This window comes from Oryza glaberrima, chromosome 10 (assembly GCF_000147395.1).
Source record: "Oryza glaberrima chromosome 10, OglaRS2, whole genome shotgun sequence".
Taxonomy (NCBI): Eukaryota; Viridiplantae; Streptophyta; class Magnoliopsida; order Poales; family Poaceae; genus Oryza; species Oryza glaberrima.
The window spans coordinates 6,628,555-6,694,029 of record NC_068335.1 but is presented as its reverse complement, the minus strand read 5'-3'; the positions used below and the strand labels follow the sequence as shown (position 1 = coordinate 6,694,029).

Here is a 65,475-nt window from a genome sequence, read left to right as displayed (position 1 = left end):
AAGCTTGTTTATGGACATGAGGCTGTTTTACCATGGGAGGTTAGAATCGGCTCAAGGAGAACGGAGTTGCAAAATGATTTAACAGCCGATGAGTATTATAATCTCATGGCCGATGAAAGGGAAGACTTGGTTCAGTCTAGATTAAGGGCCCTTGCAAAGGTTACCAAGAATAAGGAACGAGTTGCTCGACATTACAACAAGAAAGTGGTGCCCAAAGCTTTTTCGGAAGGTGAACTTGTATGGAAGTTGATTTTGCCGATTGGGACTCGGGATAGCAAATTCGGCAAGTGGTCGCCGAATTGGGAAGGACAGTTCCAAATCTATAAGGCTGTGTCTAAGGGAGCTTACATGTTGCAAGGACTCGATGGAGAAGTTTATGGACGAGCACTAAATGGCAAGTACTTGAAGAAATATTACCCAAGTGTTTGGGTTAATGCATGATCGGCTGTTGTTGCCGATACATGACAGCCGGTGTGTTTGCATCGCCTTGAGATAGCCGATATTGTTATATCGCCCTTAGTTGTTTTCATGTTGTAATCGGTTGTGCTTTGCCGATATACAATGGCTGATATTGTTATATCGCCCTTAGTTGTTTTCATATTGTAATCGGTTGTGCTTTGCCGATGTACAATGGCCGATATTGTTATATCGCCCTTAGTTGTTCTTATAATTTTATCAATGCTTTTGACATTGTAAAATTAGGGGGGCACATATATGAAAAATTGCAGATTTTTGAGCAAAATGTGAAGTTCTCTTGAATCGGCATAAAAGTTATTAAGATAAGTTAGATGAAGAGCCAAAGTTTTGTTAGCCAATTACAAAAAATTTCTAAGACCTATTACGCAAGATATCACTGAGACAAATATTGTTGGATAGCCGAAATAGCTCTTTGCCTGATTTGTTCTACTTCTTCAATGGCTTGGGCATCTTGAGCATCGGTTCCAGGGATAACTTTTAAAGACTTGGTCAGATCAGCAACATTCTTGATAGCCGATTTTAGCCTTGCCTTCTGCTCTTCAACAGATTTTGGGAGATCGGCTAGCTTTTTATGTTCTATATCCAACTCGGCGTTGCATTCTTGAAGTTGTGCCAAAAGTTCAATCTTGCGAGCTTCGAGCCGATCAATATTGGATTTGATTGGGCCTTCAGATAGCTGATCAAGCTTGGCCTTCTCTTCATGAACGAGCTGTCGATTGACCTGGATTGTGGCCTCGATGTCTTTGCATTCTCGACGCTCAGCTAATCTCAGCTTAGCCTTTTCCAGCTTGAATTGATGCTGCTCAAGATAGACAGTTGGAGTAAGGACATCGGCTAGCTCATCTGGGATCAGAGCTTGAACTTCGTGTAGCCTAGTCCTAATTGATCCACAGTCAACTACCAAGCTGTCTAGCGATGATGCCTCTAGCCGATGAGAGATATCTTCAAGAATTTTCTTCACATCATCGGATAAGAGAGCTAAGGCTTTACTTGTAGTATCCTCTTCTGTCTCATCAAGGTAGTCTCCAATGTCAAAAGAGAAAAGATCGGCTAAGACCTGAAATAATGATTTAAAGAAAGTTAGAGGCTAAATAGACATAGTCGATCTGAGTATTTGTGCCAAAGAAAACTTACTGGGATAGCAGGGGCAGCTGGTTGAACCTCTTCTTCAACATGATGACTCCCTACAGCCGATGGAGTTTGATTGCTTGATGGTTGTTGAACAGGAGAAGAGGGAGCAGGAGGAGGCTGCAAAAAGAGAAATATAAGATAAGATTGATTATGATCGGCTAATGAGAAATTAAGAATATCTTACTGGTGGAGCCGGTGTGAGAGTCGTTGTTGCCGATTTCTTCTTCACAGCAACTCTCTTTTTCTGAAAAGGCAAGAGTAATCAGCCGAGGATAGATGAAATAGTTGTAAAAGAAATCAAGGAGAGTTGTTTACCCTCGAGAAATGAGCAGGAGCAGAAGGAGTTGGGGGAGTTTGCTTAGGTGAAGCCAATGGAGTTCTTTCAATATCGCTTACTTCACCTGCGGCTTGATCAACATCCTCGCCGATTTCTTCTTCATCCAGAGCTTGTTCAATGGATGGATCTAGAGCAGGCAGATCATCGGTTGGTTTAGGCTTCTTTAGTTTGGCCTTCTTCTTTGGAGTGGGAGCTGATGTATCCACAGCCGATGATCTGGTTCTTCTCTTTTTGCCAGCATCGGCTGGTTCTCTAATGAACCCTTGGAGAAGAGTTGAAGTCCTGGGGGCATGATAGTCGATGACAGGGGGAGATGATCCACCTCCATTAGGAATCAGACCTGGAGCATATTCGATATTCTTGCCACTATTGCTCTGGTGAGGAGGAGAAAATTTTGTCGTCTACAAGTCAAAAAGAAAATTAATTAAGTTATGAATCGGCTAAGCAATTATTCAGACAAAGTTAAATCAAGGTATACCTGAGGGATAACATTTGGAAAGATGTCTGTCATGTACATGGAAGCCGATTGATGGAATAGATGCAGTTTCCACTCGCCCCACCATCTGTCAAATGCTTTGCTCCTGAAGGTTGCCAACTCTATATTTTCAATGCTGCCTAGAGGAGGTCCTTGGAGGTCCTTGGAGATTGAGCAGCCGATCCATCATCAAGGTTGATGAAATTTCCCCTCGGCACTGGATCTTATCAGCAAAGAATAAGCTGATTGGGAGTTGGCCCATTCCAAGTTGTCTGGCTGAACTCGTCGGATGATAAAACTCATAAGAAACCTGGATATTTCTTCCCTGATGAATGCCGACAGGAAGGATGCATGGGCTGATTGTAGCTGAAAAGACTTCTCTGGACTTTTGGTATCTTTCATGGTTGATGTCTTCAAATCTGAAGTCCAATGGATTTTCCAGAAGTGCTGAATTTTCATAGAGGAAACAAATTCGAGCTTCTTTGAGAAAACAATCATAAAAGCTGCAGAACCAGTCTTTGAGCAGTTCGGCTGATAGCTTTGCTCCTGCATCGGCTGGTGTGGAGGCATATTCTCCATAAGATGTACACCTACGATGGGTGCGTTCTTCCCCATCATCATCTACGACCGGCTCCAGTCTCGGGAATTCGGCTTCTGTTACAGATGGTCGATTGACAAATTTCATGACTACTAGATTCAGGCAAGACTGTAATAACCACCATGGTCCACCTACTCCGACTACTGAGCCGACGGCTATCTTAGCCGATGCATTGTTAAGCATTTGATACAAGTAGCCGAGGAGGATTTTGCCTAAAGGAAATTGTCTCTTCGTTTCCAAAGCTTCGGTTACAAACTGCCAATTGGTTGTAGGGCCACAACTTGATCCACGGAAGAGGAATTTTTCTAGCCACATGCTCTTGAGGGGTGACAGAGCCTTGACCCATATATGCTGCCACATAACCTGACCAGCCGCCTATGCTCTTGGTCTTGAAGTCATATTGATTCCTCGTTTTCAAATTCATAGGGTTAGCCGATGAAGTGACATCTAGACCGGTGATCATGGTGATGTCTACTAGAGTCAGGGTCATCGGCCCTTGGTTGAACAAGAAGGCATTGATAGTGTTGGACCAGAAATAGGAGGCGGCTGCCATTAAGGGTTCGTCTTTGGCCGAGTTGGCTATGGTGAGGTCGAGTGCTTGGCCGATTCCAATTTCATCCCAATAAACTCTTTTGCTAGCCGACATGCGCTTGAACCATGTACTCCAACTTTTCTCGGGTAGAGTTTTCTCGAGAGATGGCCAAGATTTAAAGGTGTTCTTCTAGTGACTTAGATCTGGGTTGGCTAATCTGAAAGGGATCATATTTGTTTCACCGATGATGAACTCAGTAGGATCAGGGTTACCAACTGGACCGAGAAAGTAGTAGTTTTCGTGCGAGAGGCTTGGAATTGCAACTAGATTGGAGAGGTGCTACAAATTCAAAAGAACCAAGGAGGGGAAAATGAGATGAGGAATAGAAAAACCAATCTGTTCCGAGGAAAGGAGATCTAGCCGATGAGAACTTACCTCAGCATACTCAGCTGATGGCGCGATGGACGGGTTGGCAGAGGACGACATCGCCGCAGGCGGAGATCTAGCCGGAGATGGGATTGCTTGGGGGTCGCCTTGCACGATGGGGAAATCGCTGGAGAGAGAGAGAGGGCAGAGTTTGCTTCGGCGGTGAAAACGGAGGAAAACGGTGTGAGTTTCTCGGGGACAACAGTTAGTATTTAAAGCGATGGAATAACGGTCGGAAAACGGCAAGAGCGGATTTCTCTCGGGGTCGGCATATGGCAAATCCGAAACATTATCCAATATTCCGAACTAGGGGGGCATGTGTTAATGACCAAATTTGGTAATCCGAGGATCAGATGTAAAGGAGAAATGGAGGTGGAATTGAGATAGAGATTGTCCCGGAAACAGAGTAAGAATCGGCTGGAGTCCAAATCGGCTACGACCAAGATCGGCTGAATTCGAGTCAGACTTGGTGAGCCGATACAGCCGATTCCGACGACACGACTCGGTATACATTATCGGGTTAAGTTAATGTGCTTCGTGATGATTGCCACACATAGATAGAGTCCTGAGAAGGCAATTGTATCTATTAATTAGGATATTCTATGTAATTTCCTTAGAGATATATTTGGGCAAAAGTCTACCGTAAAGACTTATGGTATCTTAGAGTTTGTTAGGGATAAGAGTCATGTCCGATGTGGACATAGTTTGTAATTCTCGGGTATAAATAGACCCCGAACCCTATGTAATCAATGAACACATGTTCAATACTATCTCGGCGCATCGCCACCCTTTTACTTTCGTTTTGTTTCGACGAGTTCTTGCTTTCGGGTTGAGCTGCATCGATTTCGATCTTCAACAAGAGGTAAAACTTGTTATGGCAGCTTGAGTTCTCAGGATTAGTGCTTCCATCTTTATGATACTCTAATCTTGTTTATGTAATTCATCGAGTTATCATATATCTTACATAATCTCTGTCAATATCGCTATCTAACCTACAATTGGCTAACATCTGTCGGTAGAAGGCAGCCGATTAGGTTAGATATCGATATTAACTTAGATTATATAGGATATCCACCACTCTATGAAACTTCCAATGGCTTGATTGTCTAGATATTGTCCTTCTTTTCATTCTTATAGCTGCATCAGTTGGTTTTGATCTAGTCGTGATTAGAATCTCAATCTTTAGCCTGCTTCTTGGTTGACGATTAGGGTAGTATCGGGGTTTCAGCCGATCTTACCTGATTTAACTATATTTACTCTACATGCTTCGTTGACATGTTAAATCTGCCCTTTATGTTAAGATCTCATTGCATTTAAGTATATTAGGCCTGTGTTTGATATATTCTACTTGCTTTAATATCTTAATATAGAGTGGTATCGGAGTATTAGCCGATACATGCTAGATCTATCTGATCGGCTATGCTATGAACATATATAGTCCCATTATTAATATATATTTCGATCTAAGTGATTTATATTGTCTCGGTATGGCGACCGATCTATCCCAATCACTTGATTTAAGTATATATCGATATAAGGAGTATATATTGTTAATATCTACAGCCGATCGAGTAGATTTAGTTCCTTCTTATTTATTCATGATTGCCGATCGATACATATATGACATCGGCTCAAAGATATATGACAGCGGTTTCTTTGTCTTTGTTTCTTGTTGATTGCAGGATCAAATCAACTGGCACGCTAGCATACCCGAAGGCGAGTTTTGGACCTGCACTGGAGTTAAGCAGATCTCCTAGGCCTCGTGTTTTACGTCAACAATCCTCCTCGTTGACGTCGTCATCTGGGCTGCCGACGCACCCGGTTAGCCGCCTCGCCTGGCTCGCCCAGCCGCCACCGCGCCCAGCTCGCCGCCTGGCCTGGTCGCCCTGCAGCCACGCCTAGCTCCTAGCGCCCGGCTCGCCCAGTTGCCTCCTCGCCCGCTCGCTGCTGCGGCCGGCTCGCCGTCTTTCCTGTTCGTCGTCGTCAGCCCGCTCCCGGCCGCCGCATTGCCATCGTCGTCATCGTCGTCGCGCACACGCCACTTCCGAATGCCGCTCGTCGTTGACGTCAGCCATGCGCACGCTGCTCCCGGCTGCCGCCTCGCCGTCGTTGTCATCGTCGGTCGCGCGCATGCTACTGCCGGCCCCCACCTCCCCACGTCCGCCCGCCGCCGTCACGCCCGCCCGCCGCCGTCGAGCCCACCGCAGCCGCGCCCGCCAGCCACCGTCGACCAGGCGCCATGCAAAGGAGGAGGAGAGGAAGCGTCGGCCCGGCCGCCTCGCGCAGCCGCGGCCGTCGCGCCCCGCCGCCGTCGTTGCCCAGGCTACCGCCGCGCCCGGTCACCGCCTCGCCCAGCCGCCGCCTCGCCCAGGGGAGGGGGAAGGAGGAGGGGAAGCCGGCCAGGGAGAGGAGGGTGGGAAGCCGGAGAGAAGAGATAAGTTGGAGAGAGAGGTGGAGGTGGGAGTGGTTGAGGGAGAAGAGATAAGGTAGAGAGAGAGGTGGAGGTGGGAGTGGTTGAGGTTGCACAGGAAAAAGGGAAAAAGGTGGAGAGAGATAGGAAAATTTTGAAGTGGGTGGGAGGGAAAGGAGGCAAAATATCCCGTGCGGTTGGGTTTGGATGCCCGCACAGGAAAATCGATTTTCCCATGCGGGCGACACCCCGGTGCCGGTCCTCTATTTTTCCGTGAGGTTCCACTTACGGACCGCATGGAAACAAAAAAAGGACGTCCAGAAAAATCAATCGTGTAGTGGTGTGCCTAGAAAAATATATTAATGATGTCATGTAATTGAAAAATTGTCTGACAGATTGCACTGTTTGAAAGGAGCTGGATAGTGCTGGTTACTAATATTAAATAGATGGTACCCTGCGCGTTGCTGTGGAATTATCTAAATTGGGAGCTACAGTTTTTTTATGCCTCAACCCTTCAAGTACAAATTGGGAGCTACATACATTTGGAGTTGAAGAGAAATATGAAAGATAACATATGGGAAATAGATGGTTTTATTCTATTTCAACAAACAGTAGCCATTATTCTGTACGATGTATAATTTATCGACTAAAGTGACATCACTGAGGTAAAACATATCTGTAGATTTGGTTGTTACATGTATCAAATATATACAGAGGTAACATTGAATTGTGGACATTATACAGGGTGATAATATTTGATTTGTGAAACCATATGCTCGATGGTTCACCACTCTACCATTCAAATATTATCGTTTTCAAAGCAGCAGAAGCTGAGGCTGAATGGTTCACCACTCTACCATATTCTCCGTCTCTCTCCCATCTTTCTATCTAAGTGCGAGTTCGAGGAGCTGAAAAATGGCTCATCTCTCTCTCCCATGCTCCTTTGAAACGTGAAGTTTGAGCAGCTGAAGAACTTAGGTTCTGTGTAGCAAAGCAGAGCTAGTGCAGCACGGTTGGGCAGCGGGCGATGGTATGGTAGCAACCCTTTGTATCATTGAAATAAGCGTATATTTTGAGCAGCTAGGAGATTAATGCTATCGTTGTTGTTCTCTCTATAATTCCAACAAATATGGGGCGGTGGAGGAATTGGAGGATGAGGATACGACAGATATGACCGATGGCGAAAGGATGAGGCGGCGGAGTTGCGTATGTTGCGGCGGAGTTGCGTATGTATTTTATTTTGAAAAAAGAAAATAAAAGACTATTTTATTTTTATTTTGAGAAATAAAAAATAAAAAACAAAATAAAACTATTTGCTTCAACTCCTTCAATACCGGATCCGGATCCAAGATGTTCCATCCATTGCGATTCTTTCTCAACTACTACTCGAATTGGAATAGTTTTATTACTTCAATGAAATCCATTTTTATTTTGAAAAAAGAAAATAAAAGACTATTTCGGTTCCTATATAACTCTTATGTATCAGAATATGAATTTTTCTTGTTGATTCTTCGTAAACAATCTTCTTGCTTGCGATTAACTTCTTCCGGAACCTTTCTGGAACGAATAATCTTTTTCTAGAAAGATGGAACATTTTGGGTTAACGTACCCTACTTTTTTTTCGAAAAACCATATGGTTCATTATGGATCCCCTTATGCATTATGTTCGATATCAAGGAAAGGCAATTCTTGCATCAAAAGGAACTCTTCTTTTGAAGAAGAAATGGAAATGTTACCTTGTCCGTTTGTAGCAATATTCTCTCTTTTTGGACTCAACCGCAAAGGATCCATCTAAACCAATTAGCAAACTCTTGTTTCGATTTTCTGGGGTACTTTTCAAGTGTACCAATAAATTCTTTGTTAGTAAGGAATCAAATGCTGGAGAATTCATTTCTAATAGATACTCGAATGAAAAAATTCGATACCAAAGTCTCTGTTACTTCTCTCATTGGATCTTTAGCAAAAGCCCAATTTTATACTGGATCAGGGCATCCTATTAGTAAACCAATTTGGACCGATTTATCGGATTGGGATATTCTTGATCGGTTTGGTCGGATATGTAGAAATCTTTTTCATTATCACAGTGGATCTTAAAAAAGAAGACTTTGTATCGACTAAAGTATATACTTCGACTTTCATACGCTAGAACTTTAGCTCGTAAACATAAAAGCACGGTACGAGCTTTTATGCAATTAAAATAATTTTTATTTTAAAATAATATTTTATTTTAAAATAATATTATTCCATTAAAATAATATCATTCTCTGCTAATTAAACTATTTTATTTCCACAAACGGACAAGGTAACATTTCCATTTCTTCTTCAAATAATTTTTATTTTGCTAAAAATTCATATTTTCGTGAAGGATGAGGCCGCAGCAGACGGCAGAAGAAGCGGAGGGGATGGTGATGGATGGCAGATGGCGAAAGATTGTGATCGAGATGAATATGTATGTGTCGTCGATGGACTTTTTGTTTCTGAATTTTGCCTTTATATCTCTTTATCTATTTAGTCGGTCAACCTTCCATATTGACTACAATATAACTATACGACTTCTCAATTATTCTGGCTATACCAGATGTGAATCCCCCTGACTTTTCTGGTCTCCCTATATTTTTATCTATTACTGTTGATCCTCCCTCTCAATCTTCAATTGTACGTTTCAGATATTTTTACCCATATAATTCAACGGTAAGTATATGTTGCATGACGTGGCTCATTTTGGGATCATCCTTGGATTCACATTTCACTTGGATAGATTTGTAGAAACAATCCTTTGTTCCAAATTACTCTCGTCTTGTTACTAGGTTCTATGGCACTGTTAATTGCTAACCTTACTAATGGCAAGGCAAGATTTGGCAATAGCCAAATTTTTGGCGAAGTCTAAGGCCTTGTTCAGATCCTCTAGCAAAATTTTTCATACTGTCACATTTAATGTTTAGACACATGCATAGAGTATTAAATATAAATGAGAAAAATAACTAATTACACAGATTACATGTAAATTGCGAGACAAATCTTTTAAGCTAATTGCTCCATGATCTGACAATATGGTGCTACAGTAAATATTTGCTAACGATGGATTAATTAGGCTTAATAAATTCGTCTCGCGGTTTACAAACGGATTTTATAATTTATTTATTATTAGTCTACGTTTAATACTTTAAATATGTGTCTATATATCCTATGTGACACGCTAAAACTTTACACCCCTAAATCTAAAACACAGCCCTAAATTTTTGCCAAAGTTTGAGCAAAAGTTGGAAAGGTCTAGGCGTACGCACATGAGTTTGGCTCAGCTCGTGGCCTGAGCAAGAACAACTCGTTGCAATAATTAAGCCGGAACACGTGTAAAGTGCCCTCATCATACGTGTTGGAAATTTAGCCGTCTGCTGCTCACGTGTCCTTCTGGCCTGAGCTTTCCAAAAATCATCAGCTTGAGATGCTTCAACCTTCAGGCCACCTGATCTTCACATTACAAGCCACCCGATCAAACACGCGCTTGTCCTAATCTACGTTTAGACTTGGGCTTTTTTCTTATTTTCATTAACACGTACTCCATCCATTCTAAAATATAATATCTTAGAATCAGATAGGATATTTCTATTACGAATCTGAATAGATTGATTTTATAATAGTATAAAATATCTTATCCGGTTCTAAGTTATTATATTTTAGGACGGATGAATTATTCTAAACTACTCAATTGAACATTTTCTATAAAGTAATTGCTTGAAAATAAAAATAGTCGTATTTTTCAATTTTTCAGTAGGATAAATTAAATGTTGGGCTATGTTTTTTACCTTAATTTAATATTGGACCACCGCTAATTGTTTTCACTTTGATTAGATACTTTGGACCAATGCCCCCACATGTCAGCGATACTTTCGCTGGGAAAGGCACCGACGTGTGCCGCGATCTTCTCTTTTTTCTAGCTTCAGCAAGCTCTCTCATGACCTCGGCTCGGGTGGCATAGCGACGCACGGGGAACGGGGTGGTTGCACTCAAGCCCAGGAGTTGTGGGAACGGAAAGTAGAGATCGAGCCAAGGAATGGTGCGGACGAAGGACGAAGTTGAGTTGGGAGCGGTGCTGGCCGAGGATGCTGTCGAGCGGAGGAGGTGGCGCTGGGTACTTGTGGAGGGTGAGGTCAGTAGTACGCGAAAGATTTCCCTGGACGTCGGCCCTGGTAGATTTTAGGTGGGCCGTAAGTGATGTCGCTTGAAAAAACCGGAGGACCAGCGAGATGCTCAGGATCTGTGGGAGATACAAAACTGAGTTTACATATATAAGTCATCACGCTTCTTAGATATAAGAAATAGTTCATTTAAGTTGATTTTAATACATATCATTTTTCTTCTATTTTCCATAGCTCCCGAGCACCCCATATACCGCAAACTGGTTCGATCATAAAATGCTTCTCAACTTCTGCACGGACTTATACCGGTTCATTCGTCGCGACATCTGTAACCATCTAGGAGAGTTCTACGACCCTTATAGCGAACTTCTTGCAGACCCCAAATTCAAAAATCTAAGAGAGTAGGAGAGAGAACATGCTATAGAGTAAAAAAGATATATTTGTGAGGGAGAAACTTATAATATTATGAACACTAGACATGTACATATGCTATGTAATTATATATATCAATGTTTCTAATTGTGCTCGTATAATTTATATATAACTTTACAATTCAAAAACACACACAAAAAAAAGAGTGCGTAGATCTTCCCAAACGGCTAGCATGTGCTAAGGTGACTGTACGAATATATTATCCCGTGCGGTCAATATAACAGGACCGTGTTGGTATAACAGTACTGCATGGGATAATCGATTATCATGTGCGCTCAGTATAACTGGACCGCACGGGATAATCGATTATCCCATGCAGTTGAGCCGCCCGCACGCGAAAATCCGAAAATATGGATTTTCGCAGACCCCTGGGTGCAGTCGGGCGGTACCTCCGCACGGAAAAATGCATTTTGACAGTATGAAAAAATCAATTATGTACTAGTGGGTGGAGTTGGGGATGGCACTAGTGGAGATCGTGATCGATGTAGGGAGGTGGCACATGCGGAGGGTAAGATCAAGTTGAGAGCGGCGCCAACGGAGGATGCAGTTGAGTTAGGGAGGTGGCATAGGCAGAGGCGCGAGGTCGAGTTGGGAGCGACACCCGACGGAGGTCACTGTGGAGCCAAGGAGGTGGTGCGGGCAAAGGATGTGGATGAGTTAGGGCGGCGCCAATTTGTGGGCCACTAGTCCAAAGTAAAATGATTTGGTAATAAAAACTAGTCTAAAGTGAAACGGAATTGCTGCGTACTCCCTCCGTCCCATAAAAAATAAATATAGAATCAGATGTGGCATATTCTAGTACCAGATTCGTAATAGGATGTGTCACATTCGGTACTAGGTTGGTTTTTTATAGTTTTTTTTCAATCAAAATTCTTAAATTTCTAAGTATTGATTTGCCTCAAGATTCGTGTAAAGTTGGGGAAAAAATTCACAGCCGCACATACAACGGTGGAGTTGAACCTGTGGTCTGTTGAACGGGTACGTGCTAAGCTAGACAACTTACCTCACATAAATTACTTTTCTAGTTAGATACCAGTTATATACGAATTACATTGCAAATATAGTATAGTTACACTACAATTATATTTAAAAGTTTTAAAAAATACTTGCAAAAGTTTTCAAGAAAGTCCCACGTGAAAACAATGAGTTTTAGGATGGTCCAATGTAAAACTATGGTAGAAAAACATTGCCCAACATACAATTTACTCTTCTTAATAATTAATTAATTATATGCTAACCCCTTTCTCTCGTGTTACGTGGTGCTAATCAAGGATTTGGATCAGGTGCAGTCAGAATAGTGACTGCAACTTAAGCAGTAGCAGTACGCATCAAGCTGGATGCCCTAGATCGCGCATTGTACTGTTCGCACTACTGTAGCAATAAACACGGTAGCACGAATTACTGTTTCCGTGGTTAATGTAGCTACGAATATAGACCGTTGATTGCAAAAATGGACGGCCAAAGTTGCGTGCAGTTGTTAAGTTGCATTTACTACTGCAACTGCACCTGATCCAAATTCGCTAATCATCTATTCCAAAATAGGCGAGGCCGTAGAGTTGTTTTGCTGTAGATGGTTTAGTCCACATCTCAATGGACGATCCAGAGCTCTCCTCCGAAGTCTCCGATGACATAGCACTGGCACGCGAGGTTTCAGCCACTACTCTCTCCGCCTTGGCCCTCATCTTCCTCTAGCTCATCGTTGCCACTCTGGATGGGGTACCCCTGTGGGAGCCGCACCAGCTCGCTCCGAAGCTCCATCTCCATGAACTAGCTGCGGCAAAACATGGTTCTCGGCGATGCACCATTGGCGGATTAGGAGGAGAAGGAACGGGATGGGAGAGCGGATCGGTGTGGCAGATGGGAAGGAGAAGCGGAGTGGCGGATGAGGGAGGAGAAGCGGACGGCGTGGCAAATGGGAGAGCGAGTGACACAGTGAATAGGAGAGCAAGGCGCAGTGGATAGGAGGCAAAGCGATCCGTCCGGATAGCATGGTAGTTGGGGAAATTTATTCCTAGGAGATTGATACCATTCCTTGCCTTAGGTCACATGCATTGTGGGTTATGTGACCTCAATAGTTACTCGCCTCAATTTCAAGCTACACGATAAGGTAACGTGCACCGTGGCATTCGTGGTCTTGGGCTGATTTCTCAGTGTTCTTGTGTTAGAGTTCTCAACTCCCTTTTCTTGTTTTTCGTGTGCACGTATTTCAAACTATTAAAAGGTGTGTTTTTTTGAAAAATAAATATACGAAAGTTGCTTTTAAAAAATCATATTGATCCAATTTTTTTAAAAAAATAACCAATACTTAATTAATCACGTGTAAATTGATCGTTCCATTTTCCGTGTGGCTCCCTAACATAGCCTAAGGGTACTGCCCTCATAAAAGCAGGTACAATAGCAGACTATAAACCAACTATGAACACATATCGAGAAGATAAATGGTCAGGAAGAAAAGCAGCGGGCTACAGATTTGTAGCCAGCTGTAGCACAGACTACAAGACACAATGTATATATATGATATGTGGGACCAAGTATTACTAGTAGGGGGAATATCCGATGAAAACCATCAAATAAATGAAAACCCGTGAAAACCATATCTATAAGTTTTTTAAATTCATGAAAAAATTACTAGAGATAGGTATAGACATGAAATATATTCATACCAAATCTCAAGTCCAAACTCAACTTCATTTGAGAGAAAAAACAAATTTGCACTAATGACAAAACTAATTACAGAATCCGTCAGTAAACAGCGAGATGAATTTATTAAGCCTAATTAATCCATCATTAGCAAATATTTACTATAGCACCACATCGTCAAATCATGGAGCAATTAGGCTTAAAAGATTCGTCTCGCAAATTAGTCGCCATCTGTGCTATTAGTTATTTTTTAAGCCTATATTTAATATTTCATGTAGGTGTTCAAACGTTCGATGTGATAAGGTGTAAAATTTTTGTGTGGAACTAAGGACCTGTTTAGATCCCGGCAAAAATTTTCACCTTGTCACAGCGAATGTTTGGACACATGCATGGAGTATTAAATATAAACGAAAAAAATAACTAATTACACAGATTGCATGTAAATTGCGAGACGAATCTTTTAAGCCTAATTACTCTATGATCTAACAATCTGGTGCTACAGTAAATATTTACTAATGATGAATTAATTAGGCTTAATAAATTCGTCTCGTAGTTTACAGGCAGATTCTGTTATTTATTTTATTATTAATAATACTTTAAATATATATCCTTATATCTAATATAACACACCAAAACTTTAAAATGGACAGGCTAAACATGGCCTTAAACTTGCTCTAAGCCTTGTGTGATGTGTCAATCGACCTTGTAAGACCGTGCACGTGTCTGTCACAAAGGTCTCTGTTAATTGACGGCCCATATTGCTTGGGCAGTTTTTTTCAGCAGGGAGGAGCAGAAGCTGTGGGCCACGCATGCGTGCAGACGATCGCCTCGTGACAGCGATAGCTGGAATGGGATGTCACTTCCATTCCATGTAAACCCATCCGACTACCGATAAAAAAAAAAGGAAACAGGAACTCCTCACAACTTATGAAAACAACGAGTAAAAGCTCGGGTCGTCTTTGCTCAGGCTGTAACTAACGCTGAAAAGTTTTTGATATGTCACATCAAATAGGACGTATATTTAAAGTATTAAACGTAGACTAATAATAAAACAAATTATATATTTTATCTGTAAACTGCAAGTCAAATATATTAAGCTCAATTAATCCGTTATTAGTAAATGTTTAATGTAGCACCACATTGTCAGATCATAAAGCGATAAAGCGATTAGGTTTAAAATATTCGTCTCGTAATTTACACGCAATCTGTGTAATTACTTTTTTTTCTATATTTAATACTCTATAGATATGTCCAAATATTTAATGTGACATTGTGAAAATTTTTGCAAAGAATCTAAACAGGCCCTCAATTCAATTTGCCGTTTGCCGCAATGGACATTGTCGTTGAATAAAATGACGAATTATTGCGACGTGCTTTTTGGAGACTGAAACTTTTATGTTTTAGTTCTTTAAAAACCTATTTTACAAATAGACTTAAAAAATAATTTAAAAATTAAACCTTTTCGTATAAAGGTCATTGGTGCCAAGATTTAATGTCTCGACACACCGACACCCTCGTCATATTTGGATGCTAAGTCACTGATATGGAGAGGATTGACACCAAGATTATATTTATAAAAAAGTTTGACGCCAAAGACTTATTCGTAATAAAAAATATTCACACGTTAATCCTATTTAGGTTTTTTTTACAAATAGAATTTTGACGCTAGTGTCATTTGGCATCGATTCTTTTATATTAGTGATTTATCTTATATTTGGACATATTAGTGATTTAGCTTATATTTGGACCTGCATGATACCCATCACAAGTAGTTTAAAGATCAATAATATATTTTGAGAGTCAAGAAACCAAATAACACAAGGGTGCTTCAGTCTTCATACCCGTTTGTCACAATTTAAACTGTAAATTTATTTTTAAAAAACAACGAGCCCTCAACTCTATGTGTTAAATTTAGAAGTTCAAGTCGTACCAAATATACCCTCAACTGAAACAAAGAATGCACATTTATTTTCCTCAAGAGAAACATGAATGTACATTTATTTGCCCAGAAAAAAAGAATCACTCCCTGATTCTGTATACACCTACATCCCAGCTCAGAAGACTGTGTACCTGCCAGTGCATGTGCCATCGGGTATTAAAAACACCAAAGAGAGCAGCAAAGGAAAATTCCAACAAAAATGCAAAAAGTAAAGAGAGATAAAAACAAACACATAAGAAAAAAAAGAAAAAAAAGAAAAAAAAGGAAAAAAAGAGAGAAATCCCGTGACGTGTCAGTGCAAACGGCTCCGTCCGTCCGTTCGTTGTGTATCTTGGCCACCACAAGAGAAGCGAAGGCATATCCTCCCCATCTCCCGCTTCATAAGATCTCGCGCCCCTTGCCCGCTTCCTTCCGCGGTGCAAGCGCAACACCACCTCACCTCACTCCCCTTCTCGCCTCTTCTCCCCTTCTCCACCTCCTCTTCTCTCCGCGTGGCGGTGGCATTGCCGGCCGCCGCATCGTCTCGGGATGGCCTCGCACGCGCTCCGCCTCCACCCGCTGCTCTTCTCCGCCGCCGCCGCGCGCCCGGCTCCGCTCGCGGCGCGGCCCGGTGGTGGTGTCCGCCGGGTCCACCGCCGCCACTCTCTCGCCGTCGTCCGGTGCTCCTCCTCCGCCGCCCAGGCGCTCAAGGTACGATCTCCCCCCTGCCCGCGCGCTCGCCCTCCCGGCGCTGTTGATGTGTACGTGTGTGTTGTGGACTCGTCGTGGGGTGGGTGGGATTTTTCAGTTTTGCCGTCGGTGTGCAGCTCCGGGTTCTAGACTGGGAGTGGTGTTGCTCTGCGCGATTGTGGCCTTAATCATGATTCCTCGAGATGATTTTGAATACTGGTGGTGGTTTCTGCAGTCTTCCGGCGATGGGAAGGCGATTTCCGTTTTTTTTTGGGGTTTAATCAAGCGGCGGCATCAGCGCTATTTTGGCGACGGATACTGTGGGTTTTGGGTGGTGGTGGATCCGGATTTTGGGTTGCGTTTCATGTTTCTCTCGAGGCCGGTCATAGCGCACAGCTGCTGCCTTTGTGCACCTCTTGGATTTATCTATGTGATCACGCATCCATTTTGGTGGCCTCTAGATATGGCAGTGGATGCTGTGATTCATGTCATCATGTGCTTCCAGTGCGCTGAGAGCCCTTTTTGTCTGATTTGGGTGCCGTAGGATTCTTCCATTGTGTGCATTATAGGATTATCAACTCTTAAGTCTCTTTTTGCTTATTGTGTGATTGAGATACACAAATAACAGATGATGATTGTGACGTTTGATGCAGATCAAGTCGATTCCGACCAAGCCCGTTGAGGGGCAGAAGACCGGGACCAGTGGGTTGAGGAAGAAGGCAAGTACCAGCTGTTTTATGTTCCACGATCTTGCACCCATTTCCGATACGCTTTTTTTTTTTTGGGTGTGTACAATTCCCTTCATACATCTTTTTTTGGTGTTCTTTTCAGGTGAAAGTGTTCCAGCAGGAGAATTACCTCGCTAATTGGATTCAGGTGTGCCACATTTTACTTGATGTTGCACGTCAATAGCCTTTTCTTTTTTAATGTGATGGCACCTCTAAGATGGAGCTACATTCATTTATCCTTTCTGTGGTTTGAAGGCTCTGTTCAATTCATTGCCCCCGGAGGATTATGTTGGTGGAACCCTTGTGCTTGGTGGTGATGGCCGATACTTTAACAAGGATGCTGCTCAGGTGCTGCTAGGAACCAAGAGTAAATCAATACGTGTTTGCTCCACATTTACGCATGCATATTTATGACTATTTCTGTGGGAATGTAGATTATCACTAAAATTGCAGCTGGGAATGGTGTTGGGAAGATCCTAGTTGGCAGGTAAGGAGATACTAGATGAAGCTTCTTGGATTTAGAAGATACAACACTAACTATTAGAAGTATGGATATTCATAGAACTAAAATTCCAATGGATACCATCAGGGCTCCTGAAACTACCTGGTTAAACTACAGCTAATACACACTTCTATCCTCCACTTGTGATGTTATCCTATATACCAAAATGCTTATAATTTCACCTAATTATATTCAAGGGTTCAATTTGAGGATCTTCTAATAAAATGTTCCCAAACCAAGTACTTTTAAGGCTGGAAAAGGGCCAGTTTCTGGGCAAAAAACTATAACTAGTCAGGTTCTCATTTCCCCACCTCTGAACGGATTTCTGAACCCTGACTTTGAAAGCTTGAAGCCTTCATACCTTCACTGGGTTCGGTCTGGAAAATATCCACATGATCCTTAGCATACTCAATTAAAGGAAGAATAACAGATTTTACCGAATAAATTAAAGCATCTGACAATAATAATCACATAATTTGATTTTGACTTAGTTCTGAGCATAGAAAGGACACTATGTTACTTCCCTCAAACATTTAGCATGCTCAATTTTCCAGTTTATTTCCCATTTCATCTTGTGTTTGATATATACTTTGTATCCTGTAATTGTTAAAATATTTGTAGGAACGGTCTGCTGTCAACGCCTGCTGTATCTGCAGTAATTCGTAAAAGACAAGTATGTTTTACACCTTTTTTCATTCATTGTGTGCTTCACTATCTTTTTTAATTTTCTAATTCATTGCAGTTTTCAATTCTGTTAGGCCAATGGTGGCTTCATCATGAGTGCAAGCCATAATCCAGGTGGGCCAGATAATGATTGGGGTATCAAGGTATGCCATAACTTAAATTGTATATTTTCTTGTATTGCAGTAATTGATTAGATTAATAATACAATTCTATTTAGTTTCGTCCTGACAAATATGAAATGAACTATTTGACAGAATGGCAACAAAGAAATACTTTGCTATCTCCAGAAATAACTTACCAATCATAGACTCTTTGATGAAGGATCCGAGAAAAGAAACACTTTGCTATTTCCATAATGTTTTTATTTGTCTATGTTTGGTCTCTCACCCTGGACAAATGAAAAGAAAGGGTTGTTCTGTTTTTGAAGTGCAAATCTAGAAATGTTCTTGGGTGCCCAATATTTTCTGTGTTGGGTCCCTCATGATTCATGAATGAAATAATTGAAAATATAGCTTCTTGTATTTTTGATTCATGAATGAAATAATTGAAAATTTCTTGTGTGGCAAGTATTCGGCAAAAACCAAATTGTCAACATGCGATAGTATAAACATGCAATTTTCCTCAAGTTTATTACATAATCAAGTAGCTTAATAAGATGTTCAATTGCAGTTCAACTATAGCAGTGGGCAGCCAGCACCAGAGACAATTACCGACCAAATATATGGAAACACACTTTCGGTATGCACCTTTACTATTTATTAGCATATTATTTATACATTAGCCCATTATATTTATACTATGTAGAATAGCTGTTTTGCACCCAACCCTGTTTTCAGTAACATCCTATTGGCATCTAACACGTTTTGTCTCATGTTACTGCATTTCTCTTTCCAATGTCACTGCTACAGCATTTCTCTTCATGGCATTATCGTAGATGTCGAATAATATTGCCCTTACATTTTACTTATTTCTGATGATATTATTCCTTCACCATAATGCAAATCTCCTGCAGATTTCTGAAATAAAAACGGCAGATATTCCTGATGTTGATTTGTCCTCTCTAGGAGTTGTAAGCTATGGTGATTTCACCGTTGAAGTGATAGACCCTGTCTTGGACTACCTTGAGCTAATGGAGGTATACAATGAAATAATTATACAGAGATAATTTATTTTATATCTAAATTATTTCTTTCCTGTTTGTGTCTTCAGAATGTGTTTGACTTCCAACTTATCAAGGGCTTGTTGTCTCGGCCAGATTTCAGGTTCTGTATATTTATTTGCTTTTCACATGTTGTTTAGTCATTAATAAATAATACTAGAGTTTTGGAAATATTAATGCCTGATAATCTACATGTGTATTTTTATGAAGCCTAATAATCTACACATTTATGTCAACATGTACTTCACTGGTTCATTTGTTTGAGCATAAGTTTCAAAAAACTGCTCTTTATTTTCCTTCAGTCATTCTTGAGTTTCAAAGGGGAGCACTTATGCGATATTTGCTAACCACTACTACCTCTGTCCTAAAATATAAGCACTAGTCCAGGTGCATAGCTAAAATCCCTAATATTTTTGGGCGGTTGTAGTAGTACCTATTACATTTTGTTGTGGTGATGAACTTATGATTAGTAGCAGATGCAATAACTATGTAACTTTGTAGTGTGATAAGTAATAACCATATTATTTGTTTCTTTATTTTTGGGAATATGAATTTATATCTGCAAATAATAATGGTAATTTTCCTTGATTTTCTAGGTTTGTATTTGATGCCATGCATGCTGTGACTGGTGCATATGCGGATCCTATTTTTGTTGAGAAACTTGGAGCTGATCCGGTGGTGTATCAATTACTTGAGATGAATCATTTTTTTTCTTGAGGAATTCCATTATTTGATGCTGAATATACACCTGGTTTGCAGGACTATATATTAAATGGTGTTCCACTTGAAGATTTTGGCAATGGTCACCCTGATCCTAATTTAACGTATGTAAATCAGTCCTCAAATGAAGAATATGCCCGTAGTGCTATACTTACTTCATGTTAAAAAAAAAAAAAAACTACTGTACTTACTGTTGTTTTTCTACAGTTATGCCAAAGAGCTTGTGTTTACCATGTTTGGAAGCGGAGCACCTGACTTTGGTGCAGCAAGTGATGGTATGCCTATATTACTCCCTCTAGTCACAGATAAGTGATGTTCAGGAATGTATGCATTCAACACGTTTAAACTTAACCATCAATATCACTTTGAATATTTAGAATTCAACTGTTAGTAATGATTTCACAAGAGCGAGTAGGCATCTTTTGAAGAGCCATCTTTGCTTCTCTTTGAACTTAATGAGAGAGATAAAGATACTGTTAAATATTAGATCATAGGGTTGTAACTTTTGTACATTTTTTTGATATATGAACAAATTTAAACTGCGGGGACCTCCACTGCTGTTCTTTGATCAGAAAAGAAAAATGATATGACTAGTTTTGTCTTCAAAATAGTTTCAGAATATTATAACAATGCTACACTCTTTGTGGAATTTATACTAGTAATTACTAAAAAAATCAACTGTTTTTGGTGACCGTGTCATTGTCCAAAATTATTTCTTAGCACAGGGAAATACTAGTACTGCATCTGCATTAATAGATCTTCTATTGTCTTGGCCGTGTGCACGTAATGCGGATGCCAGAGGTGTAACACTTCTCCGTTGTCTAAAAAAATATCTTCAATTGTGTCTGGCAAAATTTAAACAATTCTGGTATAGCAGTTGGATGAGAAATACCTTTAAGTATTGTTGAGACTAATTAACAATTATTGATCATTAGATTTATCTCTCCTTGAAGTGATGCCATAACAGCCATATGTCACTTGCTCTGAAAATTGACGTGTCACTGTAACTATCTACTTTGGTCTCATTTTCTTAGTATATTATGTGCATATAGTTACAGCTTGAATCTCCTTTTCATATTATTTGTGTTGTCCGTACCTTAATATTATCATTTAATACAGTTAGATTTGAGAAGTTTTACTTGCTGCATTTGCAAACTTCATTGAATGTTCTATTTTATCACTGGTTCTTTCTTTCTGTGCCCTTCCTTTTTTTCTTTTTCTTTATTTTTTTTTGTGCGAGGAACCTTTTAGTTTAGTTGCTGAAGGGAATATTGTGTGAACAAATAACATTAGAGGTAAAAATGCTTGCAGGTGATGGTGATCGAAACATGATTCTTGGAAGAAGGTTCTTTGTTACACCATCAGACTCTGTTGCAATAATTGCAGCGAATGCACAGGCAGCAATTCCTTATTTCCAATCTGGTCCAAAAGTAATGAGATGTTACACATTATATTGTTTTTCTAAATAGGATATTAGACTCATCAAAGACAAGAATGATCTCTTATGTTCGATACTTTCTTCAGGGTCTTGCTAGATCAATGCCAACGAGTGGTGCTCTTGATCGTGTAGCTGATAAATTGAATGTTCCGTTCTTTGAGGTACTTTTGTCAGTGAATTGTATGTGCATGATTTGTTTGCAAAATAGTCAATAGGCCATGGCTTCTAGAAGAACAGCTAAGACAATATGGTCACTTTGCAGGTACCAACAGGATGGAAATTTTTTGGAAACCTAATGGATGCAGGTAAATTGTCTATATGTGGAGAGGAAAGTTTTGGGACAGGATCTGATCACATCAGGGAGAAGGATGGCATATGGTAAAATATTGTTTATACATGGATGCTTTTTCTATCAGATATCCTTACTGTCCTAGTATCCAGTTGTTGCCTAGAAATGCCAAAACAGAGATAAGTGCATCAGAATTGCTTTCTATGCATGCTTGATAGTTTGCACTCTTTTCTTGAGAACTGTCTGCATGGAACTAGTCACACTCCCGCTAACTACTGACTTTCAGGGCTGTTCTGGCTTGGCTGTCCATACTTGCACACCGGAACAAGGATAAGAAGGCCGGGGAGAGATTAGTGTCAGTGGAAGATGTAGCTAGGGAACACTGGGCAACCTATGGAAGGAATTTCTTCTCCAGATATGATTATGAGGTATTTTATCTTTCATAATGAATTTCTGAAATGATAATTTATGAGAGTTTATCTTGCGTACCGAATAAAATTTCTGGTACATTATTTCAACCCAGAAATTCCAATGAATCACTAATCTTGTACTGTACAGGAGTGTGAATCTGAGAGTGCAAATAAGATGATGGAGCATCTTAGAGATGTGATCGCAAAAAGCAAGCCTGGAGAGAAATATGGTTGGTTATTATAGAATTGTGCTTGTATGTTCCGTAGTGATGATATGTATGATGGTTACCAGAAAGGCTAATGAATTATTGACCTTATGATGTAGGAAACTATACCCTTCAGTTTGCCGATGATTTCAGTTACACTGATCCGGTTGGCGCTCTCTCTCTCTCTCTCTCCCTTGAACACCCATGTGTGCATGTTTTGGTGGATATGTCAGTCATGGTGCGCAATTGAAATTTACATTTTTCCTAAATGTTACAGGTGGATGGTAGCACTGTATCTAAACAAGGGCTTCGATTTGTATTCACCGATGGATCTAGGATTATCTTCCGCCTTTCGGTACACAGCTATCACTGATATTTTTTTCTCCCTTATCCTGTTGTTGGAGTTGCTGCTTCTAGGCGCTCACTTGTTTGCTCAAACTTCCTTGTCTTCTTAATGCTGAGAAGCATGAATCTTTCACATATTCACTAAAAGCCACTGATTTTGCCCACTTGTTTTACAATTTAGTATATTTTTCTCTTATAGGGAACCGGATCTGCTGGAGCAACAATCCGTATATACATTGAGCAATTCGAGTCTGATGCCTCAAAGCATGATCTGGATGCACAAATAGCTTTGAAGCCTTTAATAGGTAACTATCATCTGCCCTCAGATGAGCTTTCTATGCATCCATTTCCTGAAATTATGTGTATATATAAACTACTCATAAACTATTTTAAATTTCTGCAGACCTAGCTCTATCTGTTTCAAAGTTGAAGGACTTCACTGGAAGAGATAAGCCTACTGTCATAACATAAACATACCGGTGACATTAGCAATGTTACCACCTGTGTATTCTTTTATTTCTTTGTTTTTATAGCCCCTTCCAACCGATGAACCAATAATGTAATCTTAGGCCAAGTTTTGTACTGAGTTGATGGCAAACTGTATCTTGGAGGTACCTTTCATTGAAGATAGTATGCAGGAATGAATAAGCTTTTAGAGCAATGGTACATATTTCAGAACAAACTGTATCTTGATGTTCTCGAATTTATCGAATTCATCTTGAGGATGTCATGTTTCTTTGAAATATTGTTTGAACTTATTTCAATTTTTTCTTTTGAAAATATAATGTTCATTTTTTTCTTGGAAATATATAACTCGTGATTTTTTTTACAAGAATAGACATTTGCCAATAATTGGTAATATTGTCGACGAGATCGCGTGTATACAATGCGAAGTTGCGAGTTCGCGCTGGTGGGATGCGAATTGGGGCGACAAGATCAGGGAGGTCAGTGCAAACTGCTGTGTGGGTGCTGGCCAGGGAACGATGATGGCTTCACGCCCCGTCTGCGTGAAATGGTGATGACAGTGTCGCCTTTGAGCCCTGTGTGCGAGTGCGTCGGGTAGGCCAGGATTCGCGAGCTAGTTGTGTGTATGTAAGGCCATTCATAGTGCGTCCTGCTCGCCTGTGTTTGAGAGAAGAGGAAAAGGGAGATTACGTAAAACGAGGTGAGCCATTAGCGTATGATTAATTGAGTATTAACTATTCTAAATTTTAAAATGGACTAATATAATTTTTTAAAGCAACTTTACTATAGAAAATTTTTGCGAAAAACACATCGTTTAGTAGTCCGGAAACGTGCGCGCGGAAAACGAGAGGTTTTCTCTCTTAGGCCTCCTTTAATGGTTGAGCTAGTGCACTAGCTCATGTTTGTCCACCTCATACAAGAGATAGCAAAAAGTCTATCTCTCCAATAGATTGTCTCATAGCACATTGTTTAAAGTGCTTTGGGTTTCACAATTCCTCTCACATTTTCTTTAGGAGCTTAGCTCTTGAAGAAGAGATAGTGCATTCTCTCTCCTTATCTTCTCTCTCTTCCACATCATACAAAAGCTGATGTGGAGATTTATGAGCTAGCTGACCCACCCTTGTTGAAAGAGGCCTTAATCTCCTGTGAACAAAAGCATGTGGTACCATGTAGATTGAGGCTATAGGTCCAAAATCCAAGTTATTCATAGTGCAAGTGGCTTTAGAAGTGACTTTAATTTTATATTTTAGCCCTTGAAACTTTTTATTTCAATTCTATTTTTTTTCAATTTGTGTGGATGTCCAAATTTTACACCGAACACCCTAAAATCTAGAAAAGAATATAAATTTCCTTCTTCTCCTCCCTCCTTTGTCCTCTCACCTCTCCCTCACTCCTCCGCACACGACAGTGAGCCAACAACGGCTACAGCTCCCTCTTCTCCTTCCATAGTCAGCGACTGCCGACTCCCTTCTTCTCTCTCGACCGGCGGCACTCTTCGTCTCCTCCACCAATCGGCGGTACTGCTCATCTCCTTCCTTGACCACCGGATCTGGCAGCTGGCCAGCGGCTACCCGAACACAGGCCTCGGCGGCGGGCACGGCGACAGAGGACCCCAAGGCAAGAAGGTGACGACGACAAGGAGGACTCCTGGTGCCAGATCTAGAGTTCTCCGCCCACCTTGGCGGCACCGGTCCATGCCTCTCATCTTCTCTCTGGCGGCGGCTCGGCTCAACAAGGTCTGTGGCAGTGGATGGTGCCCCGGCTGCAGTGACGTGCTCGGCCAACCGCGATGGCGTTGGTGGCCACCCTGCGCTTCCCCTCGTTGGTGACGAGGACCTCCTAGCTCTGATTTGGCGCCTCTTGTTGGCTACGGCGAAGCGGCATCTCGTCGATGACGTCGCAGGGGCGACAAGGGACTCTCCCTTCCCCCTCCGCCGCTTTTGCCTTTTAGGTCCTAGCGCTGGACTCCGACGTAGACGGTGCGGGGCCAACACTCTCCCCCCGTGCCGCACGACCTCGATAGACCTGGAGAACACGTGACCAGTTTGGGCTCCACATTCTTCACGGGACCACACGCGGGGAAGATGTGGCAGCAAATCTTTGACGTGGATGGCCTAGGCCAAACGCCAACGGTATGAACTGTGAATGTCCTAAAGGGAACTCATTCACCTTCAATTTTCCATGCCCCGTCACCCATTTCGTGTCTCTGGAACATGAACTCCTTCACTGCCTGACCAATCTCCAAGACATTGATGATATTCCCGCTCTTTTTTCTCTTTTTCCTCATCACTCAATGTCCCTCTCTTTCACAGTCTGAGGGTCTCTCTCTATTCTTTTTTCTTATGTGCCAATAAGTCTCTCTCTCTCGCTTTGTTCTTTAGTGTTCTTTTCTCCGGTTAACTCTCCTTGTAATATGTAGGATCGAATAGCAAAAACCAAGCCAATCAAAGGACTGGTGAATGGTTGTAGTACCCCAAAACCAAATTCGATGGTGATTGGTCTGACCGGAGTAAATATGCCGGTCTGACCACTCGATGTCCTCCGGTTTGACCGGTGTAGTCGCACCGGTCTGACCACCCAATGCGCCACTGTCGCTTGTCGCCACCGCCGGTCTAACCGTCGTGTATCCGCCGGTCTAACCGCTGGTGTCTCACCGGTTGGACCGCCATACCCGAGCAAACACAAATCGAAAACCTCTCAATGTAGAATGAAACTTTATTACTTCTCTCTGTGTTTGCAAAGTGCAACAACAACACTCCTCAAGAAAATCTCGACTAAACTCTAAAGCCTAACTGTTCTCTAAACTCAACTCTCTCAAAAAACGATACTAGAGGCCACACCCTCTCTCTTTATTTATACCCAAGGTAGGCAGCCTAAATCCACAAACCAATCTTGTAAAAGAAGTCCTAATCCCCTAGGAAACCTTCCCATACAAGAAACGAACTTTACAAACTCCAATTGTATCAAATTTGGATTCCTTCTAAATTTGACTCCGCATCCCATATGCACACAATATCTCTGTCATATGCCATATGGAATCTTCACTAACCACGTGCATTGATCTTTAGCCTAAGTATCCCGCATGATATCCTGATCGTCCGAACGTCATCTTCTCCCAAGTTGACTCCTAATCCATCACCTACACATGCATCATCCAAGAAACCATTTCTAAGCACAAGTTCTCACCAACTTGACTCTTTGTTAGCACACAACAGTATTACATGCGCATAGTATCCATCAAGAAGTCATAAACATGAATTATCCATAGATATCCAAAAAAACAACTCAAAATCAAAACCAACACAACTTCGACCGGTCAGACGGTGGGCTGGCCAGTCACATACTGCCGGATTGACCGGCTACCATAGCCCGGTTTGACCGGACCCAATCTGTAAGCAATTCCTGTTCATTATGTGAAAATCCAGTCATCTTCAAAACCACTTCCCCAATTATCTCCAAATATCAAAACCAATAATCTCATATGCCAATTATTAATCACAAAATAACAATCAAACAAACTTTGATTTTACATAATCAATGTAGCCAACACCATTGTTTCGTGTCGACCAACATCCATCTATGTCGGCAAGAGAATCCAATGCAACCGTGCCATAAAAGGAGGAGAGGAGCAGCCGGAAGAAGGAATAAAGAAGGAAAGAGGGGAGGGAAGGAGAGGAGAGGACAGAAAGAAAAATATAGGTAAGTTCGATGATTTAAAAATTAGTTCATGTAGCATGAGTTAAAATTTGTTATTAGTTCTGGAGGCAATGTGGTACTGTTATTAGTTTATTATATGTTGCATTTTCATATTTGGCATGTGAAAGTACTCGCATAGGAAGTTTTTTAAAAAGCAAATATTATGAATGTAGTCTCAACTATTTTATTTACTAAATGACAATAAGTAGAATAATGCTTGGTGGTGTTAATTTATGTAGCATGACTTACACTGTTATTATGGTATGGTAATGTGGTATTTTGTACTATAATTAATTTTTAGTTATAGGATGTTCAAACTTATATTTAGCATATAGATTTTGATGGAATGCCTTATATGTTTAGAAATGCACTGCATATGGTATCATTTACTCAAAAAGAAAACAAAAGGAAATATTTGTTGTTGGAAAAAAATAGAAAATATTTACAATAAGAGTAAAATAATTTGACTCATCTATCCAGCGTCTTACTTTGCATATTGTAGAAGTAGTTAATATATCTATAAGTCCTCTTAATCAATCTAGATAATGCACCTCGATCCTAGCAGGAGTGTCGATATCTAGAGTATGTTTTGGTGAAGGGGAAATTATGGAAAATGAAAGTGGTGTCAATTTGATCAATTTTAGGCAGTGCACACTGTACCATCCAAGTCTCAACAACCTCACAATGCCTGAAGTGTGATACTGGCTGACATGCATATTTTCGTTAGATTTAGATGTATGCAGTGTTAATGTGAGGGTTATGAAGAGTTGTTCGGTAAACAACACAAAATGGGAGCTGAAACATGTGACATGAAGTAAGGCCTGGCAAACTTCGCTTCCTAGCTGGAGGCATCAAGAATGAGAATATGTTATGTTGGTGCAGGCATGTCCATGAAGAGTCCCAACAAAGAGTGCATGGGGGTAGTCCAGCAACCATGAGGAGGTAGTGTCTCATGCGGCCGCACACGACTATGTTATCCCAAAACATCGTTACGGTGATGTTGGTTCTGACATTTAGAACCTATCCATAGAAAGAGCTAAAGTGGTGAACCGACATCCTATCGGTGAAGTCGATGAAGGGGAGGAGGTATCTGTTGTATTTTAAGAAAATGATACGGTGGACCGACATGCTTGTGAAGACGAGGACAACCTGAACACGAAGAAAACAATGACGAAAATGATGAAGAACCTATCCTTCTTCATGGAACCTCGAATATCCTGGTTATATTGGAGAGAACTCCTACCATTACTCACTAAGTTTTTTTTGGCGAGAGGCCAATCAATCTGGGTATTATGTTCTAAGATAAGTCTGTATTGTAGGATGCAGTGAACTCCTGCTCATTCAAGTCATAGAGACAATTTAGGGTTGTATAATCCAGCAAAACCGAGTACACGATGGTCTATGAGACAAAAGGTTTCATCTTCCGGGTTCATGGTTACATGCCAAAGTACAAATCGTGCTAGCTCGTATCGAAAATCCAGCAGGCAACAACACTCCTATATGTTGTGAAACACAAGTGCCTCCCACTGCAATCTTACAGCGTCATACATCTCAAACAAGTACTACAAAGAAATTATTGAAGATTATGACATGCCAGTGTGGCATATAATAAACCAGATGGAGTACGGTGAATAATAAATGCCTAGAGAGAGGGGGTTGAATAGGTGTTTTAAATATGAAATTCAAACAACATTGTTTAAAGAATCATGACTATGAATTAGGACTTGTTTGTATTGGTGCCAATATATACCATACAATGTTTTGGTAGCTTTTAATAGTACTTTGGTAGCATTTGGATTGTGACCAACTTATGCCTAGATAGTATCAAATCTACCGTATCAAACTTGCTAGTGTCAAAACTTGCCTAGGTTTTGGCACTATCAACATTTTGGTAGCCCTTAATCCTCTATGGCCCTATCAAAGGGGTGATTTTTGCAAAATTTTGCTATGTGTATAACTGATGTGTGCATGTTTGATTTGTCTGAGCGTCTGAGAAATCGCCTTCCCCTTTGCACTGCTGACACTACTAGTGGCATTGCTTCAGTAGGGTTTACCTTATCGCGTGGTTACTGCACTTACAACCGGAGCACGGTTATGGTTTTCCGCGGTATGGTTTGTTTGAAATTTGAGCAAATTGAAAATTCCAAAAAAATTAAAAAAAAATCATGGATGTAGTTCTTGATTTGTAGTGGCAGATGGTGAAGAAATTTTTTGAAATAGAGTCAGATAAATTCAAATTTGAGGGCAAAACAAAAAATAGTTTAGAAATTGGAAAAATAAAAAATGTATTGGGTTTAGTTCAAATACATTGTGAAAATTTGATATTTGTTGTGATATGAAGATTTATGAAATAGGTGAAATATGGTTTGCTAGTAATGCGGAAAATGGTTTTCTAGAGTTGATATGTTATTTGTTGGGTGAGTAGATATGCTCATGTTTAGTGATGTACATTTATTGTAATGATAATGGGTCATTCGTTGCTCATCTGAAATATGGTAGTGACATGCAAGCAATGCTAATTTGTAATTATTATGCTACGAAACGTTGAATTGCTTCTGTTGGTGAAATGGGAACTAGGGTACCCCTTTCCTCGGAGGTCTAGCACTCTTTTCATACTAATTAAAATAAAAAGGTCATATTTAGACCATCATTAAGCTAAGGTGCGTGATTAAGATAAGGGGGGCATGGGACCCACTGTAAGGATGGGTCCTAGGGCCCTTACCTCACGTTGCATGCTGGTTACGTGGTTTGAAGGGCATGAATCCCCAGCTTGCCCAGGGACCCGGGCCCACCTTTGCTCCTGTAGGTCACACGTTCCTCCTAGAGAGGAGCATAGAGACCTACAATATCTATATTTTAAGAATAAGGTGGAGGGAAACCAGGGTCCCAACCTGCTGGCTGGGACCCGGGCACGCCTTCGCCCTTGTATGCTACACATTTCTCCTTGAGAGGAGAGTGGAAACATACAAGATCTAAATCTTAAAATTATAAACCAAGGGGAGCCCGAATCCTAGTTCAGTCTAGGATCCAGGGCTCCCATACTCTTGTAGGTTACACAACCCCCCTTGAGAGGAGCGATGAAACCTACAAGATATACATCTTAAGAATAAGGCAAAGGAAACCAGGGTCCCAGCCTATTCTGGGACCCTGGGCATGCCTTCGCCCTTGTATGTTACACGTCTCTCCTTGAGAGGAGCGTGGAAACATACATGATCTACATCTTAAAGCTGGGGAGCCTGAATCCTAGTTTAGTCTGGGATCCGGGGCTCCCATGCCCTTGTTGGTTACACAACCCTCCTTGAGAGGACCATTGAAACCTACAAGGTAAACATCTTAAGAATAAGGCAAGGAAACAGGGTATTCAGCCTGTTCTGGGATCCGAGCATGCCTTCGCCCTTGTATATTACATGTCTCTCCTTTAGAGGAGCATGGAAACATACAAGATCTAGAGTAAATTGTATTGGTGATACACAAACTTGTTAGGTGGGTTCAATTTAATACATAAACTTGTAAAATGCTTGTTTCAGTACACAAACTTGTCTAGTTCGTGCGAATGAGAACCAAAATAACTTGGCAATGTTAATTTTGCGAAGCTAATGTTGATTAGAATTTGACGTGCATATGTGTAGTGAGCATGCATAGGACATTCAATGTTTATAAATTTGTTCTCTATTTTATCCTTCATCATGGAAATGATTAATTTTATATATTTCTAACCTTTATATCGTTGCTCGGTTTTTTATACTATCACTGTATTCTATTCTAGTTTTCATTGAAGTGGTGTATGTCCAATAGCAACCTTCTCAGATATATTGCCTAAATCAATAAGATTAGCCATGTAGTGTCCTTTTTGCCTTCCTCCGCACGCACCAGACAAGTTCATCCACCAAAACATACATTTTACAAGTTTGTGCACTAAATTGCACCTACCTGACAAGTTCGTGTACCGGCGATGCAATGTACTCCAAGATCTATATCTTAAGATTGTAAACCAGGGGCGGAGTCCAATGGACTGGAGGGGGTTCCTAGGCACCCGGCCCATTTATGAAATTTAGTAATTACCCCCTATGTTTCACCATATGGGAACCCCCCTTGGCTCAACTCGGTGCACCACCCTTTGGCCCATACGCAACACAAGCTGGACGCAACCGCTCGTCTTCGATTGCCATGGAGGCGACGCCTCGATCTCTTCGCTGGTTGCTATGCCACATCGCACGCCCGCAGAGTATTTTTTTTCTTTTCCCCTAATCTCGGATTCTAATTCACTCCATCGTGGTACCTATTCGACTGCCGCACTGCTTGCCGCCTCACCCTGACGCCCTCAAGCACCATCGTCCCATCGCCATCGAGGCCGTCTTACCGTCGAGCCAGAAGAATCGATCAGCAGAGCAAGATGCAGTGCAGTTCAGTCAGCCCCACACTTTGCTTACTTGCCTTCTGTGCTAGATTTGCTTCTGCTTCTCGTCTATAAATAGGGACATAGGAAAGGTATTGATCTTTCTTTTCTAATTTCTAATCAAGTTTGTCTGATTTGTTCAAATCTCTAAAATTAAAAGGTGTTGTCTGAATTGTGTGAAGTTGATTAATGTTTTTTTTCGTTTTTCCATGTTAGGGTTTAAGAAATTGAACTTTCAGTCTCTATATGAGAACTCTGATAATCAAGTAACCGAGTAACAGTTATTTTATTTTTATTTTTAATAACTTCACTCTAAATGTATGAAACTATCTAATTGACAGGTTATGGACAAATTTCTGTAAAGGAAAGCGTCGAATAGTATCAATAATGCAACTGCAGGGAAATCATGTCCAGAAATAGATGATAGTTGGGAACATAAGACTGAATATGAGAAAAGTTGCCAATTGATCGCTCGGTGAAAATGAGAACATGAGTATACTAGAAGGTAATTCTTGTTTATTGACTGGATGTATACAATTTTAGTGCAAAATTAAGATGTGCATGTTTTTTTTATTGTAGGTCATTGACTATTGGTAACTTTGAGGATGTATTTTGTGTACATCATTCGTCTTTTATGACTTTCTTTATGTTCCCCTCCACAGCTTCCTTTCCTCCTACATTTTGGTAAGAATTTTTGCTCGATACTCATTAATGTTAGTTTTAAAACTTGTGTACAAATAGTAAAATATCATTATTTGGAGCGCGCCGCTATATATGTGATAAAGTGGTGCATCCCCCTCGATTATGTTCCAGCTCCGCCACTGTTGTAAACCAAGGGGAGCCTGAATCCTAGTTCAGTTTGGGATCCAGGGCCACGTCCCCCCTAGAGAGGAGCGTCGAGACCTACAAGATCTATATTTTAAGAATAAGGTGGAGGAAACCAGGGCCCCAGCCTGTTTTGGGACCCGGGCATGCCTTTGCCCTTGTAAGTTACACGTCTGTCCTTGAGAGGAGCGTGGAAATATACAAGATCTATATCTTAAGATTGTAAACCAAGGGGAGCCTAAATCACAATCCAGCTTGGGATCCGGTGCCCCCTATGTCCTTGTAGGTTACACGTTCATCCTTGAGAGGTGTGTAGAGACATACAAAATCTATATCTCAAAACTCTAAGCAAAAGGAGTCGGGGTCCCAGCTTGATCTGGGACCCGAGCCCCCCTATACCCTGAGAGGAGCGTCGAGACATATAAGATATATATATTCACCACTTTTCATCAAAGACATCTTCGAGATGCTCGTCCAAAGATAGATGAACTACCTTTTCAGGGACGCGGGGACACGACCAGAAGGCTTGGTTGAGTAATGAACATGCCCCACTGCTAGCTATGGGCAAATGTTCACTGCCATAAATAAAATAGGTTTATGGGGGAAACTCCAAGTGGCCTGGGGTCAAAAAGACGTGAAAAAGACACTAACGCTGAGTCATTAGGGACAGCGGGCATCTGGACATGCGTCGCACATGCCAACGACACCCGACTTTGCCAACCGGGCAAAAAAAGAGTAGTGGTGCTATCTCGGGTAGGCTGGGGATCGCCAAGTCCACCACATGCCACGTGGTGAGCAGGGTGGAAACCTAGCTGACCAAGATCAGTGCCTGGAGAGCCTGGGGCAACTTAATCATATATATTTTTGGTAGGTTTCTCAGGAAGATTAGAAGGGAACCAACTGGCAGTGACAAGATGGCTGAGAGACAACACAGAGGAAAAGCAAAAAAAAGAGAGAATCTATTGTTTGTTCTATACCACTGAGTTTGTTCAAATTCAACGATTTGCCATCGACATTGTCTCCTTCTATAATATACTGGTGACTTTATCAATTGTTCTACAATACGCCATTGGGCTGGACATTCTTTTCAAAAATATCCAAAATACCCTTATGAACATACAAGGTTAACAATTGATTTATCCTAGTAGAAGTTTCAAAAAAATATGAAAACTTTTATCTAGCCTCCTTACACAACATGGAAGTTTGTATAGAATTTGTATAGAACTTTTGCCATACCTCTAACAAACCGACACAAATATCCTAATTAATAGATAGAATTGCCTCAGTCGAGCTTAGTCTGTATTGGAAATGACAGATGTTCCAATCTAAGCCCATACCGAGCCCAAGTCAGGCCGTATCGGCCACTTGCCATATCGGCTAAGCCAAACTCCCAACTTTGTTTTCAGCTGATACAGAAAGTTCATGTGCCATTAATTTGGTTTTGGTTATTAATGATAAATCCAATTATATGAGACTAATATTGTTTGAAGCATTTCTTTCTCTACTAGTCTCATATGGCTATGAAAGTGGAATATGTTATAGGTGATTCCCGACTTCATATGAGTTGAGAAAGAAATATTCATTGATGGTGGACCTAAATCACAAGGATGAAATGCATGGAGATCAGGCTATATGTATCACTCTTTCTCTCTGTGCACATATTGATATATTCATATCTAATATTTTCATGTGATTACATAAGCATGTGAGACAAATGTTTTGTTTGAGCAATATCATAGTGCTACCTTCAGAGAAACGCAAGATTTAACCTATCCTTTAAGTGCTTTTAGACCTTGTTTTTGGTTGAGTTGGATAGTCCTCTGAGTGAGCTTTCCATAGAGTCCAAGATCATAAAAAACAGACTCATGAGCGAAAAGTTATGGTCGTTTTACTTTGTGCTTTTCGGAAATTCCGAAAAATTATCAGAAATTCTAAAAATGGCTGCGAAACTGAGATTGGCTTCTGTAAATTTTTGGACTTATTTGAAAATGCATTTTGGAAATTCCGAAAATTACAGTCTTGGCTTCCAACGGCTAGTTTTTGACAGGGTCGGGTATATAAACTCCTCCACCCCTCCTTTGAGTGGCTACTGTTGTTGGGCATAAGTAGACACATCCAAAGCCAAATAGCCATCCCCATTTCCCTACTTTTGTGGTACCTCTTTGTGAGTGGGATTTGAGAAAGGGAGAGAGTTGGATTGAGAGGTTGAGAAGTTGAGAGCTAGTGGGCTTCACTCCATACTTTGAGCACTCGAGTTCATAGCAAGCAAATCTTTGATTGTGTTTGGTATTATTGGGGACTAAGTTCTCCTAGATGGCTAAGCGTCGCCGGTGAGCACCCAAGGTTGTGGTGTGCCACGGAAAGTTCGTGAAAGCTTCGATTTCGCCTCCGCAAGGGAAGAAATAAAGAGAGACCGAGGAGTGCATTTGTGCAATCTCGTGAGGAAATGGTTGAAATAGATCCAGCTTTATGGCCCCTCAACGGAGACGTAGGATCTGTGGATCCGAACTTCGGGAAACAAATCAATGTGTCTCCTCTTTTGGTTTGCTCGTTCTTGCCATCTCTCATATTGTGATTGAGCTTGTTTTTACCCGATCTACTTGCATGCTTAATTAATATAGTTGGTGATCTTATATCTTGTTTAGATATATTGTCTGTCACCTTTTGGTTCATATACATTTTGTTTGTTCGAGCTATAAGTTCATAGCTAGTGTTTTATTCCATTATCTGTCGAACTTTTTGGTTGAGACCGGAATTTCTAATCCTATACCGGAAGTTCCGATTTGCATCAAAAGTTCTCATCACTTTAATTTGCTATGAAGTTGTGATAATTTTTAGGAACGCCTATTCACTCCCCCCCCCCTCGGCGACATCAAGGTCCTTTCAGATAAGATGCCAGCCGATGCGCAGTCCGACTTAAAATCCAACTTGATCCCGCTCCAAATCCATTTTGATCTTCCTTCTTCTTCTCCAAATCTGATGCAAAATTCCATTGTTAACACTCATGGCCGGCTCTGTCGGCGAGGCCGGGGGAGGTAGCGATGGCGACGGTGTCGGCTCCGACACGCGTGGCGCTTGGGCGGTGCGCCGGCAGAGCACGGTAGGGCGGCAACGGGGGCAGCGGCAATCCCGCGCCGGCGCTAGCGCGGGGCAAGCGTGGCGGCGGCGCTAAGGTGAAGGAAACAGTGGAGGGGATGAAGGGAGGTTTCAGGATTGGGGGGTTAGTGTGGAACGTTTTACAAAAAACCCCTAATAGTTTACATGTTTACAACGCTACCCCTAGAAGCGGAATTTTTTCTTCTTCACGTTATATTTTTCTAGAAGACAATGGGGTTATACATAATAAATACAATGGGGTGTCCGGCGGTCCGAGGACGTATGTGATATTCTGTGCAAACAAGAGGGGCTTTTTTGAAAAAAGAGCCTAACACACGAAAAAAATTCGAAAAACACAGCAGTCTGGAAGCGGAAATGCTACTGGACGAGCGATCGCCCAGAGCGATCAGATCCGATCCCCCTCCTCCTCCATGTGGGTTTCTTTTTTGGCACCGCATTACTTTCCTATTTTAGTAAATTTATACACCTAAAGTTTGTACACCTCAAGTTTACACATCTAAAGTTTATACACCTAAAGTTTAGAGAACCAAAGTTTATAAGTCAAAAGTTTATATACCCGATTCAAATTTGAATTTGAATCCAAATATTTTTTATATATAGTATTTCTATACATCTAAAGTTTATACACCTAAAGTTTATAGACCCAAAGTTTATAATTCAAAAGTTTATATACTCGATTCAAATTTGAATTTGAATTATATCCGATTCAAATTTGAATTTGAATTCAAATATTTTTTATATATAGTATTTTATACATCTAAATTTTATACATAAAAAGTTTATAGACCCAAAGTTTATAAGTCAAAAGTTTACATACCTGATTCAAATTTGAATTTGAATTCAAATATTAGTTTATAGACCCAAAATTTATAAGTCATACCCATTTCAAATTAGAATTTAAATTCAAATATTTTTATATATAGTATTTTCTATACATAAATTTTTTTAACTTTGTTTTTTTATTTTTTAAAAAATTTATGGTGTAGTAGGAAAAGAAGAAAGGGAGGAGGAAGGAAGAGAGTAGAGTACAGAGGGAAGGGGAGGGGGGGTGATTGATCACCCGCCCATTAGCACCCCCGTCTGGAAGACGATGGGGTTATACGTAATAAATATTCCGGCGGTCCAAGGACGTAGGAGATATTCCATACAAAGAGGGGCTTTTTTAAAAAAAAGCAAAAAAAGCCCAACAAGCGTAAACTTCTCCAAGGAGACGAAAAAAATTCCGAAAAATGCAACGGTTTCAACTGTTAATAGCTAGTTATGGGCATTAATTAGATTTCACCTACAGCTGTCACACAAGATAGATAATTGTAGAACACCCCACAAGAATATCAGATTTTTAGCGATCTATTTTCTTCATCATTCACCAGGAGTTAATTCTTTCTGGACAAAACAGAAAATATGCCATCTCGGTCGATTTTACATGATCAGGTCTTCAAGGTGGCAGACAATGTGATTATGCATCCAACCAACACGGCAATCAGTAGTACTACAAACGCCATTAGAATGCTGAAACTGCTGCCATGCGTCTTCCTCGAACCATTCTGTCCAAGGTTCATCTCTTTCAGACCAGGCTCTGAAGGCGCTTTTGACAAAGCTCCAGGTACCACATCCCAAAACGATCCTAGCGTGGCAGCCGATGCACTTTCTGGTTCTACGATTGAATAGTTTCCCATATCTGCTTCAAGCGACATCACTTCCTTGCAGCGCTCCATGGCATCCTGCACATGTCACACATAAGGGTGTCAAGCAGCCAAACCAAACCTTATCATTTATTCTAGCCAATTGTGGATATGTTAGACAAACTAACATACTCACCACAAACCAACCAGCGAACAACATATAAAGTACTACTCCCTCCGTCCCATAATATAAGGGATTATGTCATTTTTTTGGTAAAAATTAAGGAAGTAATGCAATGACGTGATGGTACAAAAGGTGAGGTGAAAGAATAAAATAGTATAAAAGTTGGTAGATTGGGGAATAAACTAGTATAAAAGTGGATGGTGGAGAATAAAGTAGAGTGCATAAAAGTTGGTAGGTGGAGAATAAAGTATTGTCCCTGAATCCTAAAATCCCTTATGTTTTGGGATAAATTTGAAGGAGAAAATACCTTATATTATGAGACGGAGGGAGTACTACATAAGAATAATGTGTTCTAGAAGAATTGGAATATAATAGGCTTGACAATTAAGACAATTAAAAGGCCCCCTGTGCATTCAGATTAGCTACATGAAAAAACAAATACCTCCGTTGTTTCTGATTGTTGCAAGTAGTCACAAATATAGGAGCCAGCCAACCAAGGTATCAGAATTCTTCTAGGGAATGAGAAACTGTAAGGTACTCTGTATGCGAAAAGAAGGATGTAATCAGCTGCATACAATAGCAACATATCTGTTGTTCTATTGTAAATACAGGAAATCTTAATGCTTTAATTTAATATCATCAAGATATGTTCCATTGGACCATAACACCGAACAGGCCTGACTTCTTGAAAATGTAAGATATGGTTTGTGTACTTTGATTCACTACAAAATATAAATGTCTCATGGAAGATATGAAGTACCTCAACTCATGAAAAACAACTTGAGTGGCCTTCTGAGACAGTGAATTCTCCAAATTGTTAGTAGTAGAGTCATCATCTGCCTCATCTAGTATGATATCCAATCTGCTTCTCAGGCTTGTGATGATGTCCAGCTGAATACGCACAGGTCGACAGACAGCACAAAGCATTAATTAGTTTGCTGAACAGCGACGAGTGTTCGAGTAGTTCTATAAAACGATGCTTGGGACTAGAAATCAACCAATGCAAGGGAGATTCATGATATGAACCCTTTGGACATTATTCACTATTCAGTACCATATAAGGGAATCCCATCTTTAAAAAAATAATACGGCAGTGCCAAGTACCTCAGAATCAAAATTCCAGTAGCCATAAAGCTCCTTAACTCAAGACATATAGCTACATTACAGTCACAACTCAAGTTTCAGTATTTTTTTCCAGGATGAGATTCTTGAAATTCCCAATCCAGTGCTGAAATCCTAACTGAAGAGCCTGCTCACATTTTCACCACTAAATGCATTGCCACTTCCTTGATAATCAATCAGATTCAATCATAGAAGCTTAGCATGTGAAGGTGGTTATAAAGTTCTGGCTAGTCCATCATGGGAAAAAGTGACAAGGTGCAGTGATAAATAATGGAAATTAGTATATTATATCTACCTTTAGATCAGATATAACTTCTGCAATGGACTCTTTTGGGCCCAAGTATGCCAAGGCGCTGACAGATCCAGCAAAGAGAAGTAGCCCAGCAACACCCTCTAAACTGCATTCTTTAGTGCAAGCATTTACCATAAGGCTCCCATAATGACATAGAGAGAAACTGATCATCACATATAATAGGAAATAGCATTAGCTAGGGCACCTTCAGCCGGCAAATTGTTCTTGAAAGGCACAAGAAATTCAACGTTATGTGGCCCCTCCAAAGTGTTGTCCATGTCATCCAAAAACTAGTTGAAAATACATTATAACTATGAGAGGATGTCAAACACAAACAAAACTAGAGGACTCCAAAATTATAAGAGACAATGCAAATTATTCTGACTCGTAGTATTTTTTTTTCACTTCTCCAGCTGAATAAGGGCTAAGAAGCTGTGTAAATACCAGGACTCCATCAATCAAAGCTTTGGCATTCTGCACTTGCTTCGTGAGATGACTGATTGCCTTCGAAATAACCTTCTTAAAAGGCTCAGCTTGAACAACTGGCAGTCTATGGCAGTATGCAATGCAAATTATCATCAGTCAGAATGCGACAGAAGGGATCTCATTGCAGTACAGGGAAATGTACTATTGCCAAATGCATGGATTAACTAAAGTGCATGTAACACATTAAAACTGATATGCATAGTTGATTTTTTATGTATCTTTAATGTTTGATAGTCCAGAACACTTCATCGAATGGTGTTTTTCTAGCTTTGTGACATAAAGTAGACAAGAATTGTTGGATCTAAGGATGTGTCAGAATTCGAAAAGCAGTACCTTATCTCAAAATTATATGTGCATCTGAAAGTTTGAAGAGAAGCTAATAGTTTAGTATACTTGAAGTCACATGGCCTTAAACGTCCTGAGCTCATATCACATATACGACAGGCCCACCTGTAACACATCAAAATTTTCATTTTGTGTTATGAGGTGTGCATGTAAGCATGTACTGACTGCAATTTATCCTAAAATATAATAGCTTAACTCAAAATGCAGTTGAGCAGGGCAGAATTTGAAGAGCAGCATCATCGGTTGGCATACGAAAGAAGGAGAATTGTAATACCAGAACCACCATAACACTGAACTACACTAAATTTTTTTCATTTATGTCAACTGATTTGGTGATGACCAGGCTCACCAAGTGATAAAGCTTGATTCAAGTGCTAAGCGGACAACTGACCCCATATAACTTACTTGGAGAAGAATACAAAGTACAATAAAATCATCAGGCGTTAGGCCCAACCAAGTTGGAGTAGGCTATAGACAAAACGCAAGCCGAACCACATGAACCAAAAGGAAAAAGGAAGAACTAAGAAAGTAGAAATGGTACTAGTTAAAAAAAAAGTGATTTTCTAGCTCATGGTTCTAGAACATGGACAGTTAAAGAAGGAACCAAAGTAATGTAGGAAAAAAAATAAGGGAGAATTGTATTTATACCCCCACTTTCAATCTCAATTGTGATTTTGCCCTTACTTTTTAGGGTTTGCAGATTTACCCCTGTTTTTTTCTAAACGAAGTCACCGTTTGCCCCTACTTTAAACGGTAGTTTGGTGGTCACACAATATCGAGTTAAAGAAATATAAATGAAAAGAGAAAAAATATTTAGGAAATATGGGATTCCCAATCTACCCTTGAGTAAATATGTTTGGTCAGATTTGTTCTTCCACACCAAGGAATCCCCAAACTCTAGGGGAGAAAGAGCAGGTGGCGGAGGCGGCTCTGGTGAGCCAGCTCGGCAACACGAGCAGCAGGCAGCAGCGGTGGCTCCTCAGCGCGCCTCGACGCGAGCAGCAAGCCCTGGCAGCCGCTCCTCGGCAGTGTCATGAGAAGCAGGCGGCGGCGGCTCCTAAGCACACCTCGATGCGATGTGCTTCTAAGCGCACCTCGACGCGAGCAGCAAGGCGCGTTGGCGGCTTCACGAGCAGAAGGCAGCAGCGACATCTCCTCGACACTAGCAGCAATTGGCAGTGGTGACTCGCAGCGACGCGAGAAGCAGGCCACGGTGGCCGGTTGTCGACGCGTGCAGAGTAAGCCTCCTACTTCTTCAGTCTTCCAGATGCTATTGGTTCTCTTTTTCTTCCAAACATACTTTCTTGTGTGCACATCTTGATTGATCTTAAGAACAAACAAACTATAATATTGATGTATGTATCAACTTGGTTTTGCAGTTAGAGAAGCATTTGGACAGGCAAATACAGCTTGGAGTGGAGCACATGAGCAGGATGTAGCAGCATCGCGAGACAACGAGAGATTAGTCAAGAAAATGTTGTGTACAAGTTAGTTCCAAGTTTCATGTACAAGGGGTAAAAACACAATTATTTGTTCAGAAGGGCGGGCAAATCTGCAATAGAAGCAAGGATATAAATGTCTTTTGGTACTCAACTTAACACCGTTAACCCAACCATCCAAAGTAGGGGCAAATCTATTCTTCATTTCAAAGAAAACAAGGGTAAAAATGCAAACCCTAAAAAACGAGGGTAAAATCACAATTGAACTTCAAAATAGGGGTAAGAATGCAATAGCCCCAAAAAAATAAATAGTGGAGCACCTTCTTGGGCTGTAAGAAATATGAATGAGCAGTCTCTCATCAACACCAGTGCCATACAAAGGAGCTACCTGAGAAACAGCTCTAAGAACCTGGAAAATAGAAGAAGCAAATTATCCATTACATACAGGTCCATGCTGGTATCATTGGAAAAGAAGGGCGTGGATGCGAAAACAAAAGAAAACGGCATGACATAAAGATGCAACCTGACTCCCAAAACCCATAATATCAATGGAAGGAGAAGTTGGTACCTGTGATAAAACAGCAGGGGAAGTCGCTTTGAACGAAGCTTCTGACGCCCATATGTAAATACCTATGACGGTCATTCCTCCAAGAAGCATCCTCGAGACCTGTGCATTGATAGAAGATGATGTATTCAGATGTTTCCAAGAAAAAATAGGGGAAAGGGGGTCCGCATCTTACAAAATCGACCCATGTAAAGTAGGTATCATGAGTGAGATACTAAGGGGGTTCGCACCTTGCGATTGTAAAGTAGCACCTCAAGGTTTTGAGTTCAAATCTCTACATGAGCGAATTTCAGATTGGGTTATTTGAGGGCTAAATTCCCTGTTTAATACGCTAAGTTCCTAATTTAAAAAGGCTACATATATCTGGTTGGGCGTAGAGGCCAGGGAAAAAATACCCTTCTCTAAAAAAATAAAAAAAAAAGGGGTTCCGATTTGCAATACTATGGTGTTGTGATTGTTACAGGAGATAGTCAGATTTTGATATAGGAGAAAGACAATAAAAGGATGGCAGAGTTTTGGCATTGTGATACTACTTACAACTAGTAGTAGTAGTAAGGAACGTTAGTTGTTGTTACCTGGCGCGCGTGCTCGGCGACCCAGTCGACATCGAAGTCGAGCGACGAGGAGGCGTCGGAAGAGGCAGCTTTGGCGGCCTTGGGGTTGGGGGCCGCGCGGAGGAGGGAGCAAGCGGGAGCGCCGGAATCGGTGGGCGGCGTGGGGATGAGGGAGTAGGCAAGGGCACGGTCGGAAGAGGCGCTGAGCTTGCCGACGACGAGCCCCACCTGAGATTGTCAAGATCAAGATTAAGATCAAAATCGAATGAATCTGGCGATGGCTGCGGCTGCCGGCGATGAGAGAGTAGGGGTAAACCTGAGCTGGAGAGGCGGAGGCGGAGAGGGTTTCCTCCAATGCCTTGAGCTGCGCCTCCTCGCCGACCACTGTCTTCACCATCCTCTCCACAATCCAGATCCCACCTCTTCTCTTCTCTTCTCTTCTCTTCTGGGGAGGGGAAGGGTTGCCGGTGGGAAAGCGACGCCGCCGGTGGGGGGAGCAGCGGAGAGGGAGGCCGTTGCGGCTCAGCGGAGGAGAGAAGAGCGAAAGGACACGTGTTCCGCTCTGTTTCTCTCGGCTCCGCTCTCTCAGGTCCACTTGGGCCGCATTAGCTTCATGGGCCGAGCATGTGGACACTAGGCTTGGACCGTACATTTTGTGCCGGAAAAAGTACACCGAAGGTCCCTCAACTTGTTATCGAGTTACAAAATCGTCCCCCAACCGTAAAACCAGATATATGGCATCCCTCAACTTACAAAATCATTACTTTAGGTCCTTCAGTGGTTTTAACCCCTGTTTTATCCGACGTGGTGGTTGAGTCAGCGTGGGACCCACGTGAGCTCCACATGCCAGCATGGCCACAGCAGCCTCCTCTCTCTTTTTCCCTCTTCTCTCCCTCATCTATCTCTCTCCCTTCTCTACGAGGCGGGAGAGCAGGAGGACGTCTGCGGCCGGCGACGGGCGACGCGGTGACGGTGGGGGTAGGAGTGGTGGGGGAGGGGCGGCACGCGAGCGGTGGAGGAGCAGCATGTGGGCGGTGGGGAGATGAGCGGCGCGCAGGCTCCCCCGCCGGCCGTTGCCCACGAGGCCCACGAGGCGGCAGCTAGGGGACGAGCTGCGAGTGGGCTCGACTTCGACGACAACAATGACGGCCACTGTCGTCGAACTCCTCTAGGTCTAACAGCGACGACAACTTCGCTGGGTCTAAGCCGATGGCCACCACCGCCCAACTCCACTCCGCCAGCCGCCACTCCTCTCCCCTAGCCACCGTTCATCTGCCTCGTGGGCCTCGTGGGTGGCAGTAGGCCAGGGAGCCCACGCGCCGCTCCTCGCCCCGCAGCCCGCGCGCTCCTCTGTAACAGCCCTAGGTTCATAACTAGGTATTTAGAAGTGCTTTTGTTGTCCTTTAGATTTTATATTTACTATATTGCAATTTGATCATAGGCGATGACAAAGTTAACTCTAATCAGTAAAATTGAAACCACTTCTATTTGAACAATAACTTGAACAGAAGTGTACATGTATAATAATTTATTAAAATACTAGTTTATTTATCATCAACAAATATAAATGTTGTTGAATTTTTACTCTCTGTTTTGGCCTCCTAAAAATTCAAACCAACTTTTAGCCTAACCAATTTCATCTTTTCACCAGAATTAAAATATTTCGAATTTTTTTAGTGAAACTTTGAAAAATGGAAACTAGATGTCCAGGTCTATCTCCACACCAAAGGATAAAATTATATCACTATTATTTCTTGAACTAACTGAGTGTCATATTGGAAGATGTGTAAAATTGCTGAAAATTCCTAAAATCTGCCCAAATTCTTGTTCCACCTCTATTCCAGCCCTTACCTCTTATATCACCACGAGTTGGGCCCACTTGTCACTGACCTTGGGTGCCTTTTTAGCCCAAAACCCACCCTTGGGCGTTCTCCCCACCTCAGGACATAAGGTGGGCAGAAAACCCCTTCTTCTTCCTCCCCTTTCACTTCCCTTGCTTGTTCTTTCTTTTCCTCCCCAAGCTGAGCTCCCAACTCACTTCTCCTCCCCCAAATCCCATCAAAGAACCCAAACTCAAGCTCTGCATATTAGACCATAACAATTGCCATCATCTAAGCTTTCCATCCATCCTAACATCTTGCACATGCATCGAGAGTTGAGAGAGATCGAGAAGGAAGAAGAGAGTGGTGGTTTCAACCTGCAGGGCTGCAGCAGCAGCATTTTGTTTTCCTCCATTTGGTGAGCTTCCTTTTCATCCATGGTGCCTCTTTTGAATTCCCTCCATATTGAACATCTATAGTAACGTTCTATAGGTTGTCCACTCCATTGCTGCAACTAGAAGGTGGCTGCCACTCACCCCGAGTTCATCTCTTTTGATTTCGGTTGAAGAAGCCCTAGGCAACGTCTCTTGCCGTCAGCCCAAGACCTTGCTCCATCTCTTGCCATCAGCCCTAGGCCTTAGCCTCGCACGACCCTATGTCCATGTTGCTGCAATGTGAGCAAAGTCCGGTGGAAGTTGGAGAAAAGGGGAGTGAAAATAGAAATCGATTTCTGAGATAGCTTTTGAGCTGAAAGAGGTACGTGCTTTAAAAATTCATAACTAATTCATATGAACTCCGAATTCAGTGAACCAAATTTCTGTGGATTAAGAAAAATGTGATCTTCAATGTTGTAAAATAAAAATGACCAACTTTTGTACTGGTTTTCCCACTAAAAATATAAATAGCTATATGTATCCCTTGTGTGGTCTAGCTCTTAATAAATTCGTAAGAAATTATTGGTAAAAGCTAAAATTGTGAAACTAATTTTGTTGAGCTTATATTTTAGTACTCTTTGCTGTTGTGGTGTTGTTTTTGGCAAAACTACCTCTTAAATCATGTTTAGGAGTTTATTTAGCATTCCTATGTTTTTAACTTGTAAAATCCATAAATAAATAATGACAACACATATAGCTGTGAAATAATTTTTCTTAGGACCTGTGAGTGATGTACTTTACTCTAAGAATAATCATTATTATGAAAACTTGGTTTGTGTTGCAAGTTGCTTGTAATGCTCTAAAGAAAACATTAATATTTACAGAACTGCCATTTTCAGCACCTGAAAGCTTGTCATTTTCATATCTCCCAAACTATAAGTGATAATCTAGTGATTCTTTCACCTAAATTCAAGTTAACATGTGCTCTACCCACTATATTTATTTCATAATTTATTGATCATTTTGCATGTGCATGTTTATTTGGCTCTTATTCGCATATTGCTTCTTTTCGATAGATTCGGAGTTTCCGGAGAGTAACGAGCCATATCCCGAGGAGGATAGTGACTACCCTCAGCAGCAAGGCAAGCACCTAAGCATATAGAACCTATGTTTTCTCTAAAAATGATTTGGTTGCAATCTATACGTGTATATATATATATATATATATGCATGCATTGCCTAGATATTAATATTGTAGGTTTATGGTGTACAGGTAGAACCTATTTATGCATTTAGTTCTTGTGATATTGTTGTCCTTATACCCTATTACCACTGGTTGGGATTACTTGGGATGTCTTATTCATTAATGCTTAGCCATGCTTAGTGCTAATAGAACTATAGGGATGGACAATGCTATTAATTGTGGTATATAGAAAACTTGCATTATTGGGTATAAAACTTGAGCACTTACACTAAATAATGGTTGATGAAATATGTTGGACTTGGACGGGTGATAGGGCGATGATGGGAGGTGGGTTTCCCCTGATGCAAGTAGCCCCGTCTAGGTCGTTAAGGACCGAACATTTTGACATCTATTCAAGTACCCTTCTACTTACCACATGCCTTATTTGTGACCGGCTTGTCCTTTACTAGTTCTACTGTGATCATTTATACCACGTTGGAGAAACGTGAGGGCAGGTAGCCCTTTGGAGGGCCTCGGGTGCCTATGTTGGCCGGGGGTGCCTCCCGCGTGGCGTGCCCGCCTTTGTCACACCACACACGCATGTGATTGGTGTGTACCGCACTCGACGGGGTTTGTAGCTTTTGATCCTTGTTCATTTTGTGTGGGTCCAGTTGTACACCTCTGATCAGAGTATAATCTATTCGAATAGCCGCATCCTCGGTTATGGACATTGCTTGATGTGTATCTCACTCATGTTAGCATCAAATGTGGATTATTATGGATGGGATTATGTTTGATGGTTGTGTTGGCATGTTGTGCCATGTTGGTACGGACTTTGGTAGTCTATGGTTGATGACGAGAGCGCCGTTTGGGCTCATTTGCTTATACATTTCAGAATTATATTCTTGCTGTCCATAAATTAAAATGATGTAGATTTACTTGTCCTTACTTATTTTACTCATTAATTGCTCAATAAAATTAGCTTTATGCAAATGTTGAACCTAGAGACCCACTATAGGCTAGAAAGCTTGCATACTTCTCTCTCCCTTATGTATATATAATTTTGGGTAAGACTTGCGAGTACAATCTTGTACTTAACACGGTGTCTGCAATTTCAGGAGAGGATTCCGGTTATGAGTTATGTTTCTTATGTGGTCATTGCTCTGCCGAGGGCGGCGAGGGCAATGAGTGATCCCTTGCAGCTTGGCTCTTGCCCGGTTGGTTTGCCCTAGTGGGGTTGTGGCACCACCGGTATTATCTTTTGCTTATGAACTCTATTTGAGACTTCCGCTGCTATATTTATGTGTTGTATGTTGGGACCTCGGACCTTATTATGTGTCATGTACCTCGCTGCACTTTAACACTATTATGGTACTTGCTATGTTTATTAATTGCTTGCGATGAAAGTGTGAGGCTAGTCGCATTCCTGGGGACTAGCTAAGCATGAGTAACGGGTTTTGACCGCTTGAGATAATTGGGGATAGCGCTATGGATCGAGTCACTGGGGTATGCTTTTGGTCACCACCTTCGAGTGGTTGACGGGCATATGACGTGGTGGATTGGCAAGCTATCTTACGGTTATGTCTTGCGCTCACTACTCGACATTTCGGTTATTATAACAGAAGGTTGTCAACCGCGATCATGGACACATTGAGGATGAGTGGCTATTTATGCGTATATGGATCCCACTTCTCCAATAGTATGTGGTGGTCGCGTTGGACACTGGATGGTATAATACTCGGGGTGTCCACAGCGGTTGGTATTAGAGCAATGCCGACTGTAGGCTAGAGCTAAGTTGGCAATTTGAAAATGATTTGCAAAATATTCAACTTGAGTCGATTGTGAAAATCTTAGTATGTGTGAATCCTTTTTACTCCTCATCTCATTCTAGTGTTCTTTCTCACCTTATTCTCAGATTTTCCACTCATCTTGGTCTAATTTGGTTGACAAAATAAATTTATTACTTCTCCCATTCGAATATTAGACCGATAATGTTGAGGGAATTAAACTTTAATTCTCAGTTTGTAAGTACAATTAAAATGTGCAATAGTCACTCTAAAATGGTGCCTTGCTGTTCCTCATGTTGCTCTTAGTCTCCCAAAATTTTTTGACAAATTATGAACATGTTTTAAACCTCCAAAATGTCAAATAGCCAAATCTGGAATTTCTGCAACAGTCTGTAATCAAATAATTCTCCAGGACAAACTACTCACTACTTTGCTGGCAAAATCTTTCTGAGTTGGGCAACTACTCCAGGAACAACCACAAAAATGTTCAGAATTTTATCACTTCTGTAGCCCTCTCTAAAAATTCGTAAAGTGGCTGCTGTTTGGCAACTTGAGAAATTTCAGAACCTTGTTTCGGAAGAAGTAAAATATACCAACGTAAAAATTTGACCAAATAGATTGCAAAAGTGTACTCCTAGCTGAGAGACGCTCGATAGAAATGTGTTATATAGCAGTAGCGGCCAACTTGCAGTGTTGGTTTATTTGAATTTTCATGTTCCGGCGATTGATACGCTTTTGGCCTGCTATGTTGATCGCAATTGGAAAACTATTTTGGTTTATTGCTTCTTGTTCGAGCTTTAGTATAGGATGAGCACGATTGATTCTTAATGCTTCTTATTTGGTTGCCTCATATCATGCTAACATAACTTGTCGCATTTGTATATAATTGAATTGTGCATTTTTATTGTGCATTGAAATTAATTATGCAAACATGGACTTAGCTTCGCATGCATTTGTATTGTGCATTCATATTAAGTCGGTAACCTAAACTTAGTTTATTATGTACGATGCGTGCTAACTTTCAAGCCATTATCAATCCTTAGTTGCTCCCATCACTAATTATGTTTAATCTCATATCCATAGGATGACTCGTCCCAGCACTCGCTCTCAATCCCATGATGCTCCGGAGGGTTCCTGAAGCCGTGGTGATGAACCGCCACCTACCATGGCTGAGGTTCTTATGGCCGTGGAGCGTAACCGTGAGGCTCAAAACGCCGTCCTTCAGCAAATCGCAGCAAGTGCAGCCGCTACCGCTGCCCACATTGCCCAAGGTGCGGGCGGTGGTGGACACCATGCCGCCGGGGGACTCGCTGAATTTCAGCGTACTCAACCTCCGGTGTTCACTCGCTCCGATGATCCACTTGATGCTGATGATTGGCTTCGCACCATCGAGCGGAAGCTCACATCCTCCCCCTACCGCCCGCCCGCAGCTCCTCCCCTACCGCCGCTGCGTCATCCATCGCCGACTGCCGACGCCCTCCTCCTCTCCCGCCTTGCACTGTCGGCCTCGCAGAGAAGGGAAAGAGCGAGAGAGATGAGGAAGGGAGAGAAGAGGCGAAAAGAGAGAGGAGGCTGATGTGGCCATGCTGATATTTTGGTCCCACGTTGACTCAGCGACCACGTTAGATAAAACCGGGGTCAAAACCACCGAAGGATCTGAAGCGAACGGTTTTATAAGTTAAGGGATGTCATATATATCTAGTTTTGCAGTTGGGGGACGATTTTGTAACTCGATGACAAGTTGAGGGACCGAATAATTTTTCTTTTTGTGCCAGGCTTCGGCTTTTAGACGGGCTGCACCGCATGCAAGCTACCGGACCAAATAAGTTTTCTGTTGTTTTCCCGGCCTATTTAAATATATTCGATTACATAATCAGTTTTTACACCTTTGGATGATTTAAATTTTGTGAGAAAAATAAGATGAATATTACTCATGCATATTATATTATTTCTAGATTAGTGGAACTGAATTTATTTTGATTAATGTTGATCATGTTAGTAATCGTGATGTTTATTCCTTTCTCATTTCTCCTCGGGGTGATTTGAATTAGGATTTTATTATTATTCATGACTGTTTCCTTTACCATTTTCTGACTAATTTTGATATTGTTGAGTATTTTCATTCCTATCATTACGGTGTTTGTTTCTTGATTGCGTCTGTCAAGCGGTGATGTGGTTTAGGATTTTACTGTACTGGCGATTATCTCTGTTGTCATATAGATAACCACGTCACGTCGAAAGGCGTGGTTCTCTCAACTCTCAACAGTAGTTGGAAGTAAATACAATTGTATTGTTTAGTAAAAAAATTTTGGATCCTTGTTACATTGCCCTAGGGGGCTACTTATAGCCCTATTACAGACTCTCCCATTTTAGGGTCTGGGGTTTACAGGGAAATTTACATGGTTAACCTCATGATAGGGACATCTTTATGGGTACACAGTGTCTTTTGCTTATATAGGCTCTTAATGGGCCAAATGTTTCGGCCCAACCCTTGGCGAAGCCTTCGGAAGGTGTGTTGGCCCGCTAGGCTTCCTTCTGGTGAGATCTGATGCCTAGAGAAACCCGTCCCCATCGTGGCAAGGCTTTCGCCCTAGACCTTCGACCGTGTCTTCTCATGGCGAGGTCTGTCTTTGGCGAGGCTCGTAATCTCCATGCCACGGCTTTCGCCATGTGGCTTTCGCCCATGCCGTCTCTTCGATCTTCGCCGATTATCTCCGGTTCGCGCCTTTGATCGTCTCTAATTTCGGTAGGCCCGGCCGAAGGTCCTCGTGATACACCTCCAATAATTTCATTTCATTTTTTCAATAGAAATTTGTTGCATATACCTTAATATTTATATACACATAATGTCTTACCTCACAAACCTTTTTCAATAGAAATAAACTTGCCGAAATTAGATTTTTTTTTTTGAAGTATGGCCTTGCAATAAGATCTACTGATTAGAGTCCACACGCCATCTGTCGTCCGCGCGTGGCAAGACTCTACTCCACGCTAATCCATGTACGATTTTGAAAGTAAGATCGTGTGCTTGCCATGAGGGTTGAGAGAGAGAGAGCATCCTAAGTCTACATCACAGTGTTTTTTTTGCCTGTCCTGATTATTATTAGGTTTTGTGGTCAATAGTTAGGCCAATGAAAGATCTTATTGGTCTTGAAACAGTAATAATATACATGTTTCAGTGTGTCGGTTCCTTCTACCCGTAGCGAAGTACGGGTACTTTGTTAGTAACTAGAAAATTTCATTAAACACAAATTAGCTATCATTGATGAAATGTTCCTCATTTCGTTTAACCTAAAAAGATAATATCAAAACGTGGTATTGTATATAATTACAAAGTATGTAAAGTACATACTCCCATCATTTTCTTAAAATAACGTCCTGTATAAGAAACGTGTTTTAATATTTGACGTCCGAATACAACTTAAAAAACCTTTTTCCAACTTTGCTTCCCGACCATATACATCAGCAACGCCGCCGCCTGTGCCGCTCACGACGTGGGGTCGCCGGCTCGCCGCACCGCGCGCCCGTGGCTTCCTGCCTCCTCCACGTCCATTGCGCGATGTGGTCTCTGTTCTTCGTCGACAGGAAGCAGCAGTTCAGGTGCCTCAGTTTGTAGCTTCTCAGAGAACATTAGCCGGAGTTTTGAAGTTCTGAAAAAATCCCAGTCCTGCCAAGAGTTTTGAAGCAGTTCGTGCCAAGTGAAGTCCCAGGCTTGGCCTAAGTTTGAACCACCACCAGCAGATTCCAACATGCCAAGAACTGAATGTGAATTGACTGAATGTTCCTGAATGTACTGAGGTTATGGAGTACTTTTTTTAATGAATATTGAATTGAGATTGTAAATTGAGTACAGTAATTAATTGTGTCAACTGAGATTACTGAATCTTGAGTAAATGTGAATCGACTGAATATTCCTGACTTTACTGAGATTACAGAGTAGGAGTAATTTTTTGACTGAATGTAAATTGAGATTACTTTTTTTTTCGACACAGAATTGAGATTACTCGATGTTGAGTATTCCTGTATTAGGAGCAGTTCAGGTTCAGCAGACAGTTTCTGGGAGTAAATGTGACTGAATTAAGCAGATAATTGTGAAGTAAGCCTATATTAGTTGCCTTGAACTGGAGTACTCCATTCAGTTCAGTAGCACCGGAGTAGATGTGGTAAAGATGTTTTAGAATCAGATGTGATAAAAGTATTGCACAAAGATAAATGCGACTGAATTCAACTGACACTTTGTTGAGTAGAAGCCACATAGATGCCGAGTACCTAAGCTAGAAGAATATTGGTCTGAACCATGGTTAAGCACAAAAGATTCAGACCGACGTCCATACTGATTCAAAGACCAAGGTTCACACCAAGATCAACTTAATAGAAACACATATTCTACTGATTCAAAGACCAAGGTTCAGACAAATATGATTATTTCCATTCTCATTCTCAGGAACTTTATACTGATTCAGAGACCCAGGTACAAATATGATTATTTTTGTTCGCATTCTCAAAAATCCCCCCATTTCACTGATTAGGAACATTAACTTAACAGACCAAGATTCAAAATTTTGTAGAATTACTAAGATTCAAGCTAGTAGCTTCACCAAAATAAACATTCAGCAGATAATATTGGACAAACAGCAAATGTGACTGAATGCAGCGTGGCTCAATAAACCTCTTTACAGGTGGTTAAAAATCTCTAATCCAAATCAAACCTATTCTATTCAGTTTCTCCACCTGTTGAGAGTGAAAATGTTCCACGACCGTCGACCGCTGGGGAAGATGGCAAACTAGCCAGTGTCAAAGGTAGAGGGTGGGGCCGCTGCCGCGGGACTGCCGTCCGCCCTCCCCCGCCGTACTCCACCTATTAACCAACACACAAATGGACTACTGGAAACCAATGCAATCATGTTTGATATAAAGTTTAGAATATGAGCATGCGAATAAGTAAATGTCACATGCTTAATCAAAGATATCATAAAAAGTTCTCTTGCATATGTTGGACAATGTCTTCTCCATTGAGAATGGGCAATCCATGTTACTCCCAGTGGAGCCATTGGCGGTAGTGATCTCCCTGTATTGACATAATGATCCAAGATAAGTCAAGAGAGAGATGATAATGAAGCAGTAAAAAATGCACAATGAAATGCATAGCCCACCTTGCATTTACTGAGGATGAAATTAAAAAGGCAATTTTCCAAATGGAACATAACAAGTCTGGGTCCTGATAGATTTCCAGCTGAGTTTTACCAAGTTTTTTGGAATGTTATTAAATCTGATTTGTTAGATCTTTTTAAAGAGTTTCATAATGGTACTTTGCCTTTATTCTCTCTTAATTTTGGTACTATCATTCTTTTGCCTAAGTGTATGGAGGCCATGAAAATCCAGCAATATAGGCCTATCTGCTTATTTAATGTTAGGTTTAAAATTTTTACCAAAGTTGCTACTAATAGAATTATTGTAGTGGCACAAAAGGTAATTAGCCCTACTCAAACTGCTTTTATTCCTGGGAGAAATATTATGGAAGGGGTTGTTATTCTTCATGAGACTATACATGAATTGCATCGTAAAAATAGAAGTAGTGTAATCTTTAAGATTGATTTTGAGAAAGCGTACGACAAAGTACTTGGTCTTTTGTTCAACAGACATTGAGGATGAAAGGCTTTTCACATAAATGGTGTCAATGGATAGCTTCTTTCATTCAAGGTGGTCATGTTGGTATTAAAGTAAATGATCAAGTTGGAAATAACTTCCAAACCTATAAAGGGCTTATGAAGGAGATCCTCTGTCTCCGATTCTTTTTAATATCGTGGCTGATATGCTAGCTTTACTAATTAAGAGGGCTAAAGATGCTGGTCTGTTAAGTGGGGTAATACCTCATTTAGTGGATGATGGTTTATCTATTTTGCAATATGCTGATGATACCATCATATTTTTGGAGCATGATTTACAAGAAGCCAAGAATTTGAAATTGATTTTATCAGTGTTTGAAAAGTTATCTAGCTTGAAAATAAATTTTCACAAAAGTGAATTATTTTGTTTTGGTCAAGCAAAGGAATATAATGATCAATATTCTAATATCTTTGGCTGCAAGCTAGGTTCTTTTCCTGTTAAGTATCTCGGTATTCCAATGCATTTTAGAAAGCTTGGCAATAAAGATTGGAAGATTATCGAACAAAGAATTGAGAAGAAACTTAGTAGTTGGAAAGGTAAACATATGTCTGTGGGGGGACGATTGGTTTTGATTAATTCTGTTCTATCAAGTTTGGCTATGTTTATGATATCTTTTTTTGAGATTCCAAAGGGAGTTCTTCAAAAAATTGATTATTATAGATCACGTTTCTTTTGGCAAGGTGATGATCATAAGAAAAAATATAGACTAACAAGATGGGATATAATTTGTCAACCCAAAGACCAAGGGGGTTTAGGTGTTCATAATTTGGAGATCCAAAATAAATGTCTTTTGAGTAAATGGTTGTTCAAGTTAATAAATGAGCAAGGGGTTTGGCAGGACTTATTGAAAAGGAAGTATCTCTCTAACCATTCTATAACTCAAGTTGATAGGAAACCAGGGGATTCTCATTTCTGATCAGGTCTCATAAAAGTTAAAAATACTTTCTTGAATATGGGTTCCTGGATTGTGAATAATGGGGAACAAACTAGATTTTGGGAAGATAAATGGATAGGTAACGTGGCTTTTAAAGATAAGTATCCGTCTCTATATGCCATTGTTCGAAGGAAGAATTCTTCAATTGCTAATGTTATGAGATCTGTTCCGTTGAATGTTTCTTTTAGGAGAGCTTTGGTTGGTCAGAATTTAGCAAATTGGCATAACTTGTGTGCTTCTATTGTGCATATTCAGTTGAGTCAACTGAATGATTGTTTTAGATGGAATTATCATCAAAATGGTCAATTTACTGTTCGGACAATGTATTTAGCCTTAATAAACAATAATTATATTGAGAGAAACAAGATTATTTAGAAACTTAGGATGCCTCTTAAGATGAAGATCTTTATGTGGTACTTGCTTAAAGGAGTTGTATTAACTAAAGATAATTTGGCAAGGAGGAATTGGAATGGTAGCTTGAGATGTTGTTTCTGTATGAAAAATGAAACTATTCAACATCTTTTTGTGGAGTGTCATTATGCAAAGTTTTTATGGAGAGCAGTTCAATTTTCTTTTGGTCTTTACCTTCCTCATGGTATATCTCATATTTTTGATAATTGGCTTCTGGGGGTGGACAAAAAAAAGAAGAAAACTTGTTCTCATAGGAGCATCTGCTATATGTTGGGCTCTATGGTTGAGTAGGAATGATGTCATTTTTAACAAGTCACCATCTATTTCATATATGCAGGTAGTTTTCAGGGCAACACTTTGGCTCCGGTCTTGGGCACAACTACAAAAGTGTGAGGAAGATAGTGAGCTTTTAAAGGCTGCATGCCGTATTCTTGAGACAACGGTTATGCAACTTTTTGTCAATTTTGGATGGAGGTTCACAAACAGAATTCAATAATTGTGTACTCTTTATCTTGGGTTGGCAGTCTTTAGGTTGTTTCTTATTAATGGTTGGTTTCATCTTTTAAGTTTCTTTGAACTTCACTCATTTTGTGTGTGAGATTGTAATAATTGGCTATAGCTTTTTGAGCAAAGACCGGGATGCTCTATTCCATTATCTAAAAACAGCCCACCTTGCAATGTCCTCCATATGAGCAGGCCCAAGATAGTATTTGTTTCCTACTGGATCAGGAGTGGATATAAAGCTGCACAACCACCAAGGTAACCGAGTTCAATAGAAATTTAACATGCTATAACATGGTATTTTAAATCATAAAGTTTGGAGCCCTTACAATAGTCCTGTCACTTTCCTTCAAAGAATCAAGGAAATTCATCAATAGGACATGAGTTATGAAAACAATTCACTTTGTTTTCTAGAATAGTGACTGCTGCAAAACATCTAAATCTGCAGAGATCTTCTGATCATTCTCATAGCCTTCTTTCCTTCACAAATCCAGCCACTCTTTCAATCTACAAACAAGGGGAAATAAGCACTGCACCTCCATTGCTTCTTGCCATTTTTTAAGGCCCGATTTGACACATTATGCGATTCCCCACTGTAAAAGTTCATATCAAAATGTAAATACAGCAGATATAACATTTATAAATGAATTATTACAAATGATTAATAAACAACTCTGAGGCAAAGACAAAGTCTGGATATAATCATATATATCAGGATAATGATTTCAGGTGTATGTCTGTCGTCTTGGATGCTTGAGAATATGTCCTGCACCTGTATGAGTGTGATGAATTAAGGCGAATGAAATGTATTTGACCCAAAAAGAAAAAGAGGCATTTGACATAATAGCGTATGCATTGAATAATCAATTCCGCGGGGTAGGTCAATGCCTGCTTGCGAAAATGAATTTTCATAGGCGGGGGTGTCTTAATAGGCCCGCTTGTGAAAGGAATTTTTGCATGCAGGCGTCTTAATAGGCTCACTTGCAAAAATAAGTTTTCGCAGTTGAGGGTTTCTCTCTACCGCATGCACATTGTAGAATCAAGGAGTTGACTTTGATTTTGTGATGAAAATATTGGTGGTTTGCTAATGTTAATTTTGAGATTTTGTGAGATGGTTGATTTTATGAAGTGTGCAATTTCGGTTGACCCTGGCGGTCAGACCGGCTGAGTGCCGCCGGTCAGACCACAGGTGTTACGGCGGTTAGACCGGCTGGCCCGAGGTCTGACCGGCAGGGTCCTGTTCGTGTTCGGTTTCAGGTTGTTTTATTGGATTTGGATATTTCCTTCAGGGATTTGGCTTCTAAATGGTTTCTATGCATATGGATACTGTTGTTATACTAATGTGAGTCAAGTTGGGATGAACATGGGCTCGGAATATAGTTTCTTGGTTGTTGCATGTGCATGAGTTGCTTGAGGCCTTGGGGGAGTGTTGCCAGTGATAGATCGGAGTCAACATAGGAGAAGTTGATGTCCAGGGTCAAGAGATCATGCGGGATACTAAAGGCTAGAGAACAATGCACGTGGTGATGAAGAAATCCATATGGTATACAAGAGGGATTGTGTACGTATGGAAAGAGAAGTCGAATTTGGAAGGGAGTCCGAATTCGGGAAGTTTGATTGAGATAAGGAAAGAGATGAGTTGTTTACTTGCAAGAGAGGGTTTCCTACATGGGTTAGGAGTCCTAAGTTGTGTTAGATTCGTGGGCTTTGCACAGCCTACCTCATGTATAAATAGAGAGAGAGCGTGAGGATTTCTCATTCTGATTTTGATTGTGTTTCACACCTTGCAACTGCTAATGAGATTTGGAAAGCTTTGAATAATTTTCATACTGGATCTACAAACATTAAGGAGTTGCGAAAAGATGTTTTCAAAAAGGACTACATTAAATTTGAGATGAGTTCTGGTGAATCTTTGGATGATTATTTGGGGCGTTTCAATAAAATTTTGAGTGATCTTAGATCTGTTGATGATTCTTGTGATGTTAACTATTCTCAATCTGAGATTGCTCGTCACTTTATGAATGGTCTTGATATGATAGTTTGTGATGTTAAAGTGACCTCTATTCAGGAATCTGTTGACATGAACACTTTGATTTTGGATGTTCTTTATAGTAAATTGAAAACCTATGAGATGAATATTCTTTCAAAAAGAACAGATTCGAAATCTACTGTTGTGGTGTCTTCATTTGGATCTTCTTTGGATACTTCTCCTAAGGATGTACTTGTTATTTTTAATGCCTTGTCCAATGATCAACTGGAAGAAATCAGTGAGGAGGACTTGGTTTTGGTTGCTAACAGATTTTCTCGAGCTATAAGTAATGTTAGGTACAGGAAAAGAGGAGGACCACCTCGTTGCTTTCATTGGGGAGGACTTGGTCATCTTCGATATCATTGTAACAAGCTTGGAAGGAATCCAAAAGAACCTCAAGATGATATCAAGAACACCAAGCAGAACAAGAAGCAATTCAAGAACATGAAGATGAAGAAGTTCTATCAGAAGGCGCTTGATGAGGCATTTGCGGCTGTTCAAGAATCAAGCGATGTTGAGTTTGAAAGTGATGAAGATGATGACAAGGGGAACAAAGGCAAGAATGATGTTTGTCTCATGGCTAGAAGCGTGGATGAAGATTCTGACTGTGATAATGAGGTAACTCATACTCCTAGTGTTGAATATCTACAAGAAGTGATTGCTAGACTTGGTTATAAAATTTCTAGATTTGAGAAAAAAGATTAATCAACATGAAGCTACTATTGAATCTCTTAATGCTGAAAATCCTAGAATAAAATCTCTTGTTTCTGATAATGATGAATGTAAGTCTTGTGAGGTTTTATTTGAGGAGAGTGAAGCTGTTAGAGATGTTAATAGGTCTCATGTTAAAAAGATTAAGAAATCTGAATCTTGTCTTGCTATGAGTTTTGCCATGAACACTAGATTGGTTGATGAATTGTTTTTGACTAAGAGATTTTTGAATAAATGTCAAATTGCTTTGTTTGCTAGTTCGATGTTTAATTTGATTAGCTCTAAGAGGATTAAACAATCTAGTGAAAAACCTTGTTTGACATGTGTTGCTAATGAGATGAAACTAAAAGATGCTCTAGGTCGTGTTAAGCACATGGAAGAAATTGTCAAACAAGATGAGGTGCTTTCTTGTTCAACTTGTAGAGAAAAAAAGGTCTTTTGGATGCTTGCAAAAATTGTGCTAGTCTTATTCAAGAGGTTTCTTACTTAAAAAGTTCTTTGCAAAGATTTTCTGATGGTAAAAAGAACCTCAACATGATTCTTGATCAATCCAGGGTTAGCACACACAATCGTGGTTTAGGTTTTGATCCTTATGCTCATCATACTAGACATCCTCCTGTTGTTTTAGGTGTTGGTGCTAGAAGTGGTGAAATTTTGCTTAAACCTGGGCCTAAGAACTCTGTGTTTAAATCTGCTGGCATCATGTCTACTTTGAGTTCATCATCTTCAAAAACCAATGTTGTGCATGCAAAACCTTCTGTTGTTGCTTGTGTTGCTAAACCATCTGTTTCTACAAATGCTTCTAATCATCATGAAAAATATACTTGTTCGTTTTGTGGAAAAGATGGTCATCTTGTTGGTTTCTGTTTTAGACTTGCTAGAAAACAGAAAAAGGAACGGGAAATTGCTTTTGCGAAAAATAGATGGCAAAAAACGTGTTTTTGTCCTGAGACAGGCGGTCAGACCGGCGCTTTACCCCCGGTCAGACCGGCGGTAAGCCCTTGGTCAGACCGCTGCACCTCAGCGGTCAGACTGGCCTCGGGTATATTTTTCTAACGGGAAACAGGTTGAATTTTCTACTGGTTATGCTCCTGTTGGTTCTGGTCGTGTGTATCAGTACTAGATTCCTAAATTTTTATTATCTAACCCCAGTGCTGAGACTTCGACTTCTGCTTGTGTGTAGGCACTTTTGGCGAGGAAGGAAAACGTGTGGATTGTGGATTCCGGTTGTTCGCGACACATGACCGGTGATAAAAATTGGTTCTCCTCCCTCAAGAAGGCATCAAGGAAGGATTCAATCATCTTCGGCGATGCTTCTACTAGTATGATCACTGCTACTGGATCTGTCAAGGTAAGTGACAAGTTTACATTGAATGATGTCGCTTTGGTTGAGAATTTGAAGTACAATTTGCTCTCCGTTTCTCAAATATTGTGGATGAGGATTTTGATGTGTTGTTCAAGAAAACTGGAAGTAAGGTCTTTAATTCTTCTGGTGATGTTGTGCTTAATGTTTCTCGATATGGAAGAGTTTTTAAGGATGATTTTGAAAGAAGTGTTTCTTTAGAGATTACATGTCTAGTTGCAAAATTTTCTAAGGATGTGATGTTTTGGCATCGTAGACTTGGACATGTAGGCTTTGATCATCTCACTAGACTTAGTGGTTCTGATCTTGTTCGTGGTTTGCCTAAGCTTAAGAAAGATCTTGATTTGGTTTGTTCGCCATGTCGTCATGCTAAGATGGTTGCTTCTTCACGTACTCCTATTGTTTCTGTCATGACGGATGCACCAGGACAGCTACTACATATGGACACTGTTGGTCCAGCTAGATGCAATCCGTTGGAGGAAAGTGGTATGTGTTGGTTATTGTTGATGATTTTTCTCGATATTCTTGGGTTTTCTTTATGGCTACTAAGGATGAGACTTTTGAACACTTTAAAAGTTTGTATATTCGTTTGGCTCTTGAATTTTCTGGATCTTTAAGAACTATTTGAAGTAATAATGGTGGTGAATTCAAAAATGCTTCTTTTGAGAGTTTTTGCAAAGAAAAAGTTCTTGAACATCAATTTTCATCTCCACGTGTTCCTCAACAAAATGGTGTTGTTGAAAGAAAGAATCATTCTTTGGTTGAAATGGCTAGGACTATGCTTGATGAGTATCATACACCTAGGAGATTTTGGGCTGAAGCTGTTAACACTGCATGTTGTATTTCCAATCGTGTTTCTTGAGATCAAAACTTGGAAAAACTTCTTATGAGCTTCGCTTTGGTCATACACCTAAGATTTCACATTTGCGTGTTTTTGGGTGTAAGTGCTTTGTATTGAAATCAGGAAATTTGGACAAATTTGAATCACGTTCCACTGATGGGCTTATGCTTGGTTACTCTGCACATTCTCGAGGTTACCGTGTACTTGTTTTAGACACTAACAAAATTGTTGAGACTTGCGAAGTCATTTTTGATGAGGCTAGTCCTGGCACTAGACCCGATATTTCAGGTAAATTATCACAGGTTTAGGGGGAGGATATTTTCGTGGAGGAAAGCGATGACGAGGAAGATGATGAGCTGACAGCCGGTCAGACCAGGCCTTCGGCCGGTCAGACTGCTGACCCAGCGCCGGTCAGACCGCAGGCAAAGGAGCAACCAGACCGCCCAGGGGGTTCATCTTCGGGTTCATTGGGTGCTGATAATAGAGGACATCCAGAAGTTTCTACTTCGTCAAATCATGATGCAGAACACGAAATTTCATCAGATGTTACTGCTCCACTTCATATTCAACGATGACATCCTCCAGAACAGATAATAGGTAACATTGGAGAATGTACCACAAGGTCTAAGGTAACAACTCATGATACTCATGTGAATTCTGCATTTGTTGCTACTTTTGAACCCAAAGATGTTACTCATGCCTTAACTGATGAATCGTGGATCAATGCCATGCATGAAGAACTTGAGAATTTTGAAAGAAACAAAGTTTGGTCTTTAGTTGAACCTCCTGTTGGTCATAATATCATTGGAACTAAATGGGTTTTCAAAAACAAACAAAATGAGGATGGTTTGATTGTGAGAAATAAGGCTAAGCTTGTTGCTCAGGGTTTTACTCAAATGGAGGGGGTTGGATTATGATGAAACTTTTGCTCCTGTTGCTAGAATTGAAGCAATTACACTTTTGTTGGCATTTGCTGCTTCAAAAAGTTTTAAAGTGCTTTTCTTAATGGTTTTATACAGGAGGAAGTTTATGTAAAACAACCACCCAGTTTTGAAAATCCTGATTTTCCCAACCATGTTTTTCGTTTGTCAAAAGCTTTGTATGGTTTGAAACAAGCTCCAAGGGCATGGTATGATAGATTGAAAAACTTTTTGCTTGCTAAAGGTTTTACAATGGGAAAAGTGGATAAAACTCTTTTTATTCACAAGCATGGTGATGATCAACTTTTTGTTCAGATTTATGTGGATGATATCATCTTTGGTTGTTCATCTCACCCTTTAGTTGTGGAGTTTGTTGAGACTATGCGCAGGGAATTTGAAATGAGTATGATGGGAGAGTTGACTTACTTTTTGGGACTTCAAATCAAACAAATGAAGCAAGGTACATTTGTGCATCAAATGAAGTACACCAAGTATCTTTTAAGGCGCTTCAAGATGGTGGATTTTAAACCAATTTCTACACCAATGGGATCAACTGCTGTGTTAGATCCGAATGAAGATGGTGAAGTTGTGGATCAAAAGAAGTATAGGAGCATGATTGGATCTTTGCTCTATCTCACTGCTTCGAGACCGGACATTCAATTTGTTGTGTGTTTGTGTGCTCGTTTTCAAGCTTCTCCATGTGCTTCACATCGTCAAGCTGTTAAATGCATCATGAGGTATTTGCAACATACTCTAGAATTTGGAATTTGGTATTCTACATCATCTTCTATATGCTTGAGTGGTTATTCGGATGCGGATTTTGGTGGGTGTAAAATTGATAGGAAAAGTACCAGTAGAACATGTCATTTTCTTGGTACTTCTTTGATGGCTTGGTCTTCTACGAAACAATCTAATGTTGCTCAATCAACTGCTGAGTCTGAATATGTTGCTGCTGCTAGTTGTTGTTCTCAGATTCTTTGGCTTATTTCAACTTTGAGAGATTATGGTCTTACTTTTGAGAAAGTTCCTCTCTTTTGTGATAATACTAGTGCTATTAATATTGCTAAGAATCCTGTACAACACTCACGCATGAAGCACATTGATATTCGCTATCACTTTTTGAGGGATCATGTTGGCGGATATTTTCACAAAACCGTTGGATTCTTCTCGATTTGCTTTTCTTCGAGGCGAGTTGGGGATTGTTCATCCTTTTGGCATCAATTGAGGGGGAGTTTTGGCTCTTTGTTGCATTCATGTTTTCTATTCTTCTTTTGATTTTTCTTTTTGCATACATGTTTTATTCATGCATGGTGTGATAAAAAAAAATTAAAAAATTGAAAAAGAAGAAGAGCTTTATTTGTGCCTTAGTATATTCTAGTGCATGCTAGCCATACATGTTAGGTAATATGGTGACTAGACTAGCTTGTGTGTATGTTAGTTTTTATATGAACTTTTGATATTGTCTTGAAGTGAGATGATGCATGACACTAACTCTTTTACTTGAATTAAGAAAATATGCAATATTAATGCTAGCATATAGTTTGATTCATAAATGCTTTATATATATGCTTTATTGAAATTGTTATTCCTCAAATAACTTTGTAATTGCTCATTGTGCAAGAGAATGAAAAAATATCTATGAGAAAAAAATGAATACCGAATCCTTGGAAACAGTGTTGATAGCAAGGACGTATTCAATGTGAGCAAAAATAATGGGTGCCGAACCCTTGGAAACAGTCTTGACGACAAGGACGTACCCGGAATAATTGAGAGAAAAAAAAGAGCAAAAAGGCTCAAATAAAAGTGAAAAAAAAATTCTCTTGATTGTTTTGTGCTAAAGCTAATTTGAGAAAGAGTGATAAATGCAATAGGCTCAAATAATAGTGTTTGTTTTTCAACCATTGTGCTTGTTAATATATTATTGCATTATAAATCATTTGAAGTCATGAATCTTTAGTGTTGATTTGATCTTTTTGACAATATCTTAGGTTCATGTTTACACTTCTATGCATGCTTGTTAACTAGATTGTCATGCTATCTACCTTGTTATTGCAACACATGTTCTTGAATTACTTTTGGTATAGCAAAGCTCTCTGAAAAAAAAATTGTTGATGAACTCATTGTCAAAAGGGGGGGAACAAGGTAACAAATTGTGCATAATTGTCATAAGTAGAAGGAATTTCTTTCTTTTCAAAAGTGAGAGAATTTTCTGTGAAAATTTTTGGCATAGAGATGCTTTTTGGATTTGCTTCACAAAACACCACAAACCATTTGTTGTTTGCCAATGATTTTCATCAAGGGGGAGATTGTAGAATCAAGGAGTTGATTTAGATTTTGTGATGAAAATATTGGTGGTTTGCTAATGTTAATTTGGAGATTTTATGAGATGGTTGATTTTGTGAAGTGTGCAGTTTCGGTTGACCCTGGCGGTCAGACCGGCTGAGTGCCTGTTGACGGTCCTTAAATCATAATATTTGATAGTCAATATCTGCATATAATGAAATAAAACATGTTATCCAACTTAGTGGTAGGGATTATTACTAATCAATTCCACTAGTATTTGTGAAATATGCGTATGCAGGTATTTTAAGGAGAAAACACACCTGGCATGTGAGGAAACACACTTCCAGCCAATCAGACGCGAGCACACGGATTGGAGGTCCCACAAGACAGGTGAAACCATCATGGAACGAGTCATAACTACCATAACCGCCATCAGGGCCCACCAATCAGTGACCCTGCCAAAGGAGAAGCCAGGAGGTGGGGCCCAGGGTTCGGCTGAACCCCACAGCCTTCTCTCATCCTGGCCTTCCACGTATACGCTCTGGATGAAGTCTCAATGACGGTGGAAGGGCATTTAGGACATTTCCCATAGCTGTAACCGTCATATGGAGGCTATAAATAGACCTCCTCTCCCTCACTTCAAGACACACAACTTTGAGCTGAATTACAAGATGTTCTATCGTATCTTTTGTACATTAGAATAAGGTAGAGAGTGAGGGGAAGCTCTGGAGGGGTGCCTGGAAGTTTGGCGCTCATCCAACTTCTACCTCGACGAGTGTAGCCTTCTAGGAGAAATTCTGGAGGAGTACCGGAGCTGTCGGTACACTCTGCTCCGGGTTCGGAGAACCTTCTTCTATTAAGTAAGCATTCGTGTTCCTTTCTTATGTTATTTAATTACTTTGTTTAAGTAAGATAGATTTCCATCTTTGCGGGTTCATTGTTTAGTATTCGTACTAAGTGCTCTAGTACTAGGACTCTGGATAAAGAAGGAAGTTCCTGTACAAGTATTAGAGTAGTAATTAATAACTTAGACGTGGTGTCTAGGTTAGAGATTACCTTTGTTTGTTGTGTATCCCACGGATTTGTCAGAGGTGGACGGCAGGTGGTGACAGCCCTGAATCCCGTCCCAGTAATCCTCCACGTTCGGATACATCATAGAGCTATAGCTGGAACCACGCTGGCAGACCAGCAGGGGTCGGTGCCCGAAGCAACTGGTAGGGAATTACCTTGCTTAGCGTAGATAACTAAAACACATAGAAAGTCATCTCTAGCCTAGCCTACCTATCATCAGTTGTTGTCCTTGAATAGTCTTAGCCTTAGGTAGATTACACACGTTCCCTGAGTTCGATATCTTTTTGGGGTCACCCGAAGGTGAAGTGCTACAGCGGTATTTTGTGAACTTGCGGATTTATCTGTGATCGTAAGAAATACCAACAAGCATTTCTGGCGCCGTTGCCGGGGAACGGTTGCTAATTTATCCAAGTCTAGGTCATCCTCGTATCTTTATTTTTATTTCTTCTTATTTTATTCCTTTCCTTGATGGAGCAACCCACAATTCAAAACTTTTCTGCTCCTCGGGCTGATCTTTGTGAACCATCTTGTTCTTCAAAACCAATCCTATCCGATGGCTACGAAATCGGTCCTACGTGGGTTAGGAGTCTTAAGTTGTGTTAGATTCGTGGGCTTTGCACAGTCTACCTCATGTATAAATAAAGAGGGAGGGTGAGGCTTCCTGGTATCGATTTTAGAGAGACTAGAGTTGAGAGAAAGTTAGGGTTTCGAGTTTAGTTCGAGATTTTGGTGAGGAGTGCTGTTGGTGCACTTTGTAAACACTAGTTGATGCAATAAAGTCGAAAAGTTTCAATCTATATCTTCGAGTTTGTCATCTACCGGTGTTTCTGGATCCCGACGGTCTAACCGCAGGTGTACGCGAGGTCTGACCAGTGGGATAGTAGCGGTCTGACCGCAGGTGTCCGGGCGGTCTGACCGGTGGCAACAGGGCTTCGTCGTCTATTTCGTTCGAGGGTAATCTTTAATTCCGTAAAAGATTTTTGTGTTTTTGGTTTTCCCTACCATTCACCCCCCTGGTAGATTTGTTTGGTCTTGTGCGATCCTATACACATAGCACAGATGAGTATATGAAAATGCCTCTCTCTCTCTATCTATCTCTATCTCTGTCTCCTACTCATTTTTCTCCGTTCTCTCCTCTTCCCTCCCACTCCTATCCAACCTCCTCCTGCTCGGGCTGTGATTAATTTGAGGACCTATATCTTAACTATTTTAAAAGCACAGTCGTTCTTCTCCCTTCCCTTAAAAAAACCGCTCCCTCACCTTTAAAAAACCACTCTAGAAAAGCCCGTGAAAACCAGCATAAAAGAAACTGAATCACTATTTTTTTTATCTCCTAAGAAGGCACGAGCATATCTCTAGTATATTTAAAACCGTAAGATTTATCTTCTAGTTGAACTGGAAATTTCACAAGAGCAGTTTCAGGCCCCCACATTATCAGTGTAACAGCACGTAGTATTCTCTCCAAAGAGAGGAAGAAGAATGCAAATAAAGCTATCTAGCATATCTAGCCGAAAAGATAGAATTTGTTACATGACACTCAAAATTTGTGTAGTTTGTTGTTAAACATCGTAAAAACGTGTCACGGTTGAAAGATACTTTTAAAACTGGTAATTTAGTGGGACACCTTTAGCTCAATTGGAGAAAGATTTTTTTCAAAAAGACGAGAATGCCCCTAAGATCAAAAGCTTTTGAGCTAAGACCGAAGTGAAGATGGAATATGATGTATGTTAGCGATGTACTTGGGGTGATGGCAAATTTAGAGCTACATAATTTTTAAATTTTTACTCTT

The 65,475-nt window shown here is 40.7% G+C and overlaps 2 protein-coding genes and 2 pseudogenes across 2 annotated transcripts; 3 read left to right on the top strand and 1 right to left on the bottom strand.

The window, feature by feature from the left end:
* The first annotated feature begins 7,705 nt into the window (after nucleotides 1-7,705).
* Nucleotides 7,706-8,587, top strand: LOC127785793 (maturase K-like; annotated as a pseudogene).
* Nucleotides 8,588-15,911: 7,324 nt separating this feature from the next.
* Nucleotides 15,912-23,406, top strand: LOC127752818 (phosphoglucomutase, chloroplastic). Its single transcript, XM_052278236.1, has 22 exons — nucleotides 15,912-16,223; nucleotides 16,856-16,921; nucleotides 17,034-17,078; nucleotides 17,186-17,278; nucleotides 17,365-17,417; nucleotides 18,054-18,105; nucleotides 18,191-18,259; nucleotides 18,786-18,854; nucleotides 19,129-19,251; nucleotides 19,326-19,378; nucleotides 19,872-19,950; nucleotides 20,035-20,099; nucleotides 20,203-20,270; nucleotides 21,307-21,425; nucleotides 21,520-21,594; nucleotides 21,696-21,811; nucleotides 22,009-22,150; nucleotides 22,281-22,362; nucleotides 22,458-22,504; nucleotides 22,616-22,693; nucleotides 22,883-22,988; nucleotides 23,087-23,406. The coding sequence occupies exons 1-22, from the start codon at nucleotides 16,062-16,064 to the stop codon at nucleotides 23,152-23,154; spliced, it is 1,830 nt and encodes a 609-aa protein (XP_052134196.1). The 5' UTR covers nucleotides 15,912-16,061; the 3' UTR covers nucleotides 23,155-23,406.
* Nucleotides 23,407-36,388: 12,982 nt separating this feature from the next.
* On the bottom strand, nucleotides 36,389-42,333 carry LOC127753394 (uncharacterized). The gene is made up of 11 exons (XM_052278880.1): nucleotides 42,108-42,333; nucleotides 41,813-42,019; nucleotides 41,241-41,339; nucleotides 40,993-41,081; nucleotides 39,222-39,338; nucleotides 38,847-38,952; nucleotides 38,608-38,692; nucleotides 38,406-38,515; nucleotides 37,749-37,879; nucleotides 37,431-37,527; nucleotides 36,389-36,903 (listed from the first exon to the last, which is right to left on the bottom strand). The coding sequence occupies exons 1-11, from the start codon at nucleotides 42,186-42,188 to the stop codon at nucleotides 36,610-36,612; spliced, it is 1,416 nt and encodes a 471-aa protein (XP_052134840.1). The 5' UTR covers nucleotides 42,189-42,333; the 3' UTR covers nucleotides 36,389-36,609.
* A 1,601-nt stretch (nucleotides 42,334-43,934) lies between these two features.
* On the top strand, nucleotides 43,935-46,360 carry LOC127785641 (uncharacterized; annotated as a pseudogene).
* Nucleotides 46,361-65,475: the final 19,115 nt, after the last annotated feature.

Coding starts and splice junctions, on each gene's coding strand:
- LOC127752818 (XM_052278236.1), top strand. CDS start 16,062: ATGGCCTCGCACGCGCTCCGCCTCCACCCGCTGCTCTTCTCCGCCGCC. Junction 17,079..17,185: donor ACCTCGCTAATTGGATTCAG/GTGTGCCACATT, acceptor TGTGGTTTGAAG/GCTCTGTTCAATTCATTGCC. Junction 18,855..19,128: donor TATATGGAAACACACTTTCG/GTATGCACCTTT, acceptor AATCTCCTGCAG/ATTTCTGAAATAAAAACGGC.
- LOC127753394 (XM_052278880.1), bottom strand. CDS start 42,188: ATGGTGAAGACAGTGGTCGGCGAGGAGGCGCAGCTCAAGGCATTGGAG. Junction 41,082..41,240: donor CCCCTGCTGTTTTATCACAG/GTACCAACTTCT, acceptor TCTATTTTCCAG/GTTCTTAGAGCTGTTTCTCA. Junction 38,693..38,846: donor CTTTGATTGATGGAGTCCTG/GTATTTACACAG, acceptor ATTTTCAACTAG/TTTTTGGATGACATGGACAA.